The following is a 72,089-nucleotide window of genomic DNA, read 5'->3' on the forward strand; positions in this document are numbered from 1 at the left end:
TTTTCAAGCTCGAATCGAATTCGAAATCCTGAACTGAAGCTCGTGAGCAGCTCAAAAATGCTCGAAATTGAAAAAAAAATCTTAAACTTAACTCGATTGAAGCCTCAAACTCGAACATAAACCTTAAATACATAAAATCTTACTGTATTTTTAAAAAAAAATCAATACATAAATATTAATATTATTATTAATTTATTTTTTTAAATAAAACTTAATATATTATATTTTCGAGCTGCTCACGAGTTTTTCGAGTCCAATATCGAGTAGCTCGTTTCAGCTCGTTAAGAACTCGAGTCAAGCTCGAGCTCGAGTCGAGTCCATTCGATCCGAGTATTTATCGAGCCTTGATCGAGTCGATCTCGAATAGCTCGCGATCTGTCTCGTCTCATTTACAGCCCTAGTACCACCATAGTCAATCAGATTAATAATGGCATATTCTGAACTTTGGAAGTTTTTCTTCAATAATGAGATTATCGATTACACATCTTCACAAATATTATTTTTCAAAGACCATCCTCATCCCATGAATGGGGTATCAATGGATGAATCTGTTCGATTAACATATAGCGATAGTGTTGAATATAGCGTGAATAATATTGATAACGTTCTATAAAAAAATTATCGTGTATACCCGATGACCACTACACTGTGAAATTCATTAACGTTAAAGTCAACTTGACTCCCGTCCCATTTTAATATATAGATTTAATTTTTGTCACATATTTTATAAATTTAAAATTCAGATATCAATTTAAATAGAAAATATTTGTTTGGATTATAAAATTAAAAATAAGTGTGACCCACCTTAATGTGACGTTTGGATAGCTGGAATGTTTATGAGGGAATTAGAATATGTGAAGGAATTTGAATCTGTAGGAATTAGAATCCAATTCTATATTCTGTTTGGTTAGCAGGAAATGTTATGTTTGGTTCGAAGACATGTCAGATGAATTTGATTTCAGTAATGTAAAATGACAGAATTGTCATTCTTGTTTTTTTTTTTTTTACTTTATTTTAGTTTATTTTACAACTTACATATAGTAATATATTATAAAAAATTAAAAAAAAATTAAATTTTTATTTTATTGATTGATTATTCATTTCAATAAATTATAAAAATCATGTTAATAAACATTATAAGTTAAAATCATCACAATCAAAATATGTTAATAAGTTACCAAAAGATAGAACAATATTTCGATACATTCTAATCGGAGTCTGTTAATTAGTTACCAAAAACTATTTTTATTCAATATATGAATTAGAAACTCGACCCGACACGACTCAAAATAATAAAAAAATTATTTGTATTAAATAAAAACATTGACTTAATTGAAAAAAAGTATATATAGAGGGGTATTATTGTAATTATTCCTAAATATATAAGATAAAATTATATTTTTTTTCGGGTCGGTCCGGTTTTTTTCACCCTAAACCCGAACCCGACCCGACTCGACCCGAATACCACACTTAAAAAACCCGACCCGAACAAAATAAAGTTTCATCCGACCCGACCCGAATATATGAATTAGAAATCCGACCCGACCCGACCCGAAATAATAAAAAACTATTTTTATTTAATAAAAATAGTGACTTAATCCGACCCGGCCCGAATTATATATATTTTTGGGTCGGTCCGGTTTTTTTACCCTAAACCCAAACCCGACCCGATCCGACCCGAATATCACACTTAAAAAAACCCGACCCGAACAAAATAAAGTTTCATCCGACCCGACCCGAATATATGAATTAGAAATCCGACCCGACCCGAAATAATAAAAAATTATTTTTATTTAATGAAAACAATGACTTAATCCGACCCGACCCGAATTATATATATTTTCGGGTCGGTCTGGTTTTTTTACCCTAAACCCAAACCCGACCCGATCCGACCCGAATATCACACTTAAAAAAACCCGATCCGATCCGACCAAAATAAAGTTTCACCCAACCCATCCCGACTCGAATATATGAATTAGAAACCCATCCCGACCCGAAATAATAAAAAAAATATTTTTATTCAATATATAAATAAGTTACCAAATGATTGATGAGGGTAGTATGATTAAATTTCAATTCCCTCCAACAAGGGAATTGAATTCTATCATTTTTGGATGAAATTCACTTTCCCTCGTTTGATGGAATTGAATTCCATCATGGATTTTAATTCCCTTGAAAAACTTGAACCAAACATGGGAAAGTGATAGAATTAAATTCTAATTCCCACCAATTTCAAGAGATTTCATCCAACCAAATACCACCTAATTGTAATCTAAATGTGCAGCTCTTACTCGCTCTCTTTTTATTTATACAAATCAGTTAATTATTACAAATATTTATTGTATATTTAAAGTAATTATCTCAATTTCTAAAAGAAAATCTTAAAGTGGGGGTGGGGGGGGGGGGCAATACAACCCTAAATTTCTGAGTCTCCTTTTCTCACAAGGAACGCTTTGTGTTTGTCCCCGTTTTCATTTCTGCCTGTTTTGCTCTCGTGTTTGTTTCCCCATAAAAAGTGTAAAAAATAAACAATGGAAGAGATAGAGGAAAAGAAAAGAGAAAGATCGGGATCTCAACTGTCACTCTAACCTCAAACCTGTTGTTCTCCAGTTTTTTGTTTGGATTTACCGGGAATCAAAGGGACAGTTATTCTTTTGGGGAGTTTAATTTGGTTTTCGTTTAAAGCAGCGTTCATTTTGATGGGAAATTGGTGGTAAATATAAAAGGTGAGTTTTTGTTGAAATAATAGAGGATATGAGAAAAGAACACCCACCTGAGCCACTGGATTTCTTCATTTGGACTGTTGAGGTAGGAATTGATTCTCTTTTTTTTTTGTATTTTTTAAAATTTAATTTGGATTTTTGTTCCTTTAAATTTAAATCTGCTTTTAGTATTGATACTTAAATTGTGGAGTTTTGCTAAATATATTGTAATTTTTTCACTTGGAAACATTAATGGTGGCATTGTCGCAGTTCTCTAAATTTTGTTTAAATTGGAACAAAAAATCTAGTAATTAAGAAACAATGGGGTTTTAAACCAAAAAATTGTGATTATCGTAAAATATCGGTTGATTTTTGAAACTGGTAAAGTGAATTGGACCTTGATTTATGAAAGATTTACATAGAGGTGTATATAATATTTGTCGTTTGCCTAGAAAGTATCTCTACTTGATTTCTAGCAGCATTCCATCGAAAATCGCTTGTTTAAGTTTGCTGTTTTCATCCTCTTTTTGGGATATTTGGTATTGTTTTCTGGTGATTCAACTTGTTTTAGAGTGTATATTTTCGTGTTACTAGATCATGGTTTCATGAATATATGATCGCCGGAACTTCTCTGCATTATAATTATATTTAGTTTCTGTCAAAACTCGCATTTCTGTGGGTGAGAGTTTATTTAAAGTTGTTCATGAAGGTATGGTGAGGTTGTTTGAGTGCATAAATGAAAATTTATAGATTTTTGGTTGTCCAACCATAACCACATAGTGCATAGCAGTGTGTATGTTCTAGGTAGCTGCAGATATCGTGTAATAAATATGCAAACTATCCTTCTCTTCATTATCATTACCATTCCTTTCTGATAACAGAAACTGACACCAGTACATCTGTTTAATCATTCTGAGTAAAAATTTATCTCCGAAAGAATTAACAGTTGAGCAACAAGTTAATTTGTACATTAACGAGTGAAATGTTGCTTCAAAAAGTATTTACTCTATGATGTTATGTGAAGTGACAGGTTTTGAATTTGAAGCATTTGGTGAAGATATCAGAACATGTTTTTTGCTCTCTTTTTTATATATTTAACATGAAAGCTGTTGATATGGACATTTGATTCGATGACATGCTTTTGATCAGTTATCTTATTCTGGTAGGATGTCGGTATGTGGTTGGAAGAGATAAATCTTGGTACCTACAGTCAGATTTTCAAAGAAAATGGTGTCAATGGGGAATACCTGGAAGGAATGTCTATGTTCACAACCGAACAGATTCTTCGATTCATAAGGCGGTGCCATATGAAGTGGGGAGACTTCATCACACTATGCAAGGAACTCCGACGAATAAAAGGTCTCTCTCTCTCTCTCTCTCTATATATATATATATATATACACACGTTCACATGGACACACATACAAAGATTTTGCCTCTCTAAATTTGGAAGTTACTTCAATATTTAAATTTGCTTGATTATTCCCTAGTGTTCTTGTTGTAAGATATGTGTTTCTGTTAGTAGTATTTCTCAAATTGCATTGTATTTTAAAACATGGGTGTTTCCTCTGCTTCGTGCATAATTTCTTTTTGAAGCATAAACATTTTTCCCATTTTCCTTAAACAACTTCTTCTGGCACCAATGTTATGTGGGAAACCTGTTTCTTCTGCACATGAATTGGCAACTGGGACTCTCTATTGGTGTAGGTTTGTTGATGCCTGTTTGCAATTTATGTCAGCTATACTCTATATGATGTTGTATCTTTCAAATGGTTGAATGATATTCTGATTGCTATTCAAGGGAAAAAAACAATGTTTTTTTTATGCCCAATAGTGTGTAACTCATTCTTAGAGGAAGATATTCCTTTTTTGATTGACATATTGAAAATATATTCTTCAGTGGCTTGCCTAAAAGGAGAGCAAAAAATTCGCAGGCCATGGTGGGCTCCTCCTTGCCTTTCGGTATTTTTTGTCAAGGTGGCGAAGCGCAACAGACAGTTGCGCGTTGTTTCCTTGAAGCTGGAGCCATGATGCAAAATATGCTATTATTTACATATATGTAGTTTTTTCCTTGTCGAGTAAAAATTACTGGGAAAAAAAAGACTGAACTTTTTGTGTTAAAATCTGTCAGAGGCTTTGCTGATAGTTCCACCAAGAACTCTTTTACGTATACAAAGCCTTTTTGTTTAAAAACATGCATATGGTATGTGTTGATTTTTATAGTTTGTATCAAGAATCTTGTTCTTTGAAGCAGAGTGCCATTTATGTTCATATCGAGGAAATGGTTGATGATTTGGTTCGTGAAATTCAGTCTTGGCCATTTCTTTGCATGGTTGCATGATGCAAGAAAAATTTATGGTATTTGGGGGGAGGAATATTTATTTGTATGGTGAGGAATGGAATGTTGATATCAAGTATGGTGTGATGCAATTGTGTTAATGCTTCATGTTTTAATGGTTGGACTTTGTTGTTTAGGGGTTAAATGATGTTAGTACAAATATTTGAAAATTCTGATAAATTAATAAAATGGAGGTCATTGTAGCTTTCAAGAGTTTATAATTTTTTTTATTTAGTGTTAGTAGATCATTCGGATTTTGCAAGCACGAATGAAAATAAGTGGTAATTTTTGAATTCCCTTTTTGTGGGTGGTGGGGGGGGGGGTTAAAAATCGCCACTCCATGAATAAGATTGAAGATACTAATTTTTTACCTATTTTTTATTATTGATATTATTATTATTATTTTATTTATTATTATTATTATTAAAATTATTATTACAAATAGGCTAAAATCGGGGCCCAATTACAAATTTGGAAGCCCAACCAGATGACCTAACTAAAACCTTAAACTAATTTGGGGTTTCAACTAGGGTTTCTAAACCCTAGCACCCTAGCCGCCTTCAAGATTCTAGAAGGCCAGCCGTCGCCTCTTCCAGGTGGTCTAACGTCCAGCTGCCGACACTCTAGTGCCACGCCACCTCGCCGCCGAAGCCTCTAGAAGCTCTGCTGCCACGACTCTGATCGTCCACGTTGTTGCCTATGGTGAGTCACCACCATAGTTATGGTGACTCACCGAAAATTTCCTAAGGGACCGGTCCGACGAAAGCCTCGGTGGTGGCTATAAAAGCCACCACACCTGCAAAATAAAAAAAACAGAGAGGAAGAACCGGAGATAACAGAAACGAGAGCAAGAACCCGAACAGACCACAACAGCAAGCCAAACAAAACCCATAACAACAAATCAAAAAGCAAAGAGAGAATAGAGGGAGAAAACTTACCACCGAGGAAGCTACGCCGTCGTCAGAACCTCCACACGCCGTAAAAGAAATTGAAATACCGAGAGTATTTCTGTAGATCTAGGTAACTACAAGGCTTTTTAGAGAAAAAGGACATCGAATTCGTCTTTAGGACGTTCTGATCTTTATTTTGGGAATTTTGAAATTTTCCGGCCACCGACAACGGTGGTCGGCGGTGGTTGTCAACGTCGGAGCACGGCTGCCGGCCTATGGTCTCTCTCTCAGTTTTAGAGAGACGCGAGAGAGTTAAAAATTCTCTCTCAGTTAGAGAGAGGCGAGAGAAAGAAGAAATGAGGATGCTGGCCCGAAGGGCCAGCCGTTTAGGGTATTTAAATACCCTCTCCCAAACGATGCTGTTTTGGGGGAGGGTGTTTCTGTAATTTCATAAAGGGTAAACCCCGTCCGCAGTGCTCCAAGTTTGTATACCTTGCAATTTAGTCACTAAAAGTAATTTTTGCCTATTATAATTTAGTCTTCGAAGTTTATTTTATTTTATTTCAGTCATGTCCAGTATAATTATATATTTAGGATGAATACTGAATTTAGTCCCTTATAGTTTAGTAATTATTATTTTAATCACAAATAGCATGTTTTAATTTGTTTTAATTTAATATTTGAATTCAATATATGTTTATTTTAGTCACTACATTAATAAATAGGTAATATGGTATGTTTAGCCACTATATTTTTAAATTATTAATTATGAATTAGGTATTTAATTCTATTAGGTTATAATTTAGTCACTAATTTTAATTTTTATTTATTTTTACGAGTTTTATTTATTTTAAATATATAGTTTTAATTTTGTTCATTATATGTTATTTTTATATGTTTACTTTTAATTATTATTACTATTATTATTATTTAGCCATAAATATATATATTTATAATATTTATTTTATTTATTAAAATCTTATTTAATTACTTTTAACTTATTTTAATCATGTTTTAATATTTATTTATTTATTTTTCAATATTAAGAAAGGGCAGTCTTAAAACAACTGGATGTCCATTTTTTGATATTTTTAAATAAATAAATATCCTATTTTATAAATTATATATTAATTGTTTTAATTATTTATTTATTTTTTAATATCGAAGAAAATAGCTGTCTTAAGGCACCTAGAAGTCATTTTCTGATATTTTTAAATAAATAAATATTTTATTTATAAATTTATATAAATTAATAAATTTACTTAAAATCATAATTATAATTTTGAAATAATAGGATTATAAATTAAATATATTTTTAATTTTAAATTTCTAATAATAGATATAATTTATAATTAAAAAGTATCAATTTTGGGCGTTGTAGGGGTGCTAATCATTCCCTAAACGTAACCGACCACGAATCCCTTTTTATTATTAAAAAGAACGAATTTTTGGTTAAAACGCAGATCAGTTTATCTTTTAATCGTTGTTTTCTTAAAAACTCTTTTAAAGGATGATTTTTAGGTATTCTACTTACCTGACCCAAAAGGCCGATGGCGACTCCCAAATTATTTTAAAAACCATTTATTCACATCACTTTTCCCGCCAAATAAATATTTCGTGCCCGGACGAAAACCGGTTACGACAGCTTGGCGACTCCGCTGGGGACTGGTCATGCTTTGAAATTAATTATAAATTGTCTTTATTAATTAGAAAAAAAAAATTCATATATTTAATTTTTAATTCTTTCTTTTCAAAATTTTTATATATATACTTATTATTTTCATAATATTTATATGTTATTTTAATTAATGCTTTATTTTCAAATATTAAATTTTATTATTTATTTGTTAGAGGTTTGAACATTTCTCCTCACACACAACACTTGCATTCCATAACATAATCTTTCTAATCAAGCTTGTCCCTTTTAAGTGGGAGTGAAAGCGACGTCTTCGTGAGAATTTATTCTCCGTGTCAGACCTAGCAAGTAACTTTCGGGGTTCATATGCTCTATGTCTTCGTGAGAATTTATTCTCCGTGTCAGGCATAGAGAAATGTGTCCCCTCGAATTGAACTCAATCTACTTAAGTCTGTAATGGACTAAGATTGAGGGTTGATAGCCCAAGGGGGCATCAACAAGGACAATTCGAGTACCTTTACTCCTAGAACTAAAAACCTGCATATAATAAACCCTAGAAATTCTCCTAATCTAAGACAATACTGAAACCATGGCCATAGGTGTACACAAAGGAGAAATAAGCTCTAGTTTTTAATTTATTTAATTTATTATTTTCCTCTCTGAATAAATGCATGTGAACTAGAAATCATGCAGTTAGGTTAATTTTTCCAAACAAAGTATGGAACTAGAAAGCATGAGGTTAAGATTTATACCTTGATAGATAGACTTTTCTTTCCATTAATTGGTACTAACCAATTTCTTTTTTCACTTCTCATTTTTTTCATACATATTGTTTGCTCTAAACTTGTTTATATTGATTTCTTTTGTTTGCATTGCATGATCATGGCATAACCAAAAGGTGTTTATTGGAAAGATTGTTCATCATATTGGAAAGAAATCGTAAATGGACAAAAAGTTTTATGATCAAACAAAATATGATGCAGCCAAGGAAAGACATCCTGAGGAAACTTCGAGGATAGAAGCAAGCAATGCACACAGAGAACCGGTTATATTAATACCAAAAGTATTACACAAAGATCCTACCAGATTGATACCAAAAGCAATCTATGGTAAGAGCATCAGTCAGGGCATTCAGAGTAGTGGAGGTTTTTATGAAGCTCAAGCATGTTATTTGAAGGACTTGAAGGATCAAAACAAGAAATTGAGCACAAAAATGGAAGCCATGCATGAAGATTTCCAGAAGATCAGTCAAGCCTTTCGAAATGCTGGCATAGGAAACACCCCAGAAGAGTGGATCACAGGGGTCACCAAGCTGAAAAAGAACTGCAACATATATGAAGATCTTGTTCAAGAACTTCTTGGACAGAAAGGTTATCTTACAAGGGAAAATGAGCAACTCCGAGAAATGACACAGAAGATGAAAGAGAATGTCATGGAAGAAGTTGCAGTCCAGACAAATAATATGGTTCTTAAGTAATAGATTTAGCTGATTTTACAAGGAGATGAAGCAGGCTGAAGACTCAACTTTTTGAGCATGAATGGAAACTAACTGGGCTTTGGAGAAGTTAGGAGTGAAAGATATCCTTATATGTAAAGTTTTGTTTGATGTACCGAAACTTTTGTGTTCAATGAAATCTGTTCTAAGATGATCACTCTTGAGTAAACACCTTTTCATACATGCATTTGCATTTTGCATCTTTGCATTTTTCATTGTGCATTTATACTTTTATATTTGCTTTTGTACTATACAATTTGCATTTTTATTGTTACATTCACATATTTACATTTGCATTTACATTTGCATTTTTTACGTTTGTATTTACATTTTCATTTTTACATAATTACATTTGGTTTTAAACTATTTTACATACATTTAAACATGAAAACATGAGAGTAATTCGTGGAGGATTCCATGACAGAATTTCTAAAATCAAAGTGGAGCTAACTTGGTCTTCCTAAACAAGGATAAGATTCATGAATGAGATTTTAGCAAGGGTTGGTAGAATTGAGAAACTACAAGAGCAACTTATCAAGACTCAACAAGAGATGATTGATCAAGTAAAAAATTCCCATAATGATTCAAAAGAGCAAATGACAAAACTGATGGACCTGATAAATGTTGTACTCCATGGAGAGAAACCCTTAAAGGATCCCGCTGTGAAGGCTGTGAATAAGGTTCTGAATGATAATGATGAGTTCGATGTGATAGTGTCTGATGATCAAGAACCTATTAGAGAGCATGGTAATTCAAGACAGATTCAAGATTTGGTCCCAAGGGGCAATCTAAGGAGTCTGGTGAACACTACCCCAATTATAGCTGAAATGAGCACCCAGAACCCCCTCGATAACATGAGAGCATTCAGTCGTTCAGAACGATCAAAGAAGGTGATAGCCTCGCGAGCGAGAAAAACTCTGAAGGTGTTTCAAGAATCTATCTCAGACCTGTACCCTCATTTGGTTAAAGGTCAATATATTACACCAAGATTGGTGAAGGTGTCACCAAAGCCTTATGCCCATTGCTATGATCAAAATAGCTTCTGTAATTTTCACTTGGGGGTATCTGGATATTCAACAGGGAATTGTTGGTCACTGTTAAAGGAAATAGAGACGCTCGTCGACAAGGGAGTCTTGACACAAGAAATGATCAATAAATGGGGGGCAAATAAGGATAAAAATCTTGGGCTAAGTACACACCCAACATTAGAGGAGTAATGATGCAGAAACAAGTGGAAGTGTTATCTACCACTGTAGTACTTTCTATTTTCAGCATCTTGTTTGAACTTGTTTTTTGTTTCTTTTCTCCGCTTTTGTGCAATAAATAAATGTGTGTTTCTTTTATGGTTATGAGCAAGGAATCAATTTTTAATCTTGAGATTATTGAGTATCAAGTAGATTAAATATTCTTTTAATTTTTTCAAGAATTATATATCTTTGGCAAGTGATAAAATTATACCTTCCATCCATTGCCAATTACTTGATCCTTACTAAAACCAAATTTTGACCGTACATTTATCTGAGACTCTGAAGAAATGTCTCTACCTATTTTTGAGACACCAACTATAGATGTTTACCTTCTCGGATAGAGTTGGTTGGTTTATGATATTACCCCTTCCACTATATATATGACCTCAAAAGTCACACATTTGACCTTCCAAATACAATGCCATCATAAAAAAAACCTCAAAAGAACCAAACTTTCAATTATCCGTGAATTTTCCTGCAAGAAGAGATGCGATGAGGCATCATGGACCAACTTATCGAAAATGATTTCAAGTGATTGGGACATACTCAAAGAAGAGGTGATTGATTGAAATAAATATATCATGCATTAATTACATTGTTTTCATGTAAATAAAGTTAATCTTGAATATTCATCCCCCTGGAGATACCTCTTTTTACAAAGGTTTCTGTGTATGAGATGATGAAAGACATTGTTTCATTTATCCTTTTAAATATATATATATATATATATATATATATATATATATATATATATATATATCATTTGTTGTCCCCACTTGAGCCTGAATGATTTTTCTTCTGATTCAACCCTAACCAAGGATCACCCTCTACATTGGGGGTAAAGTGAAGGATATTTGCTCACAAGAATAAAGATTGTCAATACAATTTTATTACGAAGACAAGTTTCCATGAAGTCAAGAAAGTTTTGAATTACAAGGTATGTCAAATACAGAGTGCTTGAAGATCAATCCAATCAAGAATAATGGAAAAACTCCAAAATGCAAAAGGAAAAGGAGGTGCTCAAAGCAATTGAAGTATTATACTCATCCAGCAAAGAAAGAAGAAGAAAAAAAACATAAGAAGAAAAAAAATAAAAAAGGAAAAAACAAAAAGGAAAAAAAGAAGAAGGAAAATTGAATCAAGATGGGTGACTTATTGAGCCTCAAGTTACAAGGTTGATCAAGTACAAACAAGAAGAGCAAGAAATGTTGGAGATATGAGAAAATGGAAATGAATCCAAAATTTGGCAGTCTAGAGGGATCCAGATGATGGAAAAATCCCCAGCAAGGCAGATCCAAGTCAAACAAAACAAGATTGATGGCATCAGAATGAATTGATCCTTGGTTTGATTACCCTTAAACACTTATTTGGGCCTTTTTATCCATTTCTTTCGTAACCATAAGCCATGGCCTACGTTACGTACCTGAAAAGTCCATTTTAATCATACATAGATTTCTAAGTAAAAGAGAATATCTTCAGAATTCATTCCGCCTCTCAAGATTGATTTTTATTTGCAAAAATTGGTTTTTAAAATCTTTAATGCATGATATGAAAAATGATAAAAGGATGGTTCAAGATATAAATTTTTAAATAACATCTTAGAACCAAAGGAGGATTCGAGTTGAAAACCTGAAAAGGCGGCTCGAATATTGAATGGTGCAACAAACGACATAAGAGATGATCTTAAGCTCTTAAATGAAGCACCACACATCCCAAAGACGTTCCTGAGATTCTGGAATCAAGAAGTATCTCTACAAGATGAGCATAACAACCATTTCTTCAAGTTAGTGGAAGCCCGAAGCGACATACTGAACCAACTTGAAAGAACCTACTTTACCAGAACCAACCTATACCTTAAATCAGTCAATATTTTTGAAACTTGCTATAGGACTATGATTTTTGAATGATTTAAAAGTGTAGTTGATTTATTTGATATTCATTAAACTCATTATTTATGATTTGATTCTATTGTGAACTTGAGAAGTGCATTACTTTGCAAAATTCTTTCATTCTTCGATAAAGAAAGGAGAAGAAAAAAACATTTTCAAATAGGGCAGTCTCAAATGAGGAAGGTCCTTGAAGCAATTGTTGTTTATTCTACCTCTGTTGTAGAAATAAAAGAATGAACGAGGCCAGAATAATGAAGCACTTCATATTTTTGAAAGGCAGTGGTCCAAGAAGCCAGAAAGTCTGGAGAATTGAACTTGTGACACTCTCCTATGACATTATTAGCAGCTCATCAAGAAAGATTATCGTTTATCTCATGTTGAGGTCGATAAGCATCACCAGACATTATTTTTCCCAACCATCAATTCATGTTCTCTAGAAGATTACATCATAGAGCCATGAACAAGTCACTACCTGCACTCTGGTTATACCGTGATGCTGGCTCAAGTCTTGATACATCATTGCTGCTTCTTCTATGCCGATCACTTTCTTTGTCAAGATGATATTCATTATGTCCTTCAGAAGATTGCTGAATTTGAATTTAAGGATTTATGTCACAGAATAAGATATTGGAACAGAATCTACCCTTATAGGCCTTTTATATAGGGTAACATTGGTTACAAGATTCAAAAAGTTGAAGCTGACCAGTTTTACCGTCAATTAAACCGTTCCATGATTCGAAAAAAGTGGGATATATTGGAGCAGCAGAAGATACAGTTGTCATAGCAGTCATTGCAAGAAAATGCACCAACAAAAATCTTCTAGTTCATCCTGATGATGTTTATTTCTTCAAGTAAGGTTGTTACGCTGGATGCCACCGACAACAAGGTCGAATTCGACAAATCTACTCATCAATTGTTCCAACTGATTATCATTCAGTTCGTACACATCTGTTTTCAAAGATATGCCAAGACAATAGAAGGCAATCTCTACATCACTGATTCTAGAGAAAAGAGACAGGACATTGATATCACTGGGGAACTTGTCTCTAGCAACTCCTCATGTATAGTTTTTAAGGAAACCTAGAAGCATTTCCACCTCATCAGGTTCAAGTGGAGTAACTTTATTCCTTCCAACCCATACCAGATTCTATTTTCAGCACTCATCAAGAACATACTTTTGGACACTCGAAGGTGGCTCATCGTCATAAGCTTCAAGAGCCTTACAGATCCTTTCTGTCAATTTGACACTTCCTGTACATGTTTGTAAACAGTTCAACTTTGTTCTTGGATCCCAGGAAGGCCATCATTTTTTTGTCAATGGAAAAATATCATGTATAGTGTGTGGAGAAAACATGATAAGAGTAAATATGTTCTCAATTGGCAGATTATGAATATAGCCCCTTTTCAGTGTAGCAGTATGAAAATGCTTCGAATCTACAATTTCTGGCTCTACATCGAATAAGTACTGTGATATTTCAGTCCAAACCAACTGGAGCAAGTGCCACGTTCTCATAGTAGAAATAAATAGACCCAATAGCATCTTTTGGAAGTGTTCTTTGAGTTATCTGATCTAGTTTGGTATGAACCCCAAAACCAATCATTAGATTTAAAAGATGAATTTGCTCATAGTAGAAATAAGGAGACCCAATAGCATCTTCTGGAAGTGTTCTTTGAGTTATCTGATCTGGTTCGGTAGGAGCCCCAGAACCAATAATTGGAATTGAAAGATGAACTGCATGATCGTCTTCATTAAGAAGCTTCTTTTCAAGCTTCCTCTGCTTCTTCCTTTTCAAAAATCATAGCCCAAGTTTCGCCTTTGCTTGTAATTGGGATCATTGCATAATGACTTCCTATCTTCTACCATAAGAAGTGCGTCAGTAGCCTTAACCAGTTGATCAGCACATATAAAATCTGTCAATTCTGCAATTGATGAATCTGGACCACATCTCTCCATGGTTATTGAAGTCTCAGCCTCTGAGAATCCCATTTTTGTCAAGTATAACAGTTTATTCTCCTCATCAGAATCAGAGTTCAGGATTTCCTCGATATCAGAAGAACTATCAATATCTGTGAAATCATCCTGAAAGATCACTTCATAATCAGATGAGTTGTTATCAGAATCAACATGTTGCATGGGTGTGGATTTTTCAAGAGCATGTACCACTGTATATGTAGTCTTGCTATTGCATCAGATTACTGTTTGCATAAATTGGTTTCTCTCCCATATAAAAGTATATTTCAGAGATGGTCTTCACTGAAAGATGATAAGCCACTGTGTCAGCCTGGAACGGATTACCAAGCTATTTTTACTACTTTGTCTGATTAAATCCCTCCATATACAGAAAATGGTCACCTCATTTAGAAGAGGCGCATATCTCAGACGTTTCTGTCAAAATGATTGATTGCTTCTTAAGTCTGTGACAACGTGAAGAGAATTCCTCCAGTTACTTGACAACACTGTTGTTTAGTGACACCATAATGAGAGCATTCAAGATAAACAGATTTGGGGCACGAATAAATCCACATGTACCCATAACAATGCATTGTCAAAATTGGACCTCATAGGGATCATGAGATTCAAGTCAAACAGACATTGAAAATAAACCAGAATTAGAATGTTGGGGGCATTTTGAAGGCCCAAGTCAGACAGATCCATGTGGGACATCTTGAGGGCCAATTTCAACCAGAAATAGAATATTGAGGCATTTTGAAGGCTCACAACAATATGAATATTTGGGCATTCTTGGAGGCTCATCTCAACAAGAAATAATGTTGAGCACACTTTTAACATATGTATCAGCAAATGTTGGGGCATTTTAAAGGTTCTTTCAGACAGATCCATGTGGGGCATTTTGATGGCTCAAATTAACAAGAAGCGAATGTTGTGGCATGCTGAAAACCCCTTTCAATCAGAATTAGGAATATTGAAGTATTCTGAATATTTATATCAGCAAAATGCTTGGGCATACTGAAAGCCCCTTTCAATCAGAATCAGGACTGTTGATGCATTTTGAACACTTGTATTAGCCAATGTTGGGGCATGCTGAAGGCCCATATCATCTTGTGTCGAGATCATTGACTTGAACAAATATTTCTAATGAGACATAAAGATATGAAGAATGAAAATGGTGAAACAGTGACAGTCGTGCTGATTATACATAATTGCTTCATTCATTAGGCAGTTATATCAGGGTCTTGTTGTTTAACAAATATTTACTCAACAAGTATGGTTTCAAATACCCAATCTTCTTAACCATGTGTCACATGACAGTGTGTTCTTTGTTAATCTACATCATGGTTGCATGAATAAAGATGGTCCTCAGGCAAACCAGTCGATCCAGGGTTCAATTCCTCAAAATCTCATCTTTGAATTTTGTATTTTGTGTGTCGGTGATGATTGAAAATATTTCTTTGAGATTCCTGGTAGTTAGTTTCAACCATAATGTTGAGGTTACGAAGTTGTTTTTCATATCAGTTGTTGTTTGCTTGATGACATTGAATAAAGAGGCTCAGATTACATTACCCTTAATCCCATTGTTATTGGTGTTATCATTGCCAGCCAGGGTGAACGGAGTTTTCATCTATTTTGGTTTTATCATGGGCGTTTCATCCCCATCGACAAGAATTTCATGGATATCGTTCTATACATGGCTCCTATAGCTGATGTGTTTTTATTTCTTACAACACTCATTATGGAAAAAAACATGATCGGTATTACACTTTCCCTTGCCCAAGATGATATCAAGATCAGTTGGTATCTCTTATTCAATTCGACACTAGCATATCTTGTGAATTGGACCAATTTTTTGGTCATGCCAACATTCCATTTGTATTCCCACTGATTTTTGTTTTCAAGAGGTCTTGTGACATCATACAAAAGCTTTGAACACTGTGCAAAGAGCTTCACTGACCAGAAATCTGTGCAAAAGTCACAAGAAATGATGAATGTTTGTCAAATACTTTACAAACATCTGAGCAGAAACCACATGAAATGATGAATGTGTTGTCAAATGTTTTACGAACCAGTTATTCTGGTACTAAACCAATGTTGCAATCATATGGTATTTCCATTTATGGATCCAAGATGAAGTTTGTTTTCTTCAACCCCAAGGTTAAAAGTGAGACATGATGAATATTTCTTTCCATTGAAGGGAAGCAAAAATTTTAACAACAAGAAATTAATGGAGCCAACTAATGTTGAACGACAGGATGTTGTTAAACATCTTGACATGATATGGTCCAAGTTACCTTATTCAAGATCTGATTAGATGTGAAGACATGAAAGGAATTAGGATAAATCCTCCTTGTGATGTATTTCAAGAGTCAAATCAGAACAAACATTGCTTTCTAATTAATCTCTGATGAGTCAGGCATATCTACATCTACACTCTTCAAAGATGATAGATTCTCTCTTCAAAGATGATAAATTCTCTTTTTAAAGATGATAGATTCGCTTTTAGAAGATGAAAGCTTTATTGGATTTTTGCACAAGTCCAAGCAATCGGTTTTATCCAAGACAAAATGGGGCATCAAAGTCATAATTCTGACTACGGCAAGAGTTCCATAAATGAAACATTTCTTCAGAGACTTTCATGAAGCAAAGAAGACACGAAGATACAAATATGCAGATTGATCAGATAATTCTTCAGAAATGAAAGCTTGATAGCATAAGTTGCTACACTCTAGAGGTAACCCTGAAAATAAATGATAAGGTAAAAGAAGACCGAGTTCACCACTTTAAAAGTCAAATGAAGATTCCATCAACATTTATCCATTCATAAGAACATCATTTGCACAATAGACAATGCATTACATTGATACATTTGATTGTATTCAAACATAAAGTTTTTTCAGATTTTCGTATGAAAAAGAAGATTCATGATGGAAAATACCTTACAAGAAGAAGATAGAATTCAAAATCTCAAATGCAGGAATCATTCAAACATCTGAAAGAGAGATGGACGCAATCCACAAGAATGAGCATTATCTTGAGATTGAGGCATGTTACCCAATCAACATGTTATTTTGAAAAATAATGAGAAAACGATTTTCATAGTTTCTTACTTAGTAAACTATTTCTCACATCTGTAAGTCCTACAGTGCATGATGTTTCCAAAAAGCCTTCGGGAGCTTTTTGATGTTTTCAAAACCTTCGGGTCAGCTGTAAGCCCTACAGTGCAGAATGTTTTTTTTTCTTAAAACATTTCCAGAAGGGTTCATAATGAGAAAAACTCATATGAAGAAGGAAGAAGAAATTCATAATGAGAAGAGCTTGCTCAACCTTTTGCTCAAATCCATCACTCGATGGATCAGCTTTTCCAGAGAAAGTTCATAATGAGAAGAACTCATCTGAAGAATGAAGAAGAAGTTCATAATGAAGAAGAATTTGTTCAACCTTTTGTTTGAATTCATCATTTAATGGATCAACATTGCCAGGTAGAGTTCATAATGAGAAGAACTCTTCTGAAGAAGGAAGAAGAAGTTCATAATGAGAAGAGCTTGTTCAACCTTTTGCTCAAATCCATCACTCGATGGATCAGTTTTTCCAGAGAAAGTTCATAATGAGAAGAACTCATCTGAAGAAGGAAGAAGAAGTTCATAATGAGAAGAGCTTGTTCAACCTTTTGCTCAAATCCATCACTTGATGGATCAGCTTTTCCAGAGAAAGTTCATAATGAGAAGAACTCATCTGAAGAAGGAAGAAGAAGTTCATAATGAGAAGAGCTTGTTCAACCTTTTGCTCAAATCCATAACTCGATAGATCAACTTTTCCAGAGATAGTTCATAATGAGAAGAACTCATCTGAAGAAGGAAGAAGAAGTTCATAATGAGAAGAATTTGTTCAACTTTTTGTTTGAATTCATCATTTGATGGATCAACATTGCCAGGTAGAGTTCATAATGAGAAGAACTCGTCTGAAGAAGGAAGAAGAAATTCATAATGAGAAGAATTTGTTCAACTTTTAGTTTGAATTCATCACTCGATGTATCAACTTTTCCAGAGAAAGTTCATAATGAGAAGAACTCATCTGAAGAAGGAAAAAGAATTTCATAATAAAAAGAGCTTGTTCGACCTTTTGCATGACTCTATCACAGAAGGAGATATATCATCATCAGCATTTCCAGAAGGAGTTCATAATGAGAAGAACTCATCTGAAGAAGAAGAAGTTCACAATGAGAAGAGCTTGTTCAACATTTGCTAGATTACATCACAGAAGGAGATAAATTGTCATCCCCAGTGAAAAAGTTCATAATTAGAAGAACTAATCCCAAAGAAGAAATTATTCAACATTGCCAACATAATCAAGTGAAGTCAAATGGATAAAAAATTTATTATCTTTTCGTCTTTGCTCTATTCTTGTTAACACAAGAATGAGCAAAGAGGGGCAGCTGAAGATACTAATTTTTTACCCATTTTTTTATTATTGATATTATTATTATTATTAAAATTATTATTACAAACAGGCCAAAATCGGGGCCCAATTACAAATCTTGAAGACCAACCAGATGGCCTAACTAAAACCCTAAACCAATTTAGGGTTTTAACTAGGGTTTCTAAACCCTAGCACCCTAGCCGCCTTCAAGATTCCAGAAGGCCAGTCGTCGCCTCTGCCAGGTGGTCCAACGTCTAGCTGCCGACACTCTAGTGCTACGCCACCTCGCCGCCGAAGCCTCTAGAAGCTCTGCTGCCACGACTCTGATCGTCCACGTTGTTGCCTATGGTGAGTCACCACCATAGTTATGGTGACTCACCAAAAACTTCTTAAGGGACCGGTCCGACAAAAGCCTCGGTGGTGGCTATAGCCACCATACCTGCAAAATAAAAAAAACAGAGAGGAAGAACCGGAGATAACAGAAACGAGAGAAAGAACCCGAACAGACCACAACAGCAAGCCAAACAAAACCCATAGCAACAAATCAAAAAGCAAAGAGAGAATAGAGGGAGAAAACTTACCACCGAGGAAGCTACGCCGTCGTCAGAACCTCCACACGCCGCAAAAGAAATTGAAATACCGAGAGTATTTCTGTAGATCTAGGTAATTACAAGGCTTTTTAGAGAAAAAAGACATCGAATTCATCTTTAGGACGTTCTGATCTTTATTTTGGGAATTTTGAAATTTTCCCGCCACCGGCAGCGGTGGCCGACGGTGGTTGTCAACGCCGGAGCACGGCTTCCGGCCGGTGGTCTCTCTCTCAGTTTTAGAGAGAGGCGAGAGAGTTAAAAATTCTCTCTCAGTTAGAGAGGCGAGAGAAAGAAGAAATGAGGATGCTGGCCCGAAGGGCCAGCCGTTTAGGGTATTTAAATACCCTCTCCCAAATGACACCGTTTTGGGGGAGGGTGTTTCTGTAATTTCATAAAGGGTAAACCCCGTCCGCAGTGCTCCAAGTTTGTATACCTTGCAATTTAGTCACTGAAAGTAATTTTTGCCTATTATAATTTAGTCTTCGAAGTTTATTTTATTTCAGTCATGTCCAGTATAATTATATATTTAGGATGAATACTGAATTTAGTCCCTTATAGTTTAGTAATTATTATTTTAATCACAAATAGCATGTTTTAATTTGTTTTAATTTAATATTTGAATTCAATATATGTTTATTTTAGTCACTACATTAATAAATAGGTAATATAGTATATTTAGCCACTATATTTTTAAATAATTAATTATGAATTAGGTATTTAATTCTATTAGGTTATAATTTAGTCACTAATTTTAATTTTAATTTTAATTTATTTTTACGAGTTTTATTTATTTTAAATATATAGTTTTAATTTTGTTCATTATATGTTATTTTTGTATGTTTACTTTTAATTATTATTACTATTATTATTATTATTATTATTTAGCCATAAATATATATATTTATAATATTTATTTTATTTATTAAAATCTTATTTAATTACTTTTAACCTATTTTAATCCTGTTTTAATATTGATTTATTTTTCAATATTAAGAAAGAACAGTCTTAAAACAACTGGATGTCCATTTTCTGATATTTTTAAATAAATAAATATCCTATTTTATAAATTATATATTAATTGTTTTAATTATTTATTTATTTTTTAATATCGAAGAAAATAGATTTCTTAAGGCACCTAGAAGTCCTTTTTTGATATTTTTAAATAAATAAATATTTTATTTATAAATTTATATAAATTAATAAATTTATATAAATTAATAAATTTACTTAAAATCATAATTATAATTTTGAAATAATAGGATTATAAATTAAATATATTTTTAATTTTTAAATTTCTAATAATAGAGATAATTTATAATTAAAAAGTACCAATTTTGGGCATTGTAGAGGTGCTAATCCTTCCCTAAACGTAACCGACCACGAATCCCTTTTTATTATTAAGAAGAACGAATTTTTGGTTAAAACGCAGATCAGTTTATCTTTTAATCGATGTTTTCTTAAAAACTCTTTTAAAGGATGATTTTTAGGTATTCGACCTACCTGACCCAAAAGGCCGATGGCGACTTCCAAATTATTTTAAAAACCATTTATTCACATCACTTTTCCCGCCAAATAAATATTTCGTTCCCGGACGAAAACCGATTACGACAAAGATCATTAGAAGAACCATCAAAGCAAAGAAGTCAGAAAGAGATATAAACCCTAACCCTCACTCCCTATAACATCTATCATTCGCACAATGCGAGAGTTGTTCATTAAAGAAAACCATGACCCTATAGATTTCAATAGGGCAAAAGTCGACATTCTTACGCCGTTTAATTACTGATTTGCCAGCAATTAGCTGGCAAACACACCTGGTAACACTAGTACTGATAGCAACATAGCATCTAAAAGGAACTTGGCAAAAAACACAAAACCCCAACAATTGCCCTCCTAACAGTCTATTTCCAGGTGTTTCCACGATTTATTGTTAGGTATGGCTCATAAATATACCAGTAAAGAGGACATGAGATGGAGCGGAGTGAGCGAACATCAACTGTCCTTACAAAGAAAGTCTCGTTGTGGGGTTACGAATTATGTGGGTTGGGGGTGCGGGGGGCGCAGCCCCCGCAGTACGGTACAGGGTTAATTTTGTAATTATGTACCAGGGTTTTCTATTATAAATAGAGATGTAACCTAGACCTAAAATATCATTGAATAAAAAAAACTTCTAGCGCCGCCTAGGCACCGAGGACGTAAGCACATTGCCGAACCTCGTAAAATTCTCGTGTTCTTTTGTTTTCTTTACCCGTTTTCGTCAACAATTGGTATCAGATGTCAGGAGCAAAATTCGAAGTCGCGAAATTCGATGGTCAGGGTAACTTCGGATTATGGCAAACGAGGGTGAAGGATCTATTGGCGCAGCAAGGGATCTTGAAGGCTTTGCGATCTACAAAGCCGGCGTCGATGGATGAGGAAGATTGGGAAGAATTGCAGCAGCGAGCGGCAGGAACCATACGATTATGCTTGGCGGACGAGGTCATGTATCACGTCATGCATCTATCGTCTCCAGACGAAATTTGGAGGAAGTTGGAAAGTCAGTTTATGTCCAAATCCTTAACGACAAAACTGTATCTGAAGCAGCGGCTGTATGGGCTGAAGATACAGGACGATCACGATTTGGCGCAACACGTGAATGTCTTCAATCAAATCGTTTCTGATCTGGCTCGGCTTGATATGAAAATTGAGGATGAAGATAGAGCGATGATTCTGTTGTGTTCGTTGCCTCCCTCTTACGAACACATGGTGACTACTCTTACATATGGGAAAGAGACTATCAATGTTGAGGAGATTACTGCAGCCTTGTTGGCTCACAACCAGCGGAAGCAGAATGCAGGGGAAAGCTCTCAAGCCGATAGCTTATATGTCAAGGGTAATCGAGATCGTGGACGGAAGCCAGAGAAGGCAGGGTCCGAGAAGCGGAATTCCAGATCCAAATCCAGGGATAAGAAGACGATTCACTGTTACAAGTGCAAGGAGGCGGGACATATGAAGCGAGACTGTCCGAAGTTGAAAAAGCAGACTGATGAGAAGCGTGATGGCTCATCCAAGTCTGTGAACGTGGTCGAGGATGATAATTCTGATTGCAGTGAGGGTGATATGCTTTCTATTTCAACGACACAATTGACGGATGCTTGGATTCTTGATTCTGGATGTTCTTATCACATCACGCCAAATAGGGAATGGTTTTCGACATACAGGCCGGTTAATTCTGGTTCGGTTTATTTGGGTGATGATCGATGTTGCAATATTGTTGGTATTGGTGATGTCAGAATTAAGATGCACGATGGCTCCGTTCGGACGTTGAGTGGTGTTCGACATATCCCAGACTTGAAGAAGAATTTGATTTCCTTGGGCACTTTGCACAAGAATGGTTTTATCCCTAAGGCTGACGAGGATAGGGAAACCATTCGGATTGTTAAAGGAGCATTGACTGTGATGAAAGGCAAGATGACTGCAGGGAATATCTACAGATTGTTAGGGAGTACCGTTGCAGGTGGAGTTCACTCTGTTGAGTCCTGTGATGATACGACAAAATTGTGGCATATGCGCCTTGCTCATCTTAGTAAACGTGGTATGGCAGAATTACACAAGAGAAACTTGTTGCATGGTGTCAAAAGCTGTAAGCTCGACTTTTGCAAGTATTGTGTTCTTGGTAAACAGACTAAAGTCCGTTTCAAGACTGCGAAGCACACAACTCAAGGGATTCTTGATTATGTGCATTCTGATGTATGGGGGCCTTCCACGACATCGTCTTTGGGTGGATCTAGGTACTATGTTACTTTTATTGATGATTTTTCACGGAAAGTTTGGGTGTATTTTTTGAAACAGAAATCTGAAGTTTTTGAGAAGTTCAAGCTGTGGAAAGCTGAGGTAGAAAACCAAACAGGACGAAAAATCAAGTGTTTGCGGTCTGACAATGGTACGGAGTACACAGATTCACAGTTCCTACAATTCTGTAAGGAGCATGGGATTCAGAGGTATTTTACAGTGCGCAAGACACCACAACAGAATGGTGTTGCGGAACGAATGAACAGGTCGTTGAATGAAAGAGCCAGATGTTTGCGGTTGAATGCGGGGCTTCCCAAACACTTCTGGGCTGAGGCTGTTAACATGGCGTGTTACCTTATCAACATATCGCCAAGGGCATCGCTGGCTGGGAAAGTTGCAGAAGAGGTATGGACTGGTCATGATGTTAGTTTTGATAACTTACGGATTTTTGGTTGTCCTGCTTATGTGCATGTACCTGCTGATGAGAGATCCAAACTTGATGCAAAATCGAAGGAGTGCATTTTTCTGGGTTACAAGAAAGGTGTCAAAGGATTCAAGTTCTGGGATCCAGTTGCGAAGAAAGTTGTGATTAGTAGAGATGTCGTTTTTGATGAACAATCCATGTTGCAGCAGAAGCAACACGACAGTGGTGGATTTCGAGCAGTTTCCAGTTGAGAAACCAGAAACTTCTCAACCGACTTCTGGTGGTTCCACTACGGATGATTTGCAGGATTATAGTCTCGCCAGAGACAGGGTGAGACGGACGAATATAAAGCCTCCGAACAGATTGGGTTTTGAAGACTTGGTATCTTTTGCACTTATTGTTAGCAGTGATGATCCGGTTACTTTTCATGATGCCGTTACTAGTCAGGAAAACGACAAGTGGATGACAGCCATGGTTGAGGAGATGGAGTCTTTGAATCACAATCGCACATGGGAGTTAGTTCCCCTTCCTGAGGGTAAGAAGCCGATTGGTTGCAAATGGGTGTATAAGAAGAAACCAGTAGTAACAGAAAAAGAGGGGGAGAAGTTCAAGGCTCGTTTGGTAGCGAAGGGTTTTTCACAACAGAAATGAGTTGATTATGATGAAATATTTTCTCCTGTGGTCAGGCACACTTCAATCCGAGCAGTACTTGCATTGGTGGCTAGTTGGGATTTGTATTTAGAGCAGATGGATGTTAAAATTGCTTTTTTGCATGGTGATTTAGAGGAGCAGATCTACATGCGGCAACCTGAAGGTTTCACTCAACCTGGAAACGAGCATTTAGTTTGCAGATTGAAGAAATCTTTGTACGGGTTGAAACAGTCTCCGAGACAGTGGTATAAACGGTTTGACTCATATATGATCAAGATTGGCTACAACCGATGTGAGTATGATTGTTGTGTCTATGTTAAGAGCCTTGATGATGGTTCTTTTATTTTCTATTACTGTATGTGATGATATGTTGATTGCTGCGAAGAACATGGATGATGTTATCGGTTTGAAAACTTTATTGAGTCAGGAATTTGATATGAAAGATTTAGGTGCTGCAAAGAAATTCTTGGAATGGAAATTTGCAGGGACATAGACTCAAGGAAACTGCGGCTATCTCAACGGGGTTATGTTGAGAAAATGCTAGAAAGGTTTGCGATGATCAGCGCAAAACCAGTTAGCACTCCATTGGCGAATCACTTTAAGCTCTCATCAGAACAGTGCCCCAAGACAGATAAGGAAGCTGAAGATATGGCAAAGGTTCCGTATTCTAATGCTGTTGGCTGCTTGATGTATGCGATGGTATGTACTCGTCCTGATTTAGCTCATGCTGTTAGTCAAGTTTGTAAGTACATGTCTAAACCTGGTAAGCAACATTGGGAAGCAGTCAAGTGGATCTTTCGGTACTTAAAGGGTACTGTGGGACATGGAATTGTTTTGGGAGTCAGCGGGATAATCCTTTGGTTGTAGGATATGTGGATTCAGACTATGCAGGTGACTTGGATAATAGAAGATCTACGACAGGGTATGTCTTTACTCTTGGTGGAGGGCCTATTTGTTGGAAGTCTACTGTTCAATCTATTGTGGCTCTATCTACAACTGAAGCTGAGTACATGGCAGCGGCTGAAGCTGCAAAAGAAGCTTTATGGCTTACTGGTTTAGTGAAGGAGTTGGGTGTTCAACAAGGTGGAGTTCAGTTGCTTTGTGATAATCAAAGTGCTATTCACTTGGCTAAGAATCAGGTGTATCGTGCTAGAACTAAACATATTGATGTAAGGTTCCACAAGATCAGAGAGTTGGTTGCATCTGGAGAGGTTTTGTTTCAGAAGGTACATACTGATGAAAATGCCGCTGATATGTTCACTAAGCCAGTTACGACAGACAAGTTCAAGCATTGCTTGGACTTGTTGAATGTTTCGAGTTGTTAAAGAATCAAGGTAACCCAACCCACATTGAATTTTCAAGAGGCAGGATATTCGCCAAGGTGGAGATTTGTTAGGTATGGCTCATAAATAATATACCAGTAAAGAGGACAGGAGATGGAGCGGAGTGAGTGAACGCAGCGAACATCAACTGTCCTTACAAAGAAAGTCTCGTTGTGGGGTTACGAATTATGTGGGTTGGGGGTGTGTGGGGGCGCAGCCCCCGCGGTACGGTACAGGGTTAATTTTGTAATTATGTACCAGGGTTTTCTATTATAAATAGAGATGTAACCTAGACCTAAAATATCATTGAATAAAAAAAAACTTCTAGCGCCGCCTAGGCACGGAGGACGTAAGCACATTGCCGAACCTCGTAAAATTCTCGTGTTCTTTTGTTTTCTTTACCCGTTTTCGTCAACATTTATGCATCCCTCAACGAACAGCAAAGATTGTTGCCCTTGCTCAGAATTTAGTTACAACAAGTGCCGTTGGTTTTTGTAATCATTAAACCAAATATCTAAAGACAATGAACTACAAATACGATTTCAAAAGCTCGCATACATAGGTTCCTTAAGTACCAATAATCCAATATTCATACATTTAGATTGCATCAAATCAAATTGTAGGTTACAACTTAAAACTCTTATGATGATAACTACAAAACAGCATAACTTCTTCACATCTAAAAGCTAGAGTGTGCCTACAGAAATCGCTCAATGTATAAATTCTTGAATTGTTTCCTCAATTTGTTTCCAGGGAGTCAGGAAAACATCTAGCATGCAACCTCAAAGTAACAAAAACCACACAAGAAATAGATGCTGCAATAACTCACCAGTTCGTTAAAATCATGAAACCTGCATAGATGTGATGCTGTGCCATCTGAACAACTAGACCAATTGGGAAATGGAGCCATTGGTCACAAAGGCTAGTGCCCCAAACAAAGCCATGAGCCCAAAGTGACTCTATTTTACCACTAGTGATTGCGATTCCAAACAGCATTAACCTTGCAATTTAATGAAAAAGAAGAAAATGCTTAAAGAACACTTACAAATTACACCAATCAAGAAAATTCAAAAGCCATTGCTAAGAGATGCCGTCAAGTCTAGCAGTTCCTGTCGGACCATTACTAGTTTTGCTAATGATCCCTTCCCAAAATATTCAGCAATTACAGAAAACCTGTCCTTTGAGCTCTTGACTTGTTGGAAGAATCGATCTTGATCTCTTGAATTATGTTCCAGGCTTCTCTTCATTTCCATTACAGTTCTGTACTCTGGAGCACCTCAGGACATTCCTTTCCATTATCTCCAAGGCAGCGCTGATGAAATGAGTGCATACACATGAAGTGAACAGCTGGTAGGTCAAGGGTAAAAGTGCAAGCAGTAACTTGCTCCGCTGAAATATCCTAGCATTTGTCTTAAGGTCCTGAATTTCTTTTCTCATAGCCATTGTGTCTTCCTGTGCAATCCAAAGAATTGAATTCAAAAAAGAAGAAAAAACGATTGAGCATAATTTTGAATTTGCCAAATGACAATCATGGCAAATTTCACGGCCAAAAGAGACGGGGCATATTTCAATAAAACTTAAATCATTGAGGAAAGGAAATGAATGGATTGACCATAAAAAACGGCAGCAAACGTCACCTATTGCAGTATGACACCATTGAATTATAATTAATTAATCATCTTTTGTCTCACGAGCTTCGAAAATGTCATTTTAGTCTATTAACAATAATTTTAATATGCCTTAAAGAAACCAATACTTTTTTAACACTTTTTAAGTAGAATTTGGTGCTGCTTATATTATGGAATTTTTCTTGCCAAACTCTGTTGTTACATAATCAGGAAACATGTGCAACTCTTACTACCTGGTTAGGTGATCAAAATAAGAGTAAATAGAATTGCAAGAGAAATATCATTGGAAGAAAGTAGGTACCAACCTGATACTTCTCTATAGCTCGTCTGTCCTCTTCAATCCGTTTTGACTCCTGTTCAAGTTTCCGGGCAATGTAATCTTTAATAACAGATAAGGTGAGACATAGGTGTCGGAACCGTCTTTCGGTTGGACCCCGAATTGGGCTTCGACTTGGATTAAATGAATTAGAGTCGCCATCGACCACTTTAAAACAAATTTAGGTGGGTCGGACACCATCTTACCTGATCTGCGTTATACCAGAAACGTGTCGGGTTCGACAGTCGGTTACGGTCAAGGAAAGATTAACACCCTTGAACCGCCCTTTCGATACCAATTAATTTGTCGGTTGTCTTAATTGCGAAAATTTGAAATTTAAATTTAAATTTAAATTTAAATCATTCGATTCGAATTGTTTACCTTTGATCGGTTGAACTTTCTCTAAAAAGAGATCGAAAATGTTAGAAAAAAAATAAATTAATAAATATGCAGATAAGAAATAAAAATATAGAAATGTTAAATCAAGAAAAAAATATATATATATAATAATGAAAATTAATAAATAAAATATATAATAATAAAAAATTAAATAAAGAAAAAAACAAGAAAAATGAGAGAGAGAAAAAGTCAAAGGAAAAAATAAAATAAATAAAAAGGAAATCAAAGAAATCGAAAAAAATAAAAAAATAAATAAAATAAAATAAAATAAAATAAAAAATAATTAAATAATATTAAAAATGTTAAATTTTATAAAAAGCAATAATTAAAGAAAAATCAAAAATAAAATAAAGTATAGAGGATCAAATTGAGACAAATTAAAATTAATGGATTAGATTGGTATTAAAATTAACTGCAAAAAAAAAAAGTTAAGTGCCAATTCACAAAATATAAAAAATATAAGCAGAGATTAAATTGATTAAATTGGAAATATGGAGGCAAATTTACAGATGGTGACCAAATTGAATTGCGACTCAAACATTCAGGGACGGCGGAAAGGATTTAAAAATCCTGTAATTACACTATGGCCCCTCGTATATAAATCGGTCAAAACACCCTTTACCATTTCATTTTTCCCCATTTCCTGAAATGTTTTCTCATCCTCTAAACTCTCAAAGCTTCCTCTCCCAGGCGATATCCGGTCACCAGTCCGGTGGCCCCTAGCTACTCCGACCACCGCTGCGGCCGGGCAAAACTTCCTTCACTTCTTTAGAGCAATCTTCACCAAGTTTACCAAAGTACTTTAGAAGATCAGCCCAAAAAGCAGGGTCCCCACCCTTACCAGAGTCCCCTAGCCTTTTGCAACATGCAATCAATCCCTCATGGTCATGGGATTGAATGTAGCAAGCAATCACTTCTTCAAATACTTTCAACTTCTCATAGAAATACAATAAGCCATTTTTAAATGCATTCATCTCACATAGGATGATAGCAAGATCAACATCGTAAAGTGGATGTTCCAGGTCAGAAGGCCATGCACTCTTAAGCAAGCGCAGCCCATTTTCCTGTCTTTCCAGTGTGTCCTTTTCTGTAGGTGAATTCTTACCCTCAGCAACCAGCTTCCCCTTTGACACTGTTCTTTCTTTGATACTAAAATCTGTTCCCTTGCCAGCTTGGGAGATTGATGGGAAGTTCAAATCAATGGACAGGTACAATTCCAAGAGTGTGTTATGAATCTCTACTTGAGCAGGAGAATCTTTTACTTTGTCAACATATTTTCAAGGAAATGCATAAGAGGTTGTGGATGATGGATGAAAATATTGAGGAAATCAACAGGAGATGGTAACATAGATAAGTAACCACCATTTGAAGTTCCACGTTTAGCTAACTCTTTATCCTCAGTGAACAACCTCATAAGTATATTAATTGTCTCTGCTGGTTTGTGCTCTACGAGAATCTTCCCATATTCCTTCACTGTCGCCCCAGCTTGACTTGGTTCGAGGCCAGAGATATATTGCAAAGCTTCATCATATCGGCCAAGGTCTTCAAGCAAGATCTTTAAGTACCATTCATGCCGCCCTGCCTTCTGTGCAACATACATGGCATGTTCATGGTAATTTGCTGCTCGGCAAACCCTTATAGCAGTCTCCACATCAAATTTATGTTCACCAACACCATCCTCACTCTTAATGAACACATTCAGCTTGTCAGCTCTTTCAATTTAGTTTAGCAGTTTAACAGAAGGGTGGTGTGATCTTTAGAGGCAACCCCCTTCTCATGTAAATTTTCTAAGTAATTTGTAAGGTTGTAGATTCTTTGTGCATCCGGAAACTTTTGTATGACAAATGAAGGTTCAAGGTGACCAATGGTGAGGATGTACTGTGCCATAGCCTCATCATAGTCTTGTTTTCCATAAACATAAAGATGATCACCGTACTTCCTCAGTACTTCAGCAGTTGCAGAAGCATCAGCTTGCTGAGTTTGAACAAGGTTGATAGCTACAGTGTAAAGGTTTTTCTTGAAGAGCATGTCTAACTTGCTTTCCATATCCTTCTCACCAATACACAAGGCTGATTTATCAGTCATTATAAGTATTATATTACCCCATTCGCAAAACATGTGAGAAACTTCTTTAACAACTAGACTGTGTGCTATTAACCGGTTCTTCAGGTCATAAATATTGAAGGTGTTCTTTCCATTTCTTTGATCTGCAATAACACATAATAAATATCCACGATACCACCCTAAAAACTTCTTCTCTCCTTCAAACGCCCAACAGGGACCACGCCCATCTACCTCATAGAATTACACGGCCTCAGGTCGACCAATTATCAACTCCTAATGAAAAACAACAGAGAAACACTTATCTTCTAAGACTATATATAGCTATTAAGGCACCATAAAGAAAGTAAAGGTCACAAAAATGCATACCGAGCGGTCACTCATTGCGACACTATTTACATTGCATCCAATCTGATCTAATATTTGCCGCCTAGGAGGTTGGCTCTGCATGCTGAACAAACTTACAGAATTTGGAGTCACGGAGAATAATAGAAGGGCTTGACCATCCACTCTAAAACCTAGTCCAGTAACCGATGAATTTCCATCACCAGATGCATTATCAACCTGAAGCTTGAAACGGGTTATTCTTTCACGTGCAATATCTCCCCTGATACAGTAAATGCAACCATTGTCCAACCCAATAGCTTTAAGTAATATCGGCGGAGCTTCCTCCAAGACTAAAAATGATGTGATCTGCAATGTGTAAAGACTCACATTAAGAGTTTAAAAATAAGCTGATCTGTAATCTCAGGAATCGCACAAGTTGGTTTAGCTATGGTTCAGTTTGGTCGTTACTGGTGGTTATTTAGATATAAAAGTTATAAAATAATGAAAATGACGCAACAATTGCAGAAATAATGGTTAGACAAAAAAAGGTAAAAATTAAACAATTTTTACATCCAGCCAAAATTATCATTTGCTTTTTGTTGCAAACTGTTTATATATTTTTTACTATTTGCTTCTGCAATTAGAAAAGAAACTAGCAAAAGTTATAACTTTGACATATTGTTGGCAGTGAAAATTCAATTAGAAGAGGAAACAAAAGCAAATTAATGTGAAATAAACAGCTAACTGTAAATACATTATAAGAAAAAAAATTAAAAGAAGGGAAGAGAGGAGAAAACCTTAGCTTGGGGAAATTGATTGGTGAAAATACGCAAAATTCCAATACAATCAGGACTAGTGGCACTCGATCCTTCCGGCTGCTTTTATCAAGATCAAATACCTTCAGGGACATCCCTGATTGCTGCGTCGATATTTGTTCATCTTCTCCAATACTCGCCAAGAAATTCCGTTGCTAATTAAAGTCATCAATCAATCCAAAAAGTTCAATAAAGTTGCGTTTTTTTATATGATTGTAATATAAACTTGGTGGCAAAAGAAAATATATACATAATTTAGTCTCTTATTATTATTTTTTACCTTGAGCATTTGGAGGAAGAGAACGGAGGAAGTGTGAGCTTGGAAGCCGAAATTGAAGTTAAGGCCGCGATCTAGGAGGCTTACAGAACCTTCATCGAAGCCGATCACCAGCTTTCCTCTTCCGCTCGAAGCGCACTCAATTTTTCCAGTGATTTCCTCCGGAAATTTGCATTTTCCGCCTCCCAATTTCTCCTCAAAGAACTCGAATTTCCTCCACTGATACATTCCTCCTCCTTGTTGATTGATCGGATTCTGGATCAAAGTCGGACGACAAAAACCCTAAAATTGTATTTATTTATTAAACAAATGATAAATAAGCTTCCTTCGGTAACTCGGAAAATTTAATGACAGTAGCCTTTGCCGTGGATTATTAGTTTTTATTGGCTAATTGTTAATTGCTAATGCCAAGAGGAAGAAGGAGAGGAATATAACAATAACAATAATAATAATAGTAATAACAACAATAATTGCTTTCATGAAACGGCTGCGTTTCAATAAGGTTAAGACACGGGCTCCTTTGGATTTCTGAGCCTAACTTGGTATCATCGTATTTTGAACCAAAACCATACGTATAAAGATTTTGGGCCTTAAAGTTTTAACTATTTGTTTATTGAAGAAAGTAAAATACAATAGAAGCATCCATGTTTGGATAGTGAATATAAATACTATTTTTTAACTAAAATGCACAATCATATTTTATAAATATATACCATTTTTTAAAAATATATAAATAACATAATTTTCAAATATAAAATGTAAATAAAATAAAATATTTTATATAAAATATATATTTATGAAAATTTATTCAACAAATTATTATAGGTAACGATATATTTGTATACAAATATATTAATCTCGTATTTAATTATTAAATAATATTTTTTTAAACTAAATTAAATAACCAATTAACTTATGATATTAATTCAATTAGAGACTTAAATTTTTAAAAGATCTCAGTGATTAAGGTATTTGTTGTTATTTTTTGAGATAATGAGTTCAAGCACTGTGTATGCAATAATATAAACGTTCATTGTAAAATGATTAATAGTTTTTGAACAAATACTACCTTCTATTAACACCAGATTTATCAAAAAAAAAACATAGAGAGCGAACTTATTAATGGTAAAAATTATAAAATTCAAATACACGGAATCATATTTTTATGTACATAACACACTTCATTATAAATTGACATAATATTAAAATTATCTTCCAACATTTATCAAAACGATCATTTGGCCGATATTCTTTTTTTTAGAGTAATTTGATCTCAACATTTTATTTTGGGGCAAAAGTCCCTCTATGGATAAAAAATTATTAGATAACAAACGATTAGCAATCTAAAATAAAAGTCTTTTTACTCTAATATAAAATGTTTGGCGTCTAAATACTCCAAAATAATAATAAAGATCAAAGTTATTATTCAATCAAACTTAAGGTCTTTTTACTTTAAAATAAAATGTTAGGGGTCAAAGGTTTCTTAAAAAAGGGACTAAAATAATATTTTAATAAACATTGAGGGTTAATTTTGATATTATGCCTACTAAATTTTAATTGTATTTTTCGGCAACCGCTAATGTTGGGGCAATGGTGACAGTGGCACGCATTATTTTTTCAAAGAGAGATTTTAGGTTCAAAACTTGAAGATGCAACAATATGTAGTACTAATTAATCGAGTGCAATTTCAGTTGAAGAAAAATATTAAGATGCTCCTTCTTTAAAAAAATAATCAATATTATAACAATGATAGATTTATCTCATTACTTTTTTATATTTTACAAATAATTTGATATGAGTTATAAATAATGAAAACTAAATCAATAATTATATAAATTGTAAAATAATCACAGCAACAATTTCAATTTTGTTATTAAGTTGGTAATCGATGATTTTATTAATAAAAAAATTGTAATTTTGATATTATAATTGAAAAGTTATTTAATGATCAAAATAAAATATGTGATAATTAGATGACCAATAGAATAGTTTTACCCTAATTTTTATTTCAATGATAATAAGAAAACTGTAACAGGATAAAAGAAAATAAGGGTAAATTACACATTTAGTATTTAAACATCAGTTTTGATAAGTTTTAATGCTTAAACTTTCAATTTTTTTCAAAATCACATCTAAAGTTTATATTTTATTTCATTTTAGTATCTCTATTCAAAATTTAACGTTAAATTTTGATTTTTTTTTAAAGTTTAGGTTCTAAAACAGACCAAAACTACTAAACGCGTTAAGTTTTTAATTATGGGGTATTACAGTGAAACATAAACAAAATATTAGGTGTGATTTTGAAAAAAACTGAAAGGTTAGATATTAAAACGGACTAAGTTAATATTTTAAATACTAAATATGTAATTTACCCTAAAAACAATGTCAAACACCACAATGTACTAAATTAGGGATGGTTTAAAAGAATAAACAAAATAAAGAGGACATAAAACATCGCCTACTTATTATTTATTTATTAGTAAAGAAAGAGCGCAACTAGGTTACATATAGACTACTCTTTGCGTTTCCCGTGCATGAACATCATTGCGCATCTCTTTTAACATTCATCTCCTGATAGTAGTTAATCTATGAATACCTTTGAAGATGAATATATATATATATTAACAATATAAAATAGTTATATATATAATAATTTTTAAAATAAATATAATTAGTAAAATAAATAATTATTATAAAAATTAAATTTGAGATAATACAAATATTTAGTGGTGAACGTTCAATCGAGTTGAGTTGAATAAAAAAAATTTAGTTGACGAGTTTTATTGTATAATTTAACTTTATTTGAAATGTTTTTGAGTCGAATCATGTTATTCGATTTTTTATTTGAATTTGATTATAACTATTTTATTATATTATGATACTATTTAATTTTAATTTAAACGATTATATATATATATAATCGCGAAATAATTTGTTCGAGAACGTTATCTTGGGAGAGCATTATCTCGCGAAATAATTTGTTCGAGAACGTTATCTCGAGAGTTCAGTCATCGTTTGTGTGTATATATATAGAGAAAATATAACCTTTACAAGTTGACTTTTTTTAATATATATACAAATGCATAAATGCCTTGTAGTTACTTGTCTTGTAAATTTGCCGATTTGGGCCACTTGTATTTAATTAATGATTGTTCATATCTTTCGAAGTTGATGACTGTAATTAGGTAATTAAGAAAGTTGGGGTAGCCGGTGGATTAAGCAACGTTTTACACACGGAATAATTCATAGGGGTGTTTAAAATTCAGTTTTAACTGAATTAACCGATCGAATCAAATTAATTCGGTTAATTCAGTCACCGAATTAGTTCGGTCGGAAAACGGTTAAATTTTTTTTGGATATTCGGTTAACGGTTAATTCGGTTCGAAATCGGTTAATTAACAGAATTAACCGAAATAAAATTTTAAATATTAAATATATTATATATAACATAAGCTTAGCCTAAACCATTTAAAACCCAATTAATAATTTAAGATCCAATAACTTTTAAACCTAAATCAATATTAATTAATTAAAAAATTTATATAAAATTTTCATTTTATAATTATATATTATTTAAATTAATTGTAAACTGTTTTTGTGAATTATAAAATATTTAATTTTTATATAAATTAGAAAACTTTAAAAATTTTCGGTTAATTCGAAAATTAATCAAATTAATCGAAATTTATTCGGTTCGAATGAACACCCTATAAATCATCTAAACACAAGTTACTGTCTGTAATGCTCTAGGATTTGTCAACCATACCGATTAACGAGCCTTATCAATTACTCTTATGCCTTTTAAATTCGATTGTTTAAGTGTGTGTCTTGGAACCATTACATTTGGGTTTTTCAGATGGTAAAAAATAATAATTTATTGGACGATTAAGGTATGTAATAATATTAAAAATGTTCCAATCGAACCTAAGCTAATTGGGTCAAGATTTCAAATTTAATATGATTTTAGCATTGTCCCAACAAAATATAATGTTTCAGTGACAAAAATAACAACATGAAAGAAGTAGCTTGAGTGAATTAAAAAAACACACACACACACGATAAATTAGGGGAAGTTGATGGAGAAGTCCCGGTTCTAAGGGAGAACCCATAACGCCCGGTCAGATTTGATTTTCGCCAGCGGTTCAGGGTTACTACCTATCCAATTTTCATGCAGTTTGAACAGTTCATCTAAATTACTACCTTTTTTAATCTTTTTCTTTCTTCGACTCTCAATTTTTTTTTTTAAAAATATTCCTTTTCACTTTTATATTAATTTCATAATTCATTATACAAATTTAAAAAAAATAATCATTTTGTCGTTTTATTTTCAGTCATTTATTAAAAAAAAGTAACCGAGGGAGAGAGCACCAATCACGGAGAAGTGAAGTGAACTTAAAGGCCAGTGAGTGGGGTCCAAACATGCCAGGTTGGACATGGGATTACCGGATGATGTGGACCCCACCTGATTATCCCGTACTTCGCGCAGCACCTGGAGTCAGACCCTAATCTTCAACCACGTGGCGATAGCCCCCTTCATCAATCTCCCACCCAACAATCTCAGCCGTTCATATAAAAAAGGTAAAGCAGAAAGAAACGAAGCTCAAGTTTTCATACGAAGCTTTAGACACATATAGATATTTACGAACAAGTTGTTTTAATTTATATTTCCTTGTAAATAAAAATATAATAATTAACTAATCAAATGGGGGCATTTGCTGAAGGGCAATTAAGTCATTACGTGAAGCATCAAACTGTTTCGGAAATCCAGGCGCGTTTTCGATCAAATCCCCGCAACTATCTGTAACGACAACTACAACCTGGAATTTTATAAAATTAATTTATTTTCATAATTTAAAAGTATGTGGCAACAAGAAAACATTGTATTCCTTTTTAATGTTATAAAAAAATAAGACAAGAGCGACAGCAACAATAACATAAATTAAAAATAGTGATTTTTTAATTAAACAAATTAAGTCAATTAATCAAAAATTGTTCTTCTGTTTACTATTACTAATAATAATATATATATATATATATATTATGTTATTTAGAGAGAGAATGCGAAAATGAGTATAAATATTTACTTATTTAAGTGCGTGTTGATTTGAACTAAAGACAAGGCGCCCTGTAAAGGCTATCCCTTCTGTCATTTTGGCTTATATTTTATTCTTAATTTTTTTTTAAAAATGAAAGAATTTGCAGGAAAACAAAAAGAGAGACGATAAAATTATTCTAATAGCAAAGCTCCATGGATAGGAAGTGAAAGAATGATGGACGTGGAAGAATTTGAGGCCTTGGATTTGTCCTTTTAGGCCTTGGATTTGTCCTTTTGATTATTTTTGTGTTTTCTCCATCCTCTCAAGCATATTTGATTTGGTGGGTCTCTTCCATCTTCGTTAAACTAAAGCTGTAGCTTTGCTTTTATTTCTCACAAAGAAATTGTCCTTTTTTAAGTTGGGTTTTCAAAGAAATGTGGTTAAGTGTTGTTGAAATCACAAGGGGTTCATGTTTTGGCTTACAACTGTGTTTTTCTGCTTTGAAAACACATCTTCAGTGTTCATTGGCTATTTTCAAATAGGGTAAAAAAAAAAGAGACTTTGTGGCCCCCTTTTTTCTTAATGGTTAATGCTTATGTATTTTGAAACTGTTCAATTTGTTTCCATGGAGGAGGAAAAAAAGCAGGAAAAAAGAAAAGGAGTTTAGCATCTTCTAAACTTATTCTCTGCACTTTTCTTTCATGGGATTTCATATTTTCTTGAAATCCAATCATTATATTTTTTATGGTTAATGTTAAAAGTGGAGAGTCAAATTATGTGACCTGTTTTTGCTAAATTCAGGCATTGGTGAAGCTAATTAGCTATTCTGTAACTGGCAAAAATAATCCAGCTTTTCTCTACTAAGATTAGGATTCTGTTGTGCTGACTGCTGTCAGTCTTTTTTTCCATTTGAGCTGGATGCATCTTCTTTCCTTTTTTCAATTTGTAATTATTTCATTATAATTTGTATGTGTTGAGGGTGTTTATACGTATATTTACTTGATAATTGCAGGGTTTTTGAGAAACCTGAGATGGATTTCAGTGAATCGACCAAAATTGTTTACAATAGAATCCAACTGTTGGAGCCCGATAATGTGTCTAAAATTTTTGGCTATCTTCTCTTGCAAGACCATGGTGACCGGGACATGATCCGTTTGGCATTTGGTCCCGACACTTTGCTCCATTCTTTGATCCACAAGGCCAAATCCGAGCTCAGCTTGAACAAGGTAGCTGTTTCTCAGTTGACTCCGCCCCCCTGTCGTCGTCGATCTCCCCGTGCAGTTTGCTCCATATTCCCCTGCTTCGTCCCATGCGGTTTCGTTGACTCCAGGAGCTCGAAGAGCTTCCGCAGCTCCTTTCTGGGATCATCCAACAGTTACTGCTGCTGAGCAACATGTTAACGGTTTGGAATTTGCCCCACCAGGGTATTCGGATGCTGTTGCCGAAGATTATCGTTTCCAGAATCAAATGCATTTCTTGAACATGGAAGATCAGTTAGAATCAGTCAATTTCGTTGGTTCCGAATTCCCGAGCAATTACTATTATTCGGAACCTGCATTGGGTGCTAGAACCAGCCGAAGGTTCCCAAGCTTGCCTGAGTTTCCTGTTAAGATTTGCCATTACTTCAACAAGGGGTTTTGCAAGCATGGAAACAATTGTAGGTACTTCCATGGCCATCCTGTGCCGGATACCTTTTCTCAGCTTTTCAATCCGAGTTCGAACGAGCTTGGCAACGATGATAGCATAGTCTCTCCCGGGACTCTCGAAAAGCTAGAATTGGAGCTCACGGAGCTTCTAAAAGCCAGGAGAGGGTTGCCTGTCTCTATTGCCTCTTTGCCAATGCTATACTATGAGAAGTATGGTAGGACACTTCAGGCTGAGGGGTATCTTACCGAGAGCCAACGACACGGTAAAGCCGGTTATAGTCTGACCAAGCTCCTTGCTCGATTAAAGAACAGCATTCGGCTCATTGACAGGTGCGGAATGTTATATTCTTGTTGGACCTGGTATTTACACAACTAGCAAAATGAACATGTTTGTATTTAATTGTCATTTTGATTTGCAGGCCCCATGGACAGCATGCGGTGATATTGGCGGAGGATACTCCAAAGTACCCCGAGTATGCTCCCGAGAGGAATGATCCCGGTGCAATAGTCGCCGGCTCTAGGCAGATATACCTTACCTTTCCATCTGATAGTAGCTTCACCGAACAAGACGTTTCACACTACTTCAAGTAATGAAATCATCATAATGAGATCATTTAAGTTCCTCATTTTTGTTGTTGCAGTTCTTATGTTTTCATTTGTAATTATTTTTTAGCAAATTCGGACCAGTGCATGATGTTAGGATTCCATGCCAACAGAAAAGGATGTTCGGGTTTGTCACTTTCATTTACGCTGAGACGGTGAAGCAAATTCTGGCTAAAGGAAATCCTCATTTTGTATGCGGGGCTCGTGTTCTGGTGAAACCCTATAGGGAAAAATCAAGGGTTGTTGATAGGTAAGTTTCCCCTTCCATTGCATATCAAATGATCATATTCTCTAGTACTTCAACTTGTTTTCGACGTATTGAAAACTTTGCGGATGCAACCTCGAAGGCCAGATTTAGGACGGTGTTCTTAATTCTTATGTTCTTGCTTACCTGGTTGCCATCTTCATATGGTAAAACCAACAAGTTTATAATTCCAATGAGTGGCACAACTGGTGTGAAACAGATTATCGATTTTGAATGTCTGATAAACCTTTGGTGCTTTGTGATTAATATTGTCGATGTTTTTGCCAATGATGATGCATCGATGCTTATGGATTATTTTCCCTCTCGGTTTTTGCAGGAAATATACCGAGAAATTACAGCATCCTCATATGTATTACGGACCACACTTCATAGATGGAGATTCAGAGCTTCAATCAAGTTACTATCTCTTTGTTTGCTGCTTGTTTTCATCTTTCTATTTCCCGTAGCATACATATAAGTTGCTTATTCTGATGCAACGATCGAATTGCCTGTCCGTTTTACAGTGCCAAGAGCTTACGATAATTCAATGCTATTTCGGAAACAGCTGATAGACGATCACGAGCAAGCACTGGAGTTCGAGAGAAGGCATTTCTCGAAGTTGCAATTAACACCGAAGCAATATATGACAAGTCAAATCTATTTTGGTTACTCAATGGATGAATTGAAGCACACAGATGGTAAAACTAAAATTTCCTTTTTCAGATTCTTCATTGGTTTCGATCTTCAAGTCTCTAATCAACCCTTTTAACCTTCGAAAAACTACAGTTCTAGCCTGCGCAGACAAAGCAGCAGATTTCCAGACGTACGAGCGTTTCAACTATCTGTTGGACGTTCTGAATACTGGTTCAACCAGTGAGGACAAAGTGAATCATATTAGTACCAGTTACAATGACCAGGATAGGTATGCATGCAACTTCTTTATCGGTTCCTAAACCGGCATTCGACATTGATTGTTTCCGAGCCATTTTCATTCATATGTTCTTTGTTTTGCAGCAGCCAAGGACTCAATCTTCCGGAGAGTCCATTTGCTTCTCCAATAGGGAGTGGCATTTCGACAGTTACATAGAGAGACTTGGACTTGGACTCGGATTCGGACAACAACAACGACAAGACAGGAGTTACATTGTCTTCCCTTTTATTTTATTTTTTCAAGTATTAAAGTTGACATAAACATCATCGGTCCGACAGCATCTTTTCATGGTTCATAATAGTGCCAAGCGAAGGAGAGAAACGCTAGAAATTCTCCATTTTAACTTCCAATGGAGAAGAAGAAGATTCCAAAGATAAAATTAATATAGAAAAAGCTAATATGTAAAAGGGTCGCCATGTCCCTTTTTATTTTCCTTTTTTAAAGTTAATCACAGAAAGGCAGGGCTTTTAGAAAAGGAATGTAATATAGAATTTAAAAGTTTTATGTTAATAATTATTGTTAATTTGAACCCCCAAGGGTGGTTTAGTGACAAGGATTCATATTAAATTTATGATATTAAATAAATGACAATTATTTGATAGAAATTTTATTTCACAAGAGATTTTAATTTATTGTAATATATTTTAATTTATTTAAATATTAATTAATCTCACATCATAATAAATTAAAGTGGTTTGTGAAGAAAATACCTCCCCTTATAATATATCCAATAATAAATCATAAAAAAAAATAATGGTGTGAAAAATTATCTATATGATTAACTAATTATTTTTGTTCATAGAGATTACAGGTTCAAGCATTCATTATTAAATGCTTGCCTACTTAAATCAAGTATTATACTTTATATTTATAATCATCTTAAATTAATAAAAAAAATAAAGGTGTGTGATGATGATTAGTGGTGTGTGGTCGATAATTGTGTGTTGTGTCAATTATTAATTTGGCCATTTGTATTTCTTATAATGTGTGAAAAAGGTCCTTTTAGATGGTGGTCAATTTACGAGTGAAAATGAAATCTATGTTCCTCTTAAGGAAGGACCCAAAGGGATTATATATAATTTGAGATAATGATAAGTGAGGTTAGGATTTGAAGTTGTTTAAAAGTGGGTGCATAAGATAAGTGGACCTGACTTGATCTTATTCAAGATTTCTGGACCCATTTCCCATCTTCTTTTCATATCCTTGATTGTAAACTCCCCCTTTTAAGTACCTATTTGATGTAATGTTCAATGCTATTATATGCTTTTTGAAATATTCTCAAACACTAATTCTGTCTTTAATCATTGTGTCTTGTTGGGTGACAAAATGAATCGCTGTTAGTACTATAAGCTTCTTTTACCAACACATTTTCATTTAGGAGCGTTTACAAAGTAATATATTAATTAGATTTAAGTGTAGTTATAAATAATTATATGAATGGGTCATGCTTAGATAATTATTCTAATTTAATGAATTTAAATGAAATCATAAATTGCATTCTTTAGACGATGTGCAATGTCTAGAAAGCAGGGCTTGGTATGTTGGGTCATTGAATTACATGGTCATTATTTATTTATTGGGTCGTAGAAAAATGGTTTGCTATGCAGTGCATGTGGCCTTGAAGGAAAATTCCTCCGTAGGGGTAAACGGTGTAACACTTGTCCCTCTTTTAAGCAGAGGAGCTTTATGTGATGACATGATTGGAGATACTATACCACTCTTTTGATCATTTTTATTTATAATACTATCCATACCTTTAGGGAAATAAGTGTACTTTCTTGGGCCTTTGGTTTTTTTATTCTATAAAATTAAGGGCAAATTATATTAGATATTATCGAACTTTAGGTGTTGGTTGTTTATACCATTGAACTTTTAATTTTGTCAATTATATCATTGGATATTGATTTTCGTTTTAATTATACTACTGAATCAGTAAATCATTAACATTCATATGAAAATGACGTAATTTGGTGAGGTGTATGTGTCAACAACTGTCAGGCACATCATCGTACCATTAACAATTTAACGTTTTAGTGGTATAATTGAAATGAAAATCAAAGTTTAATACTATAATTTAAAAATTAAAAGTTTAGTGATATAAATGATATAATACCTAAAATTTGGTGGTATTTAATGTCATTTACTCTAAAATTAAAGTAGGGCCACTTTTGTTCCGTATGTAAATCTTCTTAGTCTTGGTCCACTTTTATTTACCTTGTCCCCTTTTAAATGGCTGGTGAGATGTTTTAAGTAATCTATCGTATGATTTATTGTTAGAAATTTTGATACACATTGTTGGGAGTTCCATCGTGGACTTCTTCTAATTTTTATCACGTCTTCTATTTAATCATTATCTTCACTAATATTTAAAATGTAAAAAAAAGATATGGAAAATAAGGTAAACGAATTTGTTCATGAATATAAATGAATAAATTGATAAACGAGCTTATAAATGGGCTAAAAAATGAGCTAATAAACGAGTTTGTTCGTGAACATAAACGAATCGAACACAAATAATTTTTTTGTTCATTTATTAAATGAACATAACTTTTTTGTTCATGTTTGTTTATTTAGCTTAACAAACGAACATAAACGAACGGTTCACGAACAGTTCACTGAACGCTCTGTTCATTTACACCCCTAAATAAGGAGTAGATTTATATTGGCTTTATCGAGTTATTAGGTATTTTTCAAAAACATTTTACCCCTTACAGTTTAAATCGTTAACTCATTTATCTCAAATAATTAACTCCATTAAAAATACCAAGAGTAAATAACATATTTAGTCGCTCAACTATTCCTATTGTTTTGTTTTGCTCGCCTAACCTTTTTTCCTTTCAAAATCATCATCTAACTTTTTCCCTTTCACTTATGAATATCACAACTGTTCTTCAAGGTATTTTATGAATATCACAACTATTCTTCAAGGTATTGAAGCGTTTCATCAAAGGCCTTTTAGTGTCTTCATCAATCATTGATCTTCTTCATTAACGACATTAATTTGATTTCAAATTGTTCTCATTTTGGTGATTATGATATTTTTCTCGTTGTACACTAATGGTAATGTTTGTCAAAAGTGCATAGTTGGGTTGAATCTTTTCATCAGCACCAACATCTCAGTGATCGACAAGAACATAACATTGGATGCCAACTTTAAACCCAAAAGAGAAAATCCAGTGCCGCTAATGCTGCCAGTTGCAGCAAAAACACCGACCATGGTTGTTGTAGCTAAAACCGACACCATATTGATGGAGTTAAGGAGAAGGGGCATTCCAGGTATTTTGTTGTTTTCTAACTTTTTTATCATCTCTACTCTATCGACTATCACCTCTAAGATAACATAAAGTTGTAAGGTAGCCATTGAAACAAATGAGTTTGTTAGAAACAATGGTGTCTTGGTAACTTTTCTTCTAGTTGGGATCGAATTGATGAATTCATCTCTAGCACCCCACAATTACATGGGTTCATATCACATCAAATACATTAGTAACTAGTAAGGGTGAGCATTATTCAGTTTTAACCGATTTAACTAACAACACTTACTTACAATGATGCAAGCCAATCATTTCATTTGCTAAACTATAAACACTGACTTACACCGGTGTTAGAAAACCTCATTAATAATATGCTCAACTTAAAGCCAATAAATGGATTAATTGTTCATCAAACAAAGCGTAAATCACTTTAACTAATATCATTAAGTAATTCTAATTAATGGATTGAAACATATGAAAGCTTTTTTTTTATCATAAAATAACAATGTAATTATATTAAAATGAAGTAAGACAAAATTCAACAAAAAAAGAAAAGAAAAGAAAACTAAGGAGAATGAAGCTTACCCAAAGAAGAGCTAAATGACAAGGGAATTCAACAAAATATAAGTTATTCCTTTCATTTTCTAAGTAACATATTTTTGGGTTTGACTCATTAAATAATTACTTTTCATAGAGATATTTTTGAACATGCATCAACTCATATTCAAGCAACCTTTCGTGGTTACCTAAATTTTTTTAATATTACTATTATCATGTAGAAACGTTTGAATAGTTTGTTAAATGAAAGAGTTACTTACTAGCAACTTATTTGCATACACAAAAGGTTGCATGCATAAGGGAAACAATTAGGGGATTGAATCGAGTTGGATCGGGCATTCGATCAGTTTGGTCTGACTCAAAAAATACATATTGAAATATGATCCCCGATTTCATTTGATAAGATAAAAATCCACCTTCGATCTAATTTAACCCGAAAAAAATATTTATAAAAAATTATTAATTTCATTTGATAAGATATTAATCTAATTAAAAATAATAACATAAAAAGAGCTATTATTGCAATTACATTCGAAAAACTAGGGATACATTGAACTTCTTTTATAATTTTTTTTAATACTTCATATACTATTAAGTCATTTTTAAGTAAATTAATATTTCTGATATCAACTACATCAAAAATAAAAAATTTAAAAATTATATAAAAATATTCAATCTCAATCATAAAAATGTTAATGCATGCAAACCTCTTTATATATGTATTCAATAATCTATCGAGGAATTGGATAATGGCATCTAAATCCATAAAATAAAAAAGCTTTAGAAGTGTGAAAACAAGTGCTATGAAAAGAAGCATATAAAGGTGGGATCACGTTCTGCTCCTTCAACCTTGAGAGCATTCGTCACTGTAGCTGAGGAATAACATTTTCTGCATCAGGGTTTAGATTCGTTAACTGGATAGTTCATGTTGATTCTGAATAAGAGAAATCTAATTTTTTTTTTTAATATGTGAGGTTGATTAGATTCGTTAACTGGATAGTTCATGTTGATTCTGAATAAGATAAATCTTAATTTATTTCTTTAATATGTGAGGTTGATATATTTAAATTTAGATTATTTAAAGCTCAGTTTCATCTAATCAAAATAGTTCAGTTTCATCTGAAATTCTAATTATTTTTATTTTTTTATCAAAATTTGTTATTTAAAATTTTAAATACTACAATCCAATTTACTATATGGTTGAATTGATTAAAATTGTTACATTTTTATAAATAAATTAAGTTAGATCAAATGTGAATTTTAGTGGTTGAATTTAGATAAACATTATGAGGTTAAATAAAGGAGGATAAAGCACACATATGTCTAGAACGAGTTTTACACTTCTTTTCTTGATGTAAATAGAAGGCATGTACCCACCGAAAAATCCCCAATTAAAACCCTAGAAATTGAGAAGTTTTGACCTAAATTCTTAATTCAAAATTAGTGACTAAATTGTAAATTTAGAAAGTTCAAAACTATTTTTGTGAATCCTAGAAAAATTGGATGACCAACCTAGTAATTCACCCATTTTACTTGAAAACAGACTCTTCCTCCCTCTTTTTTATATCACTTGTGTGGCGCTGCATTCTTTTTCCCAAAACCCTACCAGCGTCGCTTCTTTCTCTTTCCCTCACTGTCAACGCTTCGTCGCCGTTAACCACAAAGGTAAGCCCGTCGACCATTCATATCGACCCCGTTGCAACCCTATTCACAACTATCATAATTAGAACAAGTTATTATGGAACCCGCGAGTTTTGTCGTGTATAACCCCTTTGTCGTCGCCTGTTCCTAGCACCACGACCACCCATGACCAATGGGGTGTTTGGATTGTTCCGTCCTCATCGAAGGAGCCCTTCACAGGCCATTTTCATGGATGGTTGACATTAACATGCTATGGAAGCTTGCTTCCGTTCCTGCCACTCTTCGTTAGCACCGTTGTAACACCATAAACTCGATTGGGGCCTAAAGTGCCACATTGGGTTACCGAGGCAACCCATGATTTTCAAAACCTATTCGTTTTCTTTTCTCACAGACTGAATGCAACACTATTAGTATCTGGTCTCACATAGCCATCAGACACTAGAAAACTGAAGGTATCACACTCAGCTAACCCACCCCCCGCGAGTGTTAAGCTTTTCGCCCAAATTAGACACAAAAGTGCCTCATACAATTGCTTAGGTGTTTTTGGATATCCTATACCATAGGACGATCATCATCTGCAATACTGGATTGATGCAACTATATATGTATACATAAGTGCCCAAAGGCCATACAACTCTGACATTGTTAACCCACTCCTCGTGAGTGTTCGAGCCTTGCACCCTAGTTAGCCCTTGAAGTACCTCGTGCACTGACAATGCCCCACTAGGGCTAATAAGGTAGCTGACTATACTCCAGCATAACTAGACACACTTAAATGAGGTCATCCCCTCACTAGCTGCAATCTCACTCGTTCTTTTACCTAGAACGTTATACAAGGGTTTATTAGTTTGTTACTGCTGTTAGTTTAGTAAGCTGCTTTATTCTGGTCATTCGTTATGTAAGGGTATTTTAGTCATTTTTTTCTTTATATGTTTCATGATTTTTTGACGAACACTGTGTTTGCTATTCACTAGTTGTGATACTAGCTAGCTCAATACCTAGAAAGTTTAAAGCACATTCCACGATGATTTTTTCCACATTGGTCGCACTATAGATATCTCACAACTCTATCAAAGGCTCCAGAGCTCATCACAAACGGTAAAGCTAGCGGTCTCCTACAGGTCCCTATGTTTGAACTCTTACTAGACTGGAGTGGTAAAACTAACGACACTTTTCTATGCTAACATGGACCTCTAGCCCCCTTTACCACTGACAGAGATAAATATACTTGTAACACGCTTAACTCGTATACGTACTTAAATACGAGTTGAATATGTCACACTAATCTTTTAAAAAAGTTTTCTAATCAATATCTGGTGAAGTTTTGTTTCTTTTAAAATTACTAATTTAATCTTTATCGCTATAATCATTTAATTACGATAAACCAAAATAAAGTATTTTAAACTTCAATTCAAGTATGATTTTAGGTAGCAACTAGACAGATCAATACTATGTCATAACATAAAAAAAACTGCCTAATTTAAAAATCATCTCGATAGCAAATAAAATATGAATTAATAACTAATATTCTTTTAAAACTACTAATTATACCTAATACCGTTCATATTAAAATAGTATTAAATTAATACTATAAAACAGATATATATAACTATCACATCAGAGCCAACAAAACATATAATATACATGCCAACTATATAATATCAAATACATCACAAGATGTCTTATTGATATTAGATATAGGTCGGATTTCACAAAGGGTGATGCTTGCTAAGCTCCTCACTCTGATACTTGATCATTTCCTTTACCTACGTGTAAAACAATCATACGCTAAGTATACACTTAGTGAGACATAAACAAGCTAAAGTAAGACATTTCAATATATAAAAGTCTCATAAAGTCAAAATACTATAATTATCATATAAAAATATATTAACATATAAAAATAACTAATTAAAGTCATTCTTTTATCGGATAACCTGTAAAATATTATGTCTCATATAATAGGACTATAATCCAAATAAAAATACCTAACAAAATGATTGTTGCCATTTAAATTGTATCACTTGTACTTTTCACATATTTACATCATATAATTCATAGCCCAATGTATATCGAATGAGAATTCAAGGTCGAGTCTTATATATGAGAGTACTATATACAATATAACAATCTGTGAATATATTGCATATTTAATTCACTATGAATCACTTGCACCATTGGTGCCATATAACTGGTTTGCACTTGTAGTTCTCTGTAATACCAGTACATGTATTGTAGAACACAACAACATTGCACCTATAACCAAGATACATTGCACTAGCATATTATATGTGCAGACAACATATCACATATGTGTCATAAAATGTATCATGTCCTTTCTTTGTAATGTATACGAATGTACCCATATAAGATCGAACAATAAACACTCCACCTAATGACATGCCAATCGTACAAATAAATCTCAATGCACATACAATGGGCTTTTGAATAGTTTTAGATACTATTCACATATCAAAGTATTATATATAGAAACATTGGGCAGTTTATACCCGAAATCATCCATGTCACATTTAAAAAATTGTTCAAATAACATTTAATAAAATATCTTATAAAAATGAATTGGGTAGTTCATACCCAAGTCATCTGAATATTGTTTTTGTAAATAGTGAGAAAATAGATCAAATATGATATAAAAATTTCCTTTCTTTTTAATTTCCTAAGGTTGTCTTATCGCATGCCATCCTCATAACATATACATAAAATAAGTAAAAATGCACTCACTAGCTAATCTTTCTACCGATATAAACATCACTTTTGTACTTTATCCTTATCTTTAAACTTGTTCAAATCTCGATCACATTCTACACGAGAATCAAATACACAAGATACACATTTCAAAGCACATGTTAGTATCTTCACTAACATGATAGGTGCGTATTAGCATAAAATTGCTAAAAATACAATTAATGCATGTTCGATACTAAATTTGTTTCACAAGATTGATGCTAACTTAAATGCCTTCAAAATAACCTTTCAAGTCCCTAAAATAATCATCCTTAATAATAGTTCACAAGAATTTTTAACATTTCACATTTAACCACTAATAAGCATTTCTTTAGAATTCATCCCAATATTTCCAATTTATTGAAAATGGTCCCTTGCCATTTTACTTCAATTCAAGCTTCAAACATCACAATCAAATATTCCAACAATGTATTCAAGCTTCGTACATTAACTTTTACACAATTTCCATTTAAGGCCCCAAATTTCAATCATTTACATTTTAGTCCCTATAATTATACAAACTTCCAAATTGGTCTAAACAATATTCTAAAGCATGTAGAATCATTCATACACCATTTCTAGCCTTAGGGTAATTTTTTTCTTCATATTTTCCCTAATATTTCCCTAATGATTGATCATATCAAGCACGCTTGAGCATGATTTCCAACTTGATTCAAGCATGAATTCAACCTCTAAACCTTATTTCTATGCATCTTCAACCAATTCCATATCAATTTCAATTCATCTTTAACCTTCCATAAAAACCCTTATTAATTAAATTTTTATTCAAACTTTTCCAATTGTTTTTAATCATCATACAAACTTGGAAATAATTCTACAACATCTACTACATTAAATTCCATCCTTAAATCATGAAAATTAAACTTCCCCTTCATCCACCAAACCAATTATCCAAGCATGAAAACCATGAAATATTTATACCAAATGATAAAAAATTTGATGTGATTAATTCTCCATTTCATGTCTTAATCCAAAAATCAACTAAATAAGCTTGAAAATGAGAAAGAAAATTTTTACCTTATGGATATGGAGTTCGGGGAAATTAAGGAGGAAGATGGAGCAAATCTTCTTGATTTTCTACTTAAAATATCATTGGACACTTGTTATATTTCTAGTTAAAATGAATTAAAAATTTATTTTATGCTAAAAGTCCTTTTTACCTTTAAAAATCATGATAATTATCAAATTACTAAGCTACATGCTTCCATCATTCCTTACATCATCAAGTTAATTATAAAAAAATATTTTATTAGTTTCTATCTTTGCCCTTGCATTTTTCCAAAAATCATAATCTTGCAACTTTAATCCAACGATCCTAATTTAACATAAAAAATCAACTTAAATCTAATGATCCATGTTAAATTATACTAAATTCAAATATGGAAATAACATTATTAACCTTATAATTTCATCCTTAAAATTTTCCTGAATTTTCGATTCGATTCGATTATCCGAATACTTTACTGAAGTTTATCGTTTAATAGCCTTTTAAACAAATTCCGAATAAAAAATATGAAACCCACCATGAAAACGTCATTCTTGGGGGTGAACTATTCATTTACGGGATAAGTTTTTGGGAAAATTACCACTTTGGTCATTAAACTTTTACTAAGTTTTCTCTTTAGCCACTAAACTTTCAAAATTTACACTTTAGTCACTAGTACAAATTTTAGGATATTACAATTCTCCCCTTTAATAAAATTCTTCCCCAAATTTTCAACATGTACCTGGTTCAAAAAGGTGAGAAACCTACGTTCTCATATCTTCTTCTATTTTCATGTTGCTTCCTCAACTTTATGATTTCGCTAAAGAATTTTCACCAGAGAGACCATCTTGTTCTTTATTTCTTTGACTCCATATTATATTATCTTTACTGGTTCTTCTTTATAAATCGAATCTCGATCTTTTTCAGTGTAATAATATGTGAAGGATCCAAATGATATTTCCTAATCATCGACACATGAAATACATAGTGAATTTTATTCATTTCTGGAGGTAAAACTAGCCGATAATCCATCGGACCAACTCTCCTCATAATTTCATACAGACCAGTAAATATTAGACTCAATTTTCCTTTTCGTACAAAACTTAATACTTTTATCCACAATGATACCTTAAGAAATACTTTATAGTCCACTTGATATTCAATATTTTTTTCAAATTTGAATACGACTTTTGTTAATAAACAACAATTTGAAGATTAAACAAACTTGACTAAAGGCAAATACTTTTCTCATGATACTTTGAATCCAATTACACATGGTTTTAATATATCTTCTAGAATCTGATTGTGTTATAGTAAAGTTCAATCTAAGACATCTAGTAGGTTTTCAATTTCATCCTTCAGAACATCAGCTTCAGCATGCTAGACAGATTGGGAGATCAAGGACTTTCCTCTTAGACAAGGTATTTTGCATGTATGTGTGTTAGAAGAATTCTAGGAAAGCTCCCTATAATGCCTTAGTATTTGTTAAATCTTTAAGAACAAATTTACTCTCATTTCTTTTAAATTTGTTTTGATTGGTATGAGGGGAATCAACCTATCACAACTACCATCCCTCACTCTAGATTAATTGGAGCAAACATTTCATCACCAAGCTAGTAGGTAGACTCATTCCGTGACTACTTTCATTCACTCGTATGTTATGCTGCCATTTATTCAAGAAGAAATTCCATGAAATGCTATAGCAAAGATGAGTGTCCCTCTACAATTATGCTGAAGCATTCATTCACATTCACCAACACAAGGGGGTTTAATTCAAAACTTTCAAGTTATCATTTTCTATGAAGTTCACTAGTACCAATCATAATAAAGCATTCAAGAGTTCTTTCTTAAAACTTTCCTAGCATTTTTAAGCATAGAAGGCATACAATTGTGTATAAAATTTAGGCGCAAGTAACTGTGTCCTAAAGTTAGTTCTATCAACCTCAACTGTAATTTATTTAGTAAATCACAACCTACAGATTCTCATTATCAGACATCATCAATTTATTCCGTAAATTATTCTAAAACCAAACAAATATTGTAGGAAAAATTTTGTTGAACAAAACACAAATGTAAATGCTTAAATATGACACCACCTCCCCCAAACTCAAGAGATACAGTGTCCTCAATGCATGAAAACTAAACTATATGAAATGAAAATGCCAGAGGTTGTACCTCATTTTGGTGGAAATACTGTATTTCTTACCGTATGCTTCACACACTTCTTGCGAAGGGCTACAATGGGTTGTTCAATATCGGATGGTGGTGGTGCTGGGTTGTCCTCGGTGGCCTTGGCATTCCACTCAGTTGGAGACTTCCATATTCTTTATGTAGTTCATTTCAGATGATGTTTAGTCCTTAGAGTGGTCTCGGGTGGTGTGATAGGTGTAAGATTAGGGTTAGTGTTGATAGTTTTATCATCGTCATTGTCCACCGTGACAGGTTCTTCTTTGGTCGCTTGTGATGTTAAAGTGTGCATGGGGGCCTTTGCCTTTGTCTTACTGCAGCGAAGGTTGATGTATAGATACTTCAATGGTGACACTATGTTGCATTGTGTCATTTGGAGGGGGTGGAACTTCACTTGGTCATGGAGGTTCTTTCACTAGTGCATGCAAGGAGTTTGGGAATGTAGGAAAGTCAATAGTTACTTGTGGAATCATTTCTTGAAAATAGTTGTTCAACACCACATCCCTCTCCTTGACATAACTGAAGAAGGTTTGTAGATTTTGTTTGAGTTCCTCCAGCTACCCCCTCATTTTTTGTGTTAAGGTCAATACTGATTTTAATCGTGCAATAGCAAAAGTTTTGGCTCCTCCTTCCAGTATTTGTGATGGAGAATCTTGATTGAATATCTTCAGGCTTGGGATCTTCTTAGGGGTTAATCTTTCTTTCCAGGTAAGATCTCATCAGTTCTGTCTTCATACACCTCCTTAGCTCTGCAGTAAACAGTAATGAGATTAGGAAAAACTAAAGGGCTTGATTTTTTTTAAACAATCATAGATTTCATCAATGATAATCGTTAAACCTTTAATGGGTCTATCAATCACAATGGAATGCAATAGCAACATTTGCTACAGTGAAACAGTGGTGTGCTAAGAGGTTGGCATTAGATCCGATATCAAAAAATGGTTCCACAGCTTAGCGTGCTTCAGTTTTTCCCGCTCAACCGTTATCTTGTTAGTGACCAGGGAGATGGCCCACTTCAATCTAACAAAACACAAATCTTCTAAAATTTCCTTATAGGTTTAGGGAGTTTCTTTATCCGTGAAAGAGGTGTATAGATCAATGACGTCATTCAAGCCATAAAGTTTGTTAATTTTCGCTACTATGAACTTGATCTTTTCTCCCCTTACAAACACACTTGACTGTGTGGGGCTGGTTAAATGAGCGTAGAATTCCCTGACCAATGAAGCCAAAATTTCCCTAGGGTGAGTAACAAGTTCGTTCTAGTTTTGCTTGGTGACGACATCAATGACTTCATTATCGAAGTCTTCTTCATTTTCTGAGGGAAAAATCAGTCCTTGCCCATGGTAAAACTTCATTTGTTTTATTTGTCTAAATCGTAGCCAAACCATATCATTAACAAACTTTTCGATTAGTATGTTTTGGAGGCTGGGTGATAACTCCATAAAAGACTCTATTTCTAGTCTTTTTTCTTAAGTTATTGCTTGTCTATACAAAGTATGCACAACATATTAGTTGCATTTAGTTACATCTAGGTTATATTTATTTGTGGTGGATCAGTTTTGATTCGGCAAGATTTATTTAGTTTTACTGATGCTACTAAGGAGAAAGGGTGTGTGTGGATTGTGTGTGTGCAAGAGATCTACTTAGGAAGAACATTTTAGTCATGACAACGTAATTTGTAAGGGCCAATGGAATAGAGAAAGTGAAGAAAGTGAGGAACAAATTTATGTCGCCAAGGCAAGGTTTATCTTGAAAGTCTGAAGCGGAGATGACAAAATCGCGTATGTCACATGCCATCTGTATGACTTCCCTTACGTGCTAGCAAGCCCTCAAGATTCTGACAACAGCCAGTCGTCTTTCCTTTTTTTAGCATGGACAAGACAACAACGGGTATATAGGGAATCTTCATTTATGCAAAATCCTAGGAGATTTCCCTTTATAAATACCTAGCCATAGCCACCAAAGAGAAGGTAAGGAAGTTAGAAGAGCTTTACTTGAAGTGTGAGCGAGCAACTGCAGTGCTTCCCCCACCATTTACCAACTGTATTTCCTTGGAGTCCTCCATAGCCAGATTGTAGTAGAGCGGCGGTCAGGTCTCGAGAGAGACTGACTACCAGGGCAGGCGTGGTGTTGATCAGAATTGTCATGACAGAGCCCCCAGTTTTGAGAGTCGTTATTCCTTTTTCTTAATTTCTTTAAGTATTTGGGCTTGTATTAAAACGATGATACTTGGTTGACTTTTTTATAACACCATGAACTGTCTTACTCGGTGTTAATCTTTGTTTTACCTAAACAATTATTTTCTGCATATGAATGATGAATTATGATTTTGCTCATGATTGTTTTGTTCATTGTTTGAATATTTTACCTTGACACTGTAAGAGTTTCGAGAGATTGTCTTGGATCTAGGTGAAACATATCTTGACATTGTATGAGTGTCGAGAGATTGCCTTTTGTCTAGTTATTAATTTTTAGATTCGAGAGAATTAAGATAGATCTACGTGAACAATGGAATGGATCCGGGATGGTGATGTTTTAACTTGTCTACCTTAGAGATAAGGAGTGGGTTTCAATCGACTAAAAGGGATAGATGCTAGAGTAGGATAGATAACGATTATAGTTTCTGCTGAGAGGTATTGCTACAAAAACAGTCTGACAAACCAAGGGTTGTAGTTAACGCTGAGTAGTATTGCTATAATAACCGTCTAAGAATACTTAGTAATCCTATCGGCCAGCTTAAGCATGTTATAATAATTCATTCTAGACTTAGAATAATTGCTTGGCATAACAAAAGATTAGCATGAGTGCTATGTGAAAAGTCTGAATATGTGAGGTTGTTTTGAATATATTTGAATCAACGTTTATTTTAATTCGATAGTTTTGCATATTTATTTTGTCTCGACCAAACTTTTCCATCAATTATACCTTATAATCTTTCCTTGTTTTGTTTTATTACTAATAGTTTTCTAAATTGACAAGATTGTAGGAATTAGCTTGTGACAACTAGTTCTGGTTGTGGTGAAGCTTAAAAATATTCGACCAATCCCTGAGGAGATGATAACTCACTTACCTTATATTACTTAATTCAATTGTGTATACTTACACATAATTACTTGCCTTAGTATATACATTTACAAGCGATCAATTTTTTGGCGCCATTGCCGGGGATTGACAACTGATGAAATTTTTATTTTTTGCCATAACAAGTTTTTCTTGTCAACGTATATTTACTTAGTTTAACATTTTTTTTTCTTTTGTAGGATTTTATCATTGCATGATCTTGAGATCTGCTGATAAACCATTGGAACAATTCGACCTTGAAATTGAACAATCGTTCAGACAAAGTCGACGTAACCAACAAACTAGAGAGTATATGAACCAAATACAATTTCAAGGCAACAATATGAGAGATTAGCCAAATCCTGATGTGGCAATTGATCTTCAGCAAGAAGATGCAAGACCACAAGCAATATGAGATCACTTGAATCCAATTCTTGATGATCTCAATCCAGGCATCTTGGCAACTGACATACAAGCAACCCATTTTGAGCTTAAATCGGTGATGTTTAACATACTAAATTCCATTGGTCAATTTGGTGGTTCACCTAATGAGGATGCTAGATAGCATATTCGTGCCATCCTTGAAGTGTGTGATTCATTACGACAACAAGGTGTACATGAAGACATACTTAAACTCAAGCTTTTCCTTATTCCCTACGTGATAGAGCAATAGCTTGGCTTAGTGGAGTTCCCTCAGGCTCAATAGAATCTTGGGCGGATTTATGCAAAAGTTTCCTAATTCAATACAATCCACCCAATATGAATACACAGATTTGCAATGATATTGCAAGTTTTTGACAAGGAGATGATGAATCAATGTACGAATGTTGGGATATGTATAAAAGTTTACTTTACAAGTGTGTAAACCACAGATTTCATGATTGGACTCAAGTAGTGATGTTTTACAACGGAGTTAATGAACCTACTCGAATGATGTTGGATGCCTCAGCAAATGGCACTCTACTTGAAAACTCACCCGAGGAAGCCTTTGATATCCTCAATAAGATAGAAAATAACGACTGCCAATTCCTAACTACAAGGCTGTGAACCAGTAGAAAAACATATGGAGCATATGAAATTGATGGCAAGGATTCAATAGCTGCTAAACTTTCTGCCATAACTAATATGTTAAAAAATTTGTAGCGTCGTAATGAGGTGAGAGAAGTCAAGGCAACCAGTAATGCATGCATATTTTGTCACGACAACAATCATGAGAGTGAATGTCCAGAAAACCATGATTCTACCAATTTTGTAGTCAATTACAACCGAAGCAATAATAACCCCTACTCAAATACATACAATCCTGGCTGGAGACAACATCCAAATTTTTCATGGGGAAATTAAGGAAACAATAACAGTCAAGCAATGAATTACAATAGGCCACAATAGAATAACTCAGACCATCAACATTTTCAGAATCAACATCATCAGTTGCCCTAGCAAAACACTAAAGGTACATTTTCTTCCTATAATACCAACTCCAATTGTAACTCCTTAGAAGTTTCATTATAGGAATTCATGGCCTCGACAAAAGATTTCATGGCCTCAACAAAAGATTCAATGGCTTCAACAAAGTTCCTGATGCCCGAGCACTCATCAACAATAAAAAACCAAGGAAATTTGTTGCAAAGTCAAGCGGCTCTTTGCAAAGCCATAGCTCATCCCTGAGAAAATTGGAGAACCAAGTGGGTCAAATTACCACGGTATTACATACCCGTCCACAAGGAAATCTCCCTAGTGATATTGAAATCACTAAACATCATTAGAATGAGCAGTGTACTGTACTTACACTAAGGAGAAGAATACAAGTTAACCAGAACGAAAAGTTTGGGGGAGAATGGCTAAACAATTCTCGCCAAGGCACTACAGAAGATCAAGCCAAAGATGTAGAGAGATATGAATTGTCCGAAAAGAAGGAAAATGATGAAGGCTCTGAAAATCATCAACCAGATAATGGGAAATTTATGTCCAAGGCCAAAGATTCCTCAGCACCAATAGCAGATGACGTGAGACCTCCACCGCCGTTCTCTCAACGATTGAAGAAACATAATTATGATATCCATTTTAAGAAATTTGTTGATGTCCTGGATCAGTTGTATATCAAAGTTCCATTACTTGAAGCCATTGAGCAAATTTCTTCTTATGCTAAGTTTCTAAAAGACATCGTTACAAAGAAGATGAAGGTAGAAAAGGTTTCCAGGGAAATAGAAATCTGCTCTGCAGTAAGAAAACTCCCACCAAACAAAAAGACCTTGGTAGTTTTGTAATACCATGTTCAATTGGTAATAGCTTTGTAGGACGAGCTCTTGTTGACTTAGGGTCAAGTGTAAATTTAATACCAAAGTTCATCATTTTTAAAACTAGAAAAGTATAACGCTTGCCCAACCACAGTTATCCTACAGCTAGCTGATCGGTCTTATGTGCGTCTTGAGGGCAGAATAGAAGATGTCATTGTGAAGGTGGAGAAATTCGTATTTCTAGTTGATTTCCTCATCTTGGACTGCGAAGCAGATGAAAATACACCTATCATCCTTGGACGACCCTTTTTAGTCACTGGATGAATCTTAATAGATTGCAAGAAGAGAGAATTCACAATGCAGATATGAGAGCAAAGTGTCATAATCAATGTATTCAACTCCATAAAATATGTGGACGGTTCAGAAGAATGCCAATGCATTAAAGACATGGACTCAATAGAAGAAGAAGAAGAAAAGACAATTCTTTCCCACGATGAATTTTTAAATCTAGATTAATACAATACTTTGTGCCACGACTCAATAACCATGACGCATAAACACGATAATCATGACCCAGGCAAAATATTTTTGGAAGACGATTCTGAGAACTATGGCCTTGGCAACAGTAGTCTGAATAAAACACTAAACAGATTCCTCGCCAATGACACCAAAGCAAATTATGAAGGAGAATCAGAGGAACAATCTAATTTCCTTCATACTAGATCAGTACGAAATTCGAACCCTTAGATTTTAATGAAGTTAGCCCCCCAGAATCATCTCTACTGCATGCACCTAAATTGAAACTTAAAACTTTGCAATCACATTTGAAATATGCCTATCTAGGTAGTGATAAAACTTTACCAGTAATAATTTCTACCAATCTAGCCTCCAAACAGGATAATAGTTTGTAAATGTTTTGTCGCAGCACAAAAAGGCTCTCGGTTGGACAATGACAGACTTGAAAGGAATCAACCCTACCATATCCATGCACAAGATCAATTTAGAAGATAACCATAGCACTTCGGTGGAACCACAAAGAAGACTCAATCTAATCATGAAGAAGGTAGTCATTAAGGAAATCATAAAATGGATGGATGCAAAAGTGATTTATCTTATATCTCGTAGTTCATGAGTCAGTTTGGTGTAGCGCGTGCCAAAGAAGGGTGGTGTGACCATGGTTAAAAACGAATATGATGAGCTCTTAACTACTAGAACAGTTACGGGCTGGCTCATATGTATGGATCACAGGAAGCTCAATAAAGCCACCAAGAAAGACCATTTTCCCCTCTCTTTTATTGACCAAAGGCTTGATAGGCTAGCAGGAAAAGCATTTTACTGCTTCCTTGATGGATATTCAGGATATAATCAAATATCCATAGCACCGGAGGATCAAGAAAAGACTATTTTCACATGTACATATGGTACCTATGCATTTAGACAAATGTCGTTCGGGCTGTGTAACATACTAGCTACCTTTCAAAGATCCATGATGGCCATTTTTCAGATATGGTGGAAGAGTGCATGGAAATATTTATGGATGACTTCTTTGTCTCAGGTGACAATTTCAACCGATGTCTCGACAACTTATCAAAAGTACTTAAATGATGTGAAGAAGCCAACCTAGTGCTCAATTAGGAGAAATGCCATTTTATGGTAACTGAGGGAATAATGTTGGGTCACAAAATTTCTTGTCAAGGCATTGAAGTCGATAGAGCCAAGGTGGAAGTAATCGCAAACCTACCTTCACCCACCAACGTGAGAGGTGTACGCAGTTTCCTTGGACATGCAGTCTTCTACACGTGGTTCATAAAAGATTTTTCTCAAATCTCAAAACCCTTGTGTCTTTTACTTTAACAAAATCAACCATTTGTATTTAATGATGATTGTTTGAATGCCTTTAAATATTTGAAGAAAAAACTTTCAACAACACCAATCGTTGTTCCACCTGACTGGAACAAACCTTTTGAGCTCATGTGCGATGCTAGTGATTACGACGTTGGAGCAATACTAGTGTAACGAAAAACTAAACTCTTTCATGTTATCTACTATGCTAGCCGTACTCTGAATGATGCACAAGTAAACTATATCACCACTGAAAAAGAACTTCTTGCAGTAGTATTTGCATTCAATAAGTTTAGGCCATATCTCATAGGCACTAAAGTGATTATTCATACAGATCACTCAACCATTAAATATTTGATCAATAAAAACGATGCAAAGCCTAGGCTAATCATATGGATATTATTACTACAAGAGTTTGATTTAGAGGTCAAGGATAGAAAGGGTACGAAAAAATCAAGTAGCAGATCATCTGTCTAGACTAGATAACAAAAATAATTATCATGACATGACTGAGATTCAAGAAGATTTCTGTGATGAGAAAATTTTATTTGTCACGGTTGTGCCGTGGTATGCTGACATAGTCAACTTTCTTGTTAGTGGTATTGTACCTCCAGTTTTATTTAGCCAAGGCCGAAAAAGGTTTCGACATGATGTTCGACATTACTACTAGGATAAATTATTCATATTCAAATAGTTTGGAAACCAAATAATCAGAAGATGAGTCCCAGAAAAAGAGCACAAAGAAATTATACTTCAATGTCACTCATCATCGTACAGAGGACATTTTGGTGGGATGAGAACAACATCGAAGGTTCTTCAATCCGGATTCTATTGGCCAACCTTGTTCAAAGATGTGCACAAATTCTATAAGTCATGTGATAGATGCCAACGAATAGGGAATATATCAAAACGACATGAGATGCCATGGAAAAACATTCTAGAGATTGAACGTTTTAAAGTATGGGGGATATATTTCATGGGACCCTTTCCCACATCTTTCGGAGATCTGTACATTCTCTTAGCAGTAGATTATGTGTCCAAATGGGTGGAAGCCATCACAAAACCTAAAAATGATTCCAAGACCGTGCTGAAAGTTTTGCACAAGAACATATTCACACGTTTTGGAACACCGCGAGCTATCATTAGTGATGAAGGCACACATTTTGATAACAAATTAATACCCAATGCACTGAAACGATATAGAGTGCGACATCGGATAGCTATGGCATATCATCGCTAGACTAATGGACAAGTCGAAGTCTCTAATCAGGAAATCAAATAGATCCTTGAGAAAGTGATCAACCCAAATCGAAACGACTGGTCGCCAAAGCTAGATGAAGCACTATAGGCCTACCGCACAACAATTAAAACACCGCTAGGAATGTCCCCGTTCAAACTTGTCTATGGTAAGGAATTCCATTTTCCTATGTAACTTGAACATAAAGCTTACTGGGCCATCAAGAAATTAAACATGGATGCTCAGCTTACTGGAGAAAGAAGACTATTGGAATTGAACAAAATGGATGAATTCAAAGCCAATTCTTACAAAAATGCCTGTCTATACAAAGAAAAAACAAAACGATGGCATGATAGAAAAATATTGCCTAGGCAATTTTATTCTGGACAACAAGTACTGCTTTATAATTCAAGACTCAAATTATTCCCAGGCAAGTTAAAATCAAGATGGTCAGGACCGTTCATCGTACATCAAGTCCATGACAATAGAGTAATACAAATTAAGAACCGAGACGATAGATCTATTTTCAAAGTGAACGGGAAGAGACTATAGGAATTCAAAGGAGCACTAGTCATGCGCGATAAACCGACATCAACAACACATGATGCCCAAGAGTTTGCCTTACTCACCTGAACAAAATTCGTTTCCTAGGCAACGACAATCTGAATTTTGTATATAAATATATTAAGTTATGTTATGCATTATTTACTTGTTTTACTTTATTTTGTTTTCTTTATTTATTGTAGGCATACAAAGTACACATGGCAGCATAGGGTGAGAACTCACACATGAAACGAAGAGAAACCCTAGGGCAAAGAAAATTTTGGGCGACAATTGTAAAGAGGGAAAGTATCTTTTCCCAACTTTACGTCCAATAAGATATTGAGCATTCAATCCAAAAATCTTTTTCCCCTCTTGTTTTGACTAAATTTCCCCAAAGAAACCACCCATTACTTTTCCAGAAAAACTAACTTCCATCCCATCTTCCTCATTGTGCATCACTTTATCACCTTCAAAAAGAAAAAATTTTCCCTTCAACAAATCTCCCCCATCGCCGCCGTGAAAAACACTGTACCAACAAGTATCATGGCTAGATCGAAAAAAAACCCAGCCCCAACACCAAGTTTGAGCATTTCCAAACAGCTGAAGCTGAGGCGCGATTCAATAACCTCCGAAAATGACAAGTATATTTGGAGGATGACTTCGTCTTTCCATCAGAAAACGAAGAACCATTCGGGCCAGAGGTGATGGATGTGGTTTGAAAACACAACTAGGATAAATTTGCTCGTCACCCTAAAGTTATAGCACCGGTAATGGTTATAGAGTTTTACGCTCATTTAGAAGACCCATCCCAACACACTATCTATGTTAGAGGGAAAGTCCTTCGATTTTTCCCTTCAGCACTCAATAGATATTTCAAGTTGGGAAAAGTGAAGGATTAGCATAAGAGGTTTGTGGCTGAAGTAGACCAAGAAACTTACAGTAAAGTACTCAAAGACCTTTGTTTTGGGTGGGCTAAGTTCGAGGGAAATACACCAATAAGGAAAAGAGTCGATCGCCGAGCCCTTAAGCCAGTGGTAAAGTTATGGAATCACTTTCTCAAGGGAAAACTAATGGCAACCTCTCACAATACGATCGTGCTAGTAAAGAAATTGATGTTTTTACACTCGATAATCTACGGGAGAACAATAAATGTTGGAGAACTCATCTTCGAGCAAATCCATGAATACGCCAAAAGAAACAGAGGTAATCTCTTATTTCCTAACTTGATAACTTCTCTGTGCAGGAAAAAGAAAGTCCATGAGGAACCATTTGAGGATTTCATCAAATACAAGGAGGGAACTACCAAGAATAAAGTACCATAGTTAATTAGCTTCGAAGATAATTCTCCGCATGAAGGATTGGATAGAGGACCAAAATCTATTACCGCGATAAGAATGGCAGCAGTGGTCACGTATACGCGAGAAACGTGTGAGAAAATCGAGCATTTGGAGAATCACATGGAGATTTTATTTGGGTACGTCAAGGAATGGGATGCACAACTCAACACCTTTTTCAAGGAGTTGTTCCCGATCATAAAACAAAACTACTGTCTTTTCCCGAGGTCATCCTGAAACATACCGCTGCCGATAGTACCTTTCATGCCTCGACATAGTATGTCTCCCTAGAGGAATCCACAGACGTTCCCACACTGGCCACTCACATTTTGCCTGTACCATAGGAAGGTTAAGGGGACACAGATGAATTCCTCAGCTCCTCCTCCTTCTCTACTTCTGAAATCACTCAAGAAATTCAACCCAAATTATTTACCAATAAAGACTTCACTCCAGCACCAACTCAACCCGAGCAAGTACCAGCATAATCCCCCGTCCGTGAAGCAACGCTTGTTCCTGAAATACCTCAAAGCCAAGATCCAGTTCCTGCACAACCCACTCCAACTGAAGACCAATAAACACCAGCACGAGCTCTGAGCACCAAGCGACACATTAAACGAACGGAGGGTTGTGTCCTTCAGTCACCCCCTCGACGATAGCTGCAGTAGACTCAGGATCAGATAATCCCCTCCTCTAAAAAGGTGTCGAACACGTGCGTCCAGTCAAGCCACACCACCACTGTAAGATCACATTTTAATTTTTATACTTAGCATTTGCATATAGATACATGTAGTTTAATTTTTCATGCATTGAGGACAATGCATCCCTCAAGTTTGGGGGAGGTATTGTAATATACTTTGTTAAAAAGCAATTGATGATAGCTGGATAAACATTTTTTGTTGTCATGACATAAGCATGTTAAGCTTATTGTTTGGAATGGCTTAGGGATGCCCAATGATGAATGCATAATTTGATTGCCTAGACCAAAATTATCTTTAAGACTTTCGAAAGAAGAGAACCAACCCTAGGCCTGATTCTTTGAAAATCTATAAATACAATTGTAGGTTGTCTCTGCTTAAGGTAATTAGTAAATTTTTTTAGGAAAGAACTCTTTGCCTGCCAAGACATCGATGAATTTTAAGGTTAAGGTCAAACTCCCTATTATTTAAAACTTGAAAAAAAGTAAAAGGGACACTCCTCTATGTAATTGAATAATTAGGAAACTCCATAAAACTAAGAGTTGTCGAGGCATATGAGTGAATGAAAGTAGTCACAGGATGACTCTACCCTACTAGCTTGGGGGTGGAATGTATGCTCCCTTTCACCTAGAGTGTGGAATGGTAGGTGTGATGAGCTGACTCCCAAAAAAAGTTGATAAATAACTAGGAATGGAAACTAAGCCTGACAAATAATTTGACACCTTGAGAGACCAAAACCACTTACTTGAAGTTTTCTAAATACCTTAATGCATAGGCTAACTACAATCACGTACACACAATAACAAGGGATCCTAACTAGGGAATGTGCTTGACTAATATGACAGTTGAACATGTTAAGGCCAAACTTTGCTGAGGGCTGAAATTTCAAACCACATGATTTTCTTAATACTGCTTTGCCATGACAATTCTAATTTTTTAGCTACTATCCATTGCTTGAGGACATGCAATAGCTTAAGTTTGGGGGTGTGATAACTCCATAAAAAAGACTCTATTTCTAGTCTTTTTACTTAAGTTATTGCTCGTCTAAACAAAGTATCCACATCATATTAGTCGCATTTAGTTGCATCTAGGTTATATTTATTTGTGGTGGATAAGTTTTGCTTCGGCAAGATTTATTTAGTTTGACTGATGCTGCTAAGGTGAAAGGGTCTATGTGTGTGCAGGAGATCTACTTAGGAAGAACATTTCAGTCGCAACAACGTAATTTGTAAGGGACAATGGAATAGAGAAATTGAAGAAAGCGAGGAGCAGATTTATCTCGCCAAGGAAAGGTTTATCTTGAAAGTCTGAAGCGGAGATGACGAAATCACCTATATCACATGCCAACTGTATGACTTCCCTCACGTGCAGGAAAGCCCTCAAGATTCTAACAACAACCAACCACCTTTCTTTTTTTAGCATGGACAAGACAACAACTGGTATATAGGGAATCTTTATTTATGCAAAACCCTAGGAGATTTCCCTTTATAAATACCGAACTGACCTTCCTTAGTGTCATCCATAGCCAGACTGTAGCAGAGCGACAGTTAGGTCTCGAGAGAGGCTGACCCCCAGGACAAGTGCGGTATTGATCAGAATTGTCATGACAGAGCCCCCGATTTTGGGAGTTATCATTCCTTTGTTCTAATTTCTTTACTTATTTGGGGTTGTATTAAAACGATGATTCTTGGTTGACTTTTTGATAACACCATGAACTGTCTTACTTGGTGTTAATCTTTGTTTTGCCAAAACAATTATTTTTTTGCTTATGAATGATGAATTTTGATTTTACCCATGACTGTTTTGTTCATTGTTTGAATATTTTGCCTTGATACTGTAAGAACTTCGAGATATTACCTTGGGTCTAGGTGAAATACATCTTGACATTGTAAGAGCGTCGAGAGATTGCCTTTTTTCTGGATATTGATTCTTAGATTCGAGAGAATTAAGATAAATCTACGTGAACAATGGAATGGATCCGAGATAATGATGTTTTAACTTGTCTACCTTAGAGATAAGGAGCGGGTTTTAATCGACTAAAAGGGATAGACGCTAGAGTAGGATAGATAACAATTATAGTTTTTACTGAGAGGTATTGCTACAACAACAGTCTAACAAACCAAGGGTTGTAGTTAACGCTGAGTAGTATTGCTATAATAACCGTCTAAGAATACTTAGTAATCCTGTCGAGCAACTTAAGCATGTTATAATAATTCATTCTAGACTTAGAATAATTGCTTGGCATAACAAAAGATTAGCATGAGTGCTATGTGAAAAGTCTGAATATGTGAGGTTGTTTTGAATATATTTGAATCAACGTTTTTCTTTGCTTTATTTTAATTCGATAGTTTTGTATATTTATTTTATCTCGACTAAACCTTTCCAGCAATTATACCTTATAATCTTTTCTTGTTTTGTTTTATTACTAATAGTTTTTAAATTGACAAGATTATTAGGAATTAGCTTGTGACAACTAGTTCTAGTTGTGGTGAAGCTTAAAAATATTCGACTAATCCCTGAGGAGACGATAACTAACTTAACCTATATTACTTGATTCAATTATGTATACTTGCACATAATTACTTGCCTTAGCATATACATTTACAAGTGATCATTGGGGAACTGATTGTTGCCCCGGTGATGTTCTTGCAGCATGACATTGTGGAGTGCACAAAGAAGGTTGAGTGTGGGCTTAGGGTTGTGAAGAAGATGAGAGAACTAGAAGAGAGGGAGGAGTTTTTGTGAGAAGAGAGATGTAAAGAAGATTAAGAAGGTTGTGAGAAGAAAAGTAAAAAGTGAGAGGTTAATTAATGGGTGTGACGGCTACAAGTTTTGGGGAAGAGAACATATGTGATGGGGAGTTAATGAAAAGTAAGAAAAATGGAGAGAAAAAAGTGGTAAAGGTAATAACCGCAATAGATTTTTTAGAATCAAAAGGACATAAATACCTTATTTTAGCCTTCATGTCACCTAAAAGATATGGAAATGTGGAGGTACTTTTCAACCTTCTTTTTTACGATAAAGACGAAATTCTAATACCCAAAATTGAATGGATCTCATTCCTCGTATCAGGGTTATACCTACAACAATGATAGATTTTGCACAAAACACTGGAAAAATAATTAACATAAGAGGAATGACTAAAAGTTAAGGAAAATAAATGAAATGTATTTATGTACCGAACAAAACTAATAAAATGCTACGAAAAAAGTAAAACAAAAAACATAAAATAAAAAGGGTAAATGCAATCAAACTCTCATGCATCTTAAAGAAGTAAAGAGGATTTCTCACAGAATATGGGCTTCATTGTAGGTCTTCAATTGTTGATCATCGACCTTAAAGATTGTGCCATTGTCGAGGTTTCCTATATCAAAAAATCTATAAGGGTATACCTTGTGAACTTGGAAGAGAATTAACCATCGTGACTTGAGTTTCACAGGAAATAACTTCAGTCTTGAGTTCAAAAGGAACACTTGTTATCCCTCATTAAATTGTAGCAGTAAAAGATGCTTATCATGCCATTTCTTTTTTTTTTCTTTGTACAACCTAGCATTTTCATAGGCTTGAGCTTGAAACTCCTCAATCGCATTCAACTCAAGTAACTATCTTTCTCCAGCCAGTTGGGCATCCATATTTAGCTTCTTAATGGCCCAATATTCCTTGTGTTTAAGTTCTACCAGGAGATGACAAGCCTTGCCAAAAACTATTTTGAACAGAGACATTCCTAAGGGCATTTTGAAGGTTGTTCAATATGCCCACAGTGCCTCGTCAAGCTTAGGAAACCAATCTTTTTATTTTGGGTTCACCACCTTCTATAATATTTATTTAATCTCGTGATTGGAGATTTTAGCTTGACCATTGGTCTGAGGGTGATATCTTGTGGCAATTTTGTGCCTCGCACCGTATTGCTGTAATGCCTTGACAATGAGCTTGTTGTCGAAGTGGGTTCTTTTATATCTTATAATAGCTCGAGGGGCTCCAAATCTTGTAAAGATGTTCTTGTGAATGAACTTTAAGACCGTCTTGTAATCATTCCTCGTACTAGCTACTACTCTAACCCACTTGGACACGTAATCCATCACTATAAGGATGTATAGATCTCTAAAGGAAGAAGGGAATGGGCCCATGAAGGGAATGGGCCCATGAAGTCAATGCCCCATACATCGAATAGCTCTAATTCCAAGATATTTTACAGAGGCATTTCATGTCTTCTAGAGATATTCCCTATCCTTTGGCATTTGTCACAAGTCTTAAAAAATTCTTATATGTCCTTGAACAGTGTGAGCCTGTAGTATCCTGATTGAAGGAACTTTGCAACAGTCCTCATACCTCCAAAATGTCCCCCACATGAGATTATGTGACAATGGAACAAGATGTCCATTTGCTACTACTTAGGAACACATTTCTGAATCATTTGATCAACACATTGTTTGAATAAATAAGGCGTGTCCCAATAGTAAAACTGCACATCATGCTTGAATCTCTTTGTACCATGGATTTTCAAATAAGGGGACAAAAATCCACTAACAAGAAAATTCACAATATCAACATACCATGAAATTGACGCGAAAAATAATATTTTCTCAACTAGGAATTATTCCTTAATTTTTAAAGTTACATCACATACATCCTCATTCTCTAACCTAACAAGGTGGTTAGCTACCTGATTTTCAGTTCATTTTCTATCATTCACCTCTAAATAAAACTCTTGCGAAAGAAGTATTCAGCTAATAAGTCTATGTTTCACATCTTTCTTAGTACCTATCAATTATGACCTAAAGTTATCAAAGGCAAACACCACACCAAGAAACTATTTTTTAACAGTTGAGTAATTAATTTGTGCATAATTTAGAGCGTGGCTAGTGTAATAAATAACATGAAAAATTTTACCTCGTTGCTAGCCAAGCACTGCTCCACTGCATAGTCACTCGCATCGCATATCAGCTCGAAAGATGCAGTCCAATCAGGGGAAACATGATGGGGACTATAACAAGTCTCTCCTCAAGTTCTTTAAATGCACTATAGAAAATGTCATCGAAAACAAATGGTTGGTTTTGTTGCAGTAAAATGCATATGGGCTTGGATATCTTTGAGAAGTCTTTTATGAATCGTTTGTAAAAGCGCGCGTGTCCCAAAAATCGTCAAACACCCTTCACAGTGGTGGAAGGGGTAATTTTTCAATCACTTTGACCTTTGCCTTGTCTACCTCTATCTCGTGCTTGGAGATTTTGTGGCCTAACATTGTTCCCCCAATCATCATAAAATGACACTTCTCCCAATTGAGCACTAAGTCTTCTTCGCACCTTTTTATTACTTTTGGTAAATTGTCTATGCATGAATCAAAGTCATTTCCAGATACATATAAGTCGTCCATGAAAATATCTAGAAATTCCTTGACCATATGTGAGAAGATTGCGAACATACATTGTTGAAAGGTGGCAGTGTTGTTGCACAGACCAAAGGTCACTTCGAAAATGCATAAGTGCCATAAGGGCAGGTGAATATTGTCTTTTCTTTGTCTTCAGGTACTATTTCTATTTGATTATACCCCGAATATCCATTGAGGAAACAATAGAAGGACTTGTTTGCCAATCGATCTAATATTTGGTCCATGAATAGAAAGGGAAAATTGTCCTTTTTGGTGGCTTTGTTAAACTTGCGATAATCCATACATATTCTCCAACCTGTGATGGTCTTTGTAAGCAAGAGTTCATTATCTTTTTTGCTCACTACGGTCATGCCTTCTTTCTTGGGTACAAATTGTATCGGACTGACCCACTAATTATTGGAAATAGGGTATATCACTCCAGCATCAAACCACTTGATTATTTATTTCATCACTACTTTCTTCATAATTGGGTTCAATCATCTTTGTGGTTCAGACCAATTGTTGTGCTATTCTTCAAGCAGAATCTTATGCATGCAAATGGTAGGGCTTATGCCCTTCAAATCAACCATCGTCCAACCTAAAGTTTTCTTATGCTGTGATAAAACATTAATCAAATTATTTTCTTTCTTAGGGTTAAGACCAATAGATATTATCACGGGTAATGTTTCATTACTACCCAAATATGCATACTTAAGGTGAGATGGTAAAGGCTTTAGTTATAAGATAGGAGCACGTTCAAGGGATGGTTTAGGATGAGTAAATTCAGTAAAATCTAGGGGTTTAATATGAGTACATATTCTAGTTACAAGTAGGCTAGACTGTTTCACCTCCCTAGGAAATTCCTTGAGCTTCGTGTCTTCGTTATCATCAACCCTTCTATAATCTTCGATCTTCCACAACAAAACTTTTTTTCTTCTTCTTCCACCACATAATCCATGTCATTAACAACTTGGCTTTCCTCATGGTCATCGATAAACTTGAGTGTATTGAAAACATTAATTGTGACACTTAGATCACCCACTCACATAGTGAACTCACCCTTTTCACAATCTATTAAAATGCTTCTGGTTGCTAGGAATGGTCAGCCCAAAATAATGGGTGCATTATCATCCACTTCACAATCAAGAATAAGAAAATCTATTGTGAATAAGAATTTATCTACTTTTACCACTACATTTTTTATTCTTCCTTCAAGTCAAACATGTGATCGATCAACTAATTGTAATTTGACGATGGTTGGCCTTGCATTCCCCAAACCTAGTTTCAAGAATATAGACTTCAACATCAAATTTACACTACAGCTGAGATTACAAAAAGCTCTTCCCTCGTAGCTATCACCTATAATGCATGGAATTATGAAGCTGCTATGGTCTTTTTGCTTCAACGGAAATTTGTTCAGCATAGAACAATACTCTTTTGCTATAGCAACAGTCTCAAGCCTCTCAACCTTCCTTTTCTTGGTCCCAATGTCTTTAAGAAACTTCACATAGATAGACATTTGCTCAATGGCCTCCCAGAATGGGACATTGATATATAGTTGGTCAAGAACATCAACAAATTTCTTGAACTGCAAATCATAATTTTGCTTTTTCAATCTCTGACGGAAGGGTGGTGGGGGTCTGATTTTCTCTTCTACTAGAGGGGTCGATGTTTTTCTGTAGCATCCATCTCAGTTTCCTCGGTAAAATTACTTGTTAAGCCATGCTCTGCATTCTTTTCAGTTGACTCATGTCGTTGTAACTCAGTTTAAGCATGAATAATCTTGGGGCTAGAATCTTCTAATGTCTTCCCCCAGACTTGTATCATTTCTTAAGCTACATGAAACTCCTCAATGTGAATGCACTACACTGTTCTTTGGAATGGGTCTTACTGACTTTAGTGTCATTCAGTAAACTACCATGAGGGCGCACATACAATGCTTACGTAAACTGACCAGCTTGAGTTTCTAGAGCCCTCAAGAATGCACTTTGGCTTTGTAGTAAAACTTCATAGTTCTTTATGGATGTTGTATGATCTTGCATTAAAGCTTTCATATTAGCCATAAAGTCATGTAAAATAGCTTCTAAAGAATTTGAAGTTCAAGAATATGCTTCCACATTGTTGGCATTTTACCACGATATATTTTGCTAAAAACCTAGGGGTTCATTCAGATTTTGTTGCCGATTCGAGCCACTCATGTTGTTGGTCACTTGGTTTCTCCATGAAAAATTAGGATGTTGACAACATCCTGTGTTGTAGGTGTTTGAGTAGGGGTTGTTATTTCCTCAGTTGAAGTTCCCCACATAGTTGGTGGATTCATGGTTCTCGGGACACTCAGTCACATGATGGTTTCCTCGACAAAGGGCACAAGAAATAGTAAATGTTTTGACTTCCCTCACTTCATTTGGGCATTGGAGATTCTTTAACATATTCCTAATGATCGACAATTGAGCAGAAATCGAGTTGTTAGCATCCATCTCATATGTCCCCTGCACTTTCCTTATCGTTCTAAGCCTCAAAGAGGTGAATTAATAATCATTAATTGTAATTCGATCAAGAATGTCAAATGCCTCGTCTGATGACTTATCTAGCAGAGTGTCATTTACTAAACCATCCAACCTCATTCGTGTTGAGGTATTGATTCCATTATAGAACATAACCAGTTGTGTTCAATCATGAAATGTGAAGTAGTCCTTTGTATCTATCCCAATATTCATACATGGATTCATCATCCGCTTGATGAAATGAAGCAATATCATTCCTTAGTTGGGTGGATTATACCGTAGCAGGAAACTCATACATAAATATGCCCATGATTCCATCAAAATGTATGGAACTTCACTCAACCATGTTTTAGCTCGATCGCACAAATAGTAAAGAATTAGTTTAAACTTCAACAAAGCTTCGTGCACTCCTTGCTGTCTAAATGAGTCAATTAATTCCAAGAATGCTCGAACGTGTAGCCTGGCATCTTCATGAGGTGCTCCACAAAACTGTCCAATTGAGTTCAACATGTTGAACATCACTGGTTTGAGCTCGAAGTGGGCTGCCTGAATTTTTGGAGCTATTATTCCCAGATTGGGGTCATCCAAGATAGGAACTAGATGATCTCTAATGGCTCATGGATGAGCGATGACTCCCGTACTAGGATTTACTGTAGTATCATGATTTTCCAGATCCTCAACCTGCTGACCTCCTTGAATTGGAACTCCATACGTGGCTCTTTGAATACGCATTCTTTGACGAAAATGTTCTTCAATTTCATGTATCAAAGGAAATAATGGTTCCTTAAACCTTCTATTGGTCATACAACATCACAATTCCTACAAAGAAATTAACAAAACTAACAAGTAATTATATACAAAAATAAAAAAATGAACATTACAAAAACTAAAGTGAAAATACCAATTAACAATCTTCGGCAACGGCACCAAAAACTTGTTGTGTGTGTGAGTTTACTAAAATTGAAACTCAAACTGTACAAGTATACACGCCAAACAAGTAATAAAGTGATGAGTGAGTATTGTCTCCAGAGGGATTAGATGGAAATTCAAGTAAAGTTTCTAAAATATAAACTAATGAATATAAAATGGTATGAACAATTGTCAGAAATATTGTGGTAAAGAAGAGATAGGTGAAATGATGTAGCAAAAAGTAAAATAAGAAATGCTCTAGCAAAATTTTGTAATGAGAAATGGTGCACAAGATAAGACAATGGTCCGACCTCACACGTGTGAAACTCTCAATGAGGCTAAAAGGCTAGGTTTAAATTGGAATCCTTTGTCTTTCCCTTAATGAATATTAATGATTTCTAGTTAATACAATACTCGAAAAAGTTTTCTAAATTGTTTCTAAGCTATCTCTAGAAGAAACCTACAGTGAATATGCTAAGGCAATACCTCTCAGCGTGAACCCTAACATATACTATCGAATAAGCTCTACCCTTTTAGTCGTTGAAACTTTTATCTTTATCTTTAAGGTGAACTAGATTTTTGCCACCCTGCTCCACTCTATTGTTCACATAGATCTAAACTTAACTATCTCGATATCAAGCACCAAACATAGCTAAAGTATAACTCTCAAAAGCTCTTAACAGTGAACAAAACATGCACATAGACTGGAAATACTATAACATTCATTAAATCAAAGACATAGTCATCCAAAATAAATCGAATCCAACTTAAGTTAGTTCATGGTTGGGTGAAAACAATCCAATATCATTCGTTTAATACAACCCATTGCAAAACAGAGGTGGAAGAAGTAAAAAAGCAACAAAGGTGAAAGAAGACTCCCAAACCAAAAGTTGCCATGAACTACCGTGAACCACCTCAAGCGTTGTTACTTCTCTCAAAGGCCAGCAACTTTATCCCCTTGAAGTTCAAGCAATGAAGGCCACCACGATGAAGAAAAGAAGAAGGAATAATGGTCGCTTCTAGTTTGTCTCTTTCTTATCTCCCACTTTCCATCCACCCATAAATGTGGTGTCATTTTCTTTATATAGTGGGGGATTCTAGGGGTTTGTGCCCTAATTCTTAAGGGAATATACCCTTCACGTGTGGGGCATAACTGGCATGGTGTCACATGTAGGCTACTGCTAATAAATATCTTACTCATTGGTCTTCTAGTGCACCCAGAAATGATGCTTCTCTTATTACAGCATAATCGTCCTCTCCAAGCAGTTCACCTTAAGTTACATGAACATCTCCATATCGAAACAAACCCTTCTCAAGTAGCATCAATTTCACCAATGCATGAAATAAGATAATAAAAT

The 72,089-nt window shown here is 34.9% G+C and overlaps 2 protein-coding genes and 1 pseudogene across 2 annotated transcripts; 2 read left to right on the top strand and 1 right to left on the bottom strand.

Annotated features, from left to right (window-relative positions):
- Positions 1-2,402: 2,402 nt before the first annotated feature.
- LOC120177242 lies at positions 2,403-4,919 on the top strand. The gene is made up of 3 exons (XM_039183464.1): positions 2,403-2,808; positions 3,869-4,061; positions 4,603-4,919. Exons 1-3 carry the CDS (start codon positions 2,755-2,757, stop codon positions 4,731-4,733), a joined length of 378 nt encoding a protein of 125 aa, XP_039039395.1. The 5' UTR covers positions 2,403-2,754; the 3' UTR covers positions 4,734-4,919.
- A 20,909-nt stretch (positions 4,920-25,828) lies between these two features.
- On the bottom strand, positions 25,829-31,507 carry LOC120177272 (annotated as a pseudogene).
- A 5,357-nt stretch (positions 31,508-36,864) lies between these two features.
- Positions 36,865-40,069, top strand: LOC120177228 (zinc finger CCCH domain-containing protein 18-like). Its single transcript, XM_039183449.1, is given in 8 exon segments — positions 36,865-37,443; positions 37,445-38,163; positions 38,253-38,420; positions 38,507-38,686; positions 39,018-39,097; positions 39,205-39,378; positions 39,482-39,602; positions 39,695-40,069. Coding segments are annotated over 8 exon segments (1,740 nt in total). The 5' UTR covers positions 36,865-37,218; the 3' UTR covers positions 39,768-40,069.
- Positions 40,070-72,089: the final 32,020 nt, after the last annotated feature.

The sequence above is a fragment of the Hibiscus syriacus genome, unplaced genomic scaffold, assembly GCF_006381635.1.
Source record: "Hibiscus syriacus cultivar Baekdansim isolate YM2019G1 unplaced genomic scaffold, ASM638163v2 tig00112285_pilon, whole genome shotgun sequence".
NCBI lineage: Eukaryota > Viridiplantae > Streptophyta > Magnoliopsida > Malvales > Malvaceae > Hibiscus > Hibiscus syriacus.

Excerpts from the sequence above, each read along its gene's own strand:
- LOC120177242 (XM_039183464.1), top strand. The coding sequence starts at position 2,755 with ATGAGAAAAGAACACCCACCTGAGCCACTGGATTTCTTCATTTGGACT. Across the intron at positions 2,809-3,868 it reads TCTTCATTTGGACTGTTGAG|GATGTCGGTATGTGGTTGGA; the intron begins GTAGGAATTGAT and ends TTATTCTGGTAG. Across the intron at positions 4,062-4,602 it reads GGAACTCCGACGAATAAAAG|TGGCTTGCCTAAAAGGAGAG; the intron begins GTCTCTCTCTCT and ends TATATTCTTCAG.